This window comes from Cryptomeria japonica, chromosome 2 (genome assembly GCF_030272615.1).
Source record: "Cryptomeria japonica chromosome 2, Sugi_1.0, whole genome shotgun sequence".
In the NCBI taxonomy this organism is placed as follows: domain Eukaryota; kingdom Viridiplantae; phylum Streptophyta; class Pinopsida; order Cupressales; family Cupressaceae; genus Cryptomeria; species Cryptomeria japonica.
This window is the reverse complement of record NC_081406.1, coordinates 645,741,209-645,813,297: the sequence shown is the minus strand read 5'-3', so window position 1 is coordinate 645,813,297 and position 72,089 is coordinate 645,741,209. Positions and strand designations below refer to the sequence as shown.

Genomic DNA, 72,089 nt, shown 5'->3' with positions numbered 1-72,089 from the left:
CTTATTGTGGGAAATGTGGCAAGAACCATCATAAAAATGATCGTTCATGCAGCCCACAACAACACCAAAATCGAGATAACAAATATTCTACGCCTTCCAACATGAAGATTTATGTAGTCGTAGATACAGGTATTATACATTACCAACCTTCTCTAATTGAACTTAGAGGTTCTATAAATAATCATACCATTGTTTTTCTTGTTGATTTAGGAAGTAGTCATAACTTTATTTCTCCTAGGGTTGTAGCGCAACTAAACATTTCATCTAAATCAATAGAACCTTTAGATGTTGAAATTGAAGATGGTTGAATAGTTAAACAAACTAGTGCAATTATTGAAAACTGAATATTTGAATTAGACAACCTTGTAACATATGATCATTTTCACATATTGAATCTAGGCACATACGATGCTATTCTAGGTATGGGTTCGTTAATGAAAAACAATGCATTCCTAGTTTGTGAAAAGAAGCAGGTTATTCTAAACACTAACATGGGGACATGCCAGATTTTACAAGGGGAGAAAAGACGTCTTCACATTAAAATCATTTCAACCATGGAAGTTAAGCGTATTGTGAGGAAAAATTGTAAAATGTTTTGTTCTATACTCTTTCAAATATGTGATAAACTTGAAATAGATATTAATACTTGTAGCGTCGTAAATTGTACGCACTTGCTAGGATGGTACAATTTCACACCTAGTTTAGCACCCGCCTTGGTGCATTTTACATTTTGCATTGCATTTCCCCTTTAGCACTTAATTAATCAAATTAATTAAGTCTAAGGTTCTATTTCATCATCTTCCACATCATAAAGTTGGGCCCTTTCATTAAAGTGTGCCCTTTTCATTTTATTCGTCCAATACATCACTCAATCAAAAACCCTAATTAAGTCCTATTTCGAACTTGGGGGCTTGGTTTCGAGGGTCAAAACATCTCGAAATCACCTGTAACTTCGGGATTCTCTCTAAAATCATCATATCCGACGGCCCTGAAAATTTGGTGAAAAGTTGTCGGGACTGTGGCGCCCGGAGTGCACATGGTCCCGGACATTTTTCCCGAAATTTTAGGAGCGCAATCCAATCATAAAATAAAGCTTAACCCCAAGAAATTGGCGGGATATTCAATCTCTAGGTCGGCCAAAAGACGGAATTACGACCTAGGGTTTCATACATAAGAGCTCTCTTTCTTCATTTGAAGGGATCGGATCCGATTTTTGGTTTTCAGAAACCTCATATGCAACGAAAGAGCAGATCTTTGAAGACTTCAACAACATTCAACATCCTTCTATCAAGCATTTATCAATTTCATTCATCCATTTAGGGCTTGGAAGACATTGAAGAACAATAGGAGATTACCGACTGAAGATTGGCTTGTACTCCTCCCCTGTGGGTTGGGTATGATTTCATGTTGTTTTCATGTCTTTGCATAAGCTTCAGTATATCCTTTATTCATGCTTTAGATCACTTTGCATCTTGATTTAGAGCATTTACATTATCATTTACAAGCAATTAGGGTTTACTTTCTAGGTTGCTCTAGTTTGCTTCCTTGCATTTTAGGACCTTGCACACACACTAGGTCTGCACACACAATACATTTTACAAAACAACTTGGCTATTCGTGGAGGTGGAAATCACCGAAGCGGGGGTTTGACTAAGGCAAAACCCTATATAGCCGCTCATCCCATTTTCAGATATAAGTGCAGGTTTCGGGACTCAGACGACGTCGCAGGATACAGATCCGGAGAGAACAGGTCGAGACAGCACTCTGCATCAAATTGCAGAGCAAGAGACTGGGACAGGGGCGCTGGGCGCCCTGGTCCTGCCAGGACAGGGGCGCTAGGCGCCCTGGTCCCTGGGACAGAGGCGCTGGGCGCCCTGGTCCTCCGGACAGACAGCTTTCCGACAGTTTCCGACAGTGTTCCAGAGTGCAAAACAGCAGTTTTCGGTGCAGTTTTCAGGACAGAATCAGGACAGTGGCGCCCGCGCCCCCGTCCCGCACATTTTTAGTCTGATTTTGACTCCGGGTACACATCTGCATTCTTATTTCATCCTTGTATTTACAATTGTTCATTGTTTAATCTCAATTCTGCAATCTTGTTATTAGTTCATACTTGCATTTTGGGATTAGGGTTTGAACTTGCATCATTTGATCTTCCAATTTCAACAAAGGAATAGAAATCCTAATAGATATCCCATGGCTCTCTCTTTCACAAAAAGAAGTAGCCAATTGTGCGATATCTCTAGGCTCTTTCGTATTCCGTAATGTGTGTCAAAAGGTAGGATTGGGGCATGTTAACCTAGTCTCGCTTTTTCCCCTACACATTTTGGTGAACCCGACGTGAAACTATCATTGCTTCCTCTTGCATTGCATTTGTTAGATCTAGATCTAGATTTAGTGTGTTTTCATTTCATTTTCATTAAAAGAAAAAAAAAAGTGTGTTTCTTTGCATTGTGTGTTTAAATTTTATGCAATCTTTTCAAAATGTCAGATTTTTATTTGCAAAATGTTCATGCTTTTGATGATTATTATGAGTATAGCCAAGACGAATTAAATGAAGCTTTAGATGATTTTTTAAACCCTAAAGATGCCAAACCTTCATTTTACCAAAAACTCATAAACCTTGTTACTATGCCATTTAGGTGTGATGAGAAAGATAAGTCGAATGATTCCTCTCAAGGATACATTCCTATCAACTCTTCCCCTGAATCTAGTAACATGGTTGTTTTCAATAATCCCCTCTATGAGGAGATGTCTCCTTTTGAATCAAAAGATAAACCTTTTAACCGATATGATCATGCTTTGTTGGATGATGCTCTTGATGACTTTGTGGCTTTATCGAAATCTTTAAACAAGAACAAGACTTCTAAATTGGTTAACATGATAAACTTGAATGAGCATAACAAGCCTCTCATTGAAGTCCAAGGTGCTTATCCTTCTCCCACCTTTCAAGTTCCTAAATCACCTCTCCTTACTGTCCAAGGAGGGTATGATCATGATTCCTTTCGTACCCCGAATAAACCTATTATCACCGTGCAAGGAAGAAAACCTATAAGTCCTTATAGTTATGCCAAGCAAATAACTAGAGAGAGTTATCATGCGGTTGCCCATACTTATCATACCAGAAATAATAGGCAACCTAATCCTCCTCCTGTTATTCCAGTTTCTCTTCCTAATCCTCAACCAATTCTTCCACAAGCTCCCCGTATTTCGGAAGTTATGGGTAAGGAATATGATCTCATAGAACAACTTAAAGCTACCCCTGCTAAGATATCCCTTTGGGATTTGATTCAAACTTCTTCCGCTCATCATGGAATGTTACAAGATGCCTTGAAAGATTTGAATGTTCCTCCACCGAGTACATCTAGTAATATAGCATCTTTGGTTAACTCTGTGATGAATCCTAAAGCTCAAATTGTGTTTACCCAAGATGAGTTGCCTACTAGTGAAATTCAACAACAATATGATCCCTTGATGATTGTGGTTATCATGAAAGATACTGCTATAAGACGAACACTAGTAGATAATGGCTCTGGCCTTAATGTATGTAGCATTAATCTATTGCATAAGATGAATGTGGATACATCTCTCATTGAGCCTGACTCTCGTCCCATTCGTGGCTTCGACAATGTGGCTAAGACTTGATTAGGCATTATTACCCTACCTCTCACAGTAGGACCTGTTACTTTGCCTACTCCTATCCATGTTATGTTGGGAAACTTAACATATAACTTGTTATTAGGGAGGCCTTGGATTCACAGCATGCAAGCTGTCCCCTCTACATTGCATAGACAAGTTAAATTCATCTATGACAATAAGACATATACTTTGATAGGTGATACTAATTTTCAAGCTTGTCTACAAACATCTACTTCCAAAGGGGGTTCTTCTAAGCCATCCTCGTCTAGTGATGACTCTTTAAACAAGATACCTATTGATGAGTCTTCGCTCTCTGATGATCAAAACTCTTTGGATGAGTTGGGAGCTCCTGAAGAAGATTCTTCTCGACTTGAAACTACACATAAGAAGGATTTTGATCCTGAGAAGATTCTCGCAGAAGACGATTGGGGATCTCTTGATTTCAATCCTACTTTTGTAGGTGAATATAAGGTTCCTTCTAGAGAGCTTAAAGTTGAAAAGAAGGAAGAAGCTAAAAATCAATCAACCGTACCTGAATCTATGAGTAATAATTTTGTGGCCGCTTCTCAAACTTCTTCTCCTCATACCTCTAATTATGAAGAGTTTGATTCTTTATCTTATGAAAAACCACCTTCTCTTCCTGAAATGGCTGATCGTTATGGTCGTGGTTTTCGCATTTTTGCTAAGCATGGGTATCATGGAAAAGGTTGTGGTGCTCATGAACAAGGGATAAGAGTTCCTCTAGAGACTAATTTTCACAATTATGCCTTTGGACTTGGCTATAATCCCTGCAAACGTACTAAAGCTTCTAAAAGACCATGCATTAGTGTGAATGCTATTTCTACATCTCTATCAATGCAACACCCTGAGCATATTGATGGGGATCCTTCAGGTGACTGTGCTTTGGATATCTTCCCTACCGACGATGCTTTAGCTGAGTTTTTGGGAGCCTATGACACTCTTCCTCGTTATCATCACAATAGGGGACTCCCTTATTGTTTGAACACTGAAGCCTATTTTGGAAAAGAGATTGATAATGATGAGATTGTGAAAGAATTCCCTCAGTTAAAGGACACTCCTCAACAAAGTAATCTTCTCATAAGTGATACCACTGATGTTAAGATGGACCTTTGCAATAAAGAGAAAGTTATTAAAATTGGAAAATGTTTGGATGAAGAGGAACAAAAACAATATGAAGAACTATTGCACGAATTCCCTGAGATCTTTGCTTGGACATACTTTGACATGCCTGGTATAGATCCTAAGATTGTTACTCATAATATTGTCTTAGTTCCTAATGCTAAGCCCGTGAAACAAAAGATTCAAAAAATGAATCCCAAGGTGGCTTTACTTGTTAAGGCTGAGAATGAAAAATTATTGGAGGCTGGATTTATCCGCCCTATTGACTATTCCCCATGGATTTCAAATATTGTCGCTGTGGCTAAACCAGATAACAAAATAAGGATGTGTACTGACTTTCAAGATTTGAATAAAGCTTCTTTGAAAGATGATTTCCCTCTTCCAAACATTGACATGATAGTTGATTCTACGGCAGGACATGCCTTGTTATCCTTCATGGATGGTTTTTCAGGATACAATCAAATTTTTATTAACCCTCAAGATCAATTCAAAACCGCTTTCACCACTCCTTGGGGTACGTTTTGTTGGATAATGATGCCTTTTGGACTTAAAAATGCCGGTGCAACTTATCAACGAGCGATGACCCTTATCTTTCATGATTATATGCATAAGATTTTAGAGGATTATGTTGATGATATCTTAGCCAAATCCTTTCTTCGCATGGATCATATTAAAGTCCTTCGTCAAATCTTTGAAAGAATTCGTAAATATCACATGCGCTTGAATCCCCGAAAATGTGTTTTTGTTGTAGATAGTGGAAAACTATTAGGATTCATAGTTTCGCATCGTGGGATTGAGGTGGACACTAAGAAAATAGGTGCTATTGTCAACATGCCACCTCCTAGAAATGTGTCTCAACTTAAAAGCTTACAAGGAAAGATTCAAGCTATTCGTAGGTTCGTGTCTCAACTTGCGGATCGTACCTTTCCTTTTACTCAACTCCTTAAAAAGGATATTACTTTTCAATGGAATGAGGATTGTCAGCAAGCATTTGAAGATTTAAAAGTGTATTTGGCTAGTCCTCCTATTCTTCAACCTGCCGAAACTTCTAAACCTTTCCTTCTGTATACAGCTGCTTCCTCTCATGCTCTCGCAGCATTGTTGGCACAACATGATAAAGATGGTAAGGAATGTCTGGTTTATTACATAAGTCGTAACTTACTCGATTATGAGACCCGATATTCTGCGATAGAAAGACAATGCTTGGCCTTGGTGTTTGCGACTCAGAAATTGAGACATTATCTTTTAAATTCAGAAGTCCGCGTCATGGTAAAGTTTGATCCTTTGAAGCATCTTTTCTCTAAAACTGATTTATCAGGACGCCTAGCTAAGTGGGTTATGATGTTAACTGAATTTGACCTTAAATTTGTTTCACAAAGAGCAATTAAAGGACAAGCGTTGACCGATCACTTAGTTGAGGCCCCTTCACCTTTCTCTTTCTCTAACCCTGAGTCTTTTCCCGATGACTTCATTCTTTCTATAGAGAAAGATGAAACTTGGGAGTTATACTTTGATGGCTCTAAGTGTCGTACGGGATCGGGGGCAGGTGTTGTTCTGATTTCTCCTACAAGGAAATCTATTCCCTTATCCTATCATCTAAATTTCCTGTGTACCAATAACATTGCTGAGTATGAGGCTCTTATAGCGAGAATAAAAGCAGCCTTAGCTCTGAACATAAAACACATACATATCTATGAAGATTCGCAATTGATTATAAGACAAGTAACAGGAATATATCAAGCAAAACAAGACAAATTATCACAATATAAAGATCTTGCCATCTCTTTATTACAAAAATTTGATTCTTATACCATGGAACCTGTTCCTCGAAAAGATAATTGACATGCGGACGCAATGGCATGTGTGGCTTCTCTTGTATCTTTAGAGGACCCCGTGGTTGATCTTAAATTTGTTATTCACAACCTTATTTCTCCAGCTATTGTAGATGATTCTAGCTTGGTAACATGTTGTGACTTTGTAGATTCAGACGAATGGTATTCACATATCGTAAGATATTTGACCGATGGTACCTTTCCTGATTCCGCCAATAGGAACACTAGGGCTAGAATCCGCAAGCTGTCTGCTAGATATATTATTCTTTCTAAAGTTCTTTACCGAAGGGGTTATGATGGTCTTCTCCTTCGCTGTCTTAACAAATCGGAAATCCCCGTTGCTCTTGAAGAGGCACATTCAGGTGCCTGTGGGGGGCATTTTGGAGGCAAATCCTTGGTTCATAGATTGCTTCGTATGGGATACTATTGGCAAACTATGCAAAAAGATTCCTTTTCATTTGTTAAAAAATGTCATCAATGTCAACAACATAATAATCTGATTCATGCTCCTGCTCAAGAACTTCGTTCTCAAGTAGCTTCTTGGCCTTTCTCCACATGGGGTTTGGATCTCATTGGTAAAATCTCTCCTCCTTCATCTCAAGGACACACCTTCATTATAACTACAACAGATTACTTTACGAAGTGGGTAGAAGCTATTCCCCTTTGCTCTACTACTGCTGAAGTGATTTGTCAATTTCTTCTAGAAAACATCATTTCTCGATTCAGGATACCTTCTACTATAATCTCAGATAATGGGACATCATTTAAGAACAAGGACGTGAAGAAATTCCTTGAGAAGTATCATATCAAACATCGATTTTCTACACCATACTATCCTCAGTCAAATGGTCAAGCCGAATCATCCAATAAAATAATTGAACAAATTCTTCGCAAAACCGTGAATAAGCATGGTAAGGATTGGAGTAACCAGCTAATCTATGCTCTTTGGGCCTATCGAACGAGTGTGCGAATTGCTACGGGAACTACTCCTTATAATCTTGTTTATGGTGCTAATGCTATTATGCCTTTAGAGTTAGAGATTCCATCACTTAGGGTTTCTCTCAAAGGTATAGTAGATGATGACTCTTATAGAGAACAACGACTTCAACAGCTTGAGATGCTTGATGAACAACGTATAAATGCTCTTGAGCATATTCAAGCATATCACAAAACTCTACAACGAAGCTATAATGATAAGGTTATTCAACGTTCCTTCTCAGTAGGTGACTTAGTCCTTTATGAGAATCAGTGCAATGTGAATGCCTTACCTGCAGAAAAGGGAAAATTTAGTCCTAATTGGCTTGGACCATATATCGTTATTGAGGATTATGGATCAGGTGCTTACAAAATAGCGGATGTAGATGATACGCCTCTTAAAGAACCTATCAATGCTATGCACTTGCGTAGATACTATGCTTAATTCTTCATTCCTTATTTATCTTCTTTTTAGTTCTTCAACATTGGATAATATGTTAGTATCATCCTAATTAGAGCAAAATAGAATTAAATGTTATGGTGTTTAATCTATATTGCTTCGTTCTTGACAAGCGTGTCTTCTTACTTCATAGTTTGTCTTGAACTCATTTATGTAAATTGCAAAAGATTTACATTTCTATTATGCTAGCATATTATACAGTGTCTTTATGTGTTAAGTAGAATCGTATCATGTTGTGTTTAAATTCAAAAGTAAATCACATTAGTTATATGATTCTTAGACTTAATGCATATTTCTTCCTTATCATCAATGTAGTACTTGATTAAATATTTTAATTAAGTCACACATGTATCGATTTAATCATGGAGCATTGAGAAATCAATCACATGGAAATTAAATTCTGAACATACATGTACGTTTACCAAATGTATTAGATTTAACCAAAACAAAATATACATTGTTTTAAGCATTAAAGATAACACATTTGAGACAAAAGAGAAGCATGTATATATACATATATATATGTGGATCGTATACAAAGGCAGGTCACTGTACATCCAAAATGTGACCTCTCTTACAACATAAAATCATCTCCTATCCCTAGGACTAGTGGCTGGAGAGTGTCGACTGGACGCTCCCTCCTGATCTGGCCGTGAAGGTGGACCCATGGGTGTGTAGTGCGATACAGACCGTGAGTGACTCCGAGAGGAACTCCTACAATCCCTATCCATAAGGATCGCGCGATAGGTGGTAGCCTCGGCCTGAGCTGCTGCTAGATCTCGCCACGCCCGCTGAAGGTCCTCTGATAGGACTCTCTCTCTCTCTCCCTCCATATGTCTACCTGTACTCGGAATGGGGATCTGTGCTATCGTGGAAATGTCTGTCACTGCCTGCTGAATCAGGGAACGCCACTCCTGCACATTAGCTGTGGCAGTAGAACAGATTTTTGTTAGTACCATTCTATATCATCAAAACATTAATCAATCAATATAAGCCTACTATACCTGGGTCTCCCTCACGCCAGTAGGGATCATGATACGGTAGTATCTGCGACTGGGATCTACTAGGCTCCCCTCGCTCGATTAATCTGTGCACGACAGGTGTAGGCTGGACGGTACTAGGAACAGGTCTCCGTATCGCCTCATGTTCACCCTGTTGGGGAATAAGAGGAGGATCCAGAGCTATGGTATTGTCTCCTGAATGGTGGGGAGCTGCATTTGACTCCTCCTCATCATCTCTATCCTCTTCCTCGTCGTCCTCCTCGTCATCCTCATCCTCGTCCTCATCTGCATCCTCCTCGTCATCCTCCTCGTCCTCATCTCTATCTGTGTCCTCCTCCTCCTCCTCGGCGCTGGGCTGATCGCTTGTAGGTAGATCAGGATCTCCTGCCTCCTCATGACCCTCTCCCTCCTTTGACCTGGATCCCTGGTCCTCGTCTCGGTCTCCATGTCTCCATGGGCCTGGATGGCCTGTCGGATGATCTGGTGGAAAGATAGGACCTGGATATGATCTCATAAACCATGAGACATACCTGCGCTGTGCTCCAGGCTCTGCAGAGTAATCAGTGACTACATCCTAATCAGATCCCTCTATATCTGTAGTCTCGATGTCATCTATCGTCGGTCTCGCTACTGCTCTGGGTTTGGGAAGGACCCGTGAGTGTCGAGTATAGATGGGCACATCGGCTGGAACACACTGCTCTAGCCCGAACTGCCTCCGTACTCGGTCAAAGTAGAAAGGGACTATGATGTGTGAATATCATCCCTGCAGTAGGTGGTTCCTCTGTAGGCATGCTAACTGTCTCTCCATCCTATCCCATCTGTGCATCCGTAGGTAGGGTCTCCACACTATCACCTTGGCTGTCAGTCTATCAAAAATCACTCTCTAATATAACAAATCTCCGAATCTCCATTCGCTGGTAAGTGGATAAGCAAACACCCTAGGTCGCTCGCTAGCCGTACTCAGTGGAAAGCCAACAGGCCTGGTGCATGTGAAGTGCTCTAAAATCCACATCTGCAGAAGTGTGCATGTCATCAAGCTGCAACCCTGTCCAAATACATACTCCTCAAGGTCGTGATAGAGATGTGCAAGCATACTCCGACCCCAAGCATACACTCTCCTGTGTCTCTCCATCGCTCTGATGCACCATGTGAGACCCCCATGCATGTGCGTACCTCGCCCATTAGGGCAGACGGCTAGTGCTATGATGGCGATCATAAGGTGTCTCAGAAGGGGTACCTCCCCTGTAGGATGTAGGAGCCAGCTGACCATGATGTGACCTCTCATCTCGCTCGGCATGACTCTCCCTATGCAATATACCTGCTCTCTCTGATGATCCTCCGCTGACCGATCGGTCGCGTATGTAACAGTCGCTCCTCTGATGGGAAGACGAAGTATATGGTACACATCCTCGAGTGTAACTGTCAGCTCCCCTACCGGAAGATGAAATGTGCATGTGTCAGGATCCCATCGCTCCATCAATGCCATCAGCATCGCAGGATGGAACCGAATGGCTGGCATGAGGATCACATACCATAATCCCACAATCGACAATGTGTCTCTCTCTAACTGAGTCAGCCGCGGAATCTGATCTCGCAAAGTGCGAAGAATATGTCCCGCTGTATGCTCTCTCATGTATGGGAGACCTTGCAACACAAAAACATAACCATAATCAGTACTCGATCATCAAAATCGCTCATGCAAATTGTCGAACATCGTAGCCAACCCTGAAACCCCTCACCAAGCCCTGGTTGGGACCATGGCGCCCTGTCAGGGACCATGGCGCCCTGATTGGGACCATGGCGCCCTGAAGGGACCATGGCGCCCTGGGGGGACCAGGGCGCCCCACAGGGACCATGGCACCCTGGGTGGGGCTCGGGTCAGCCTTTAGGGCCCGCATACGATCACAGAAAAGTCAAAATGCGAAAAAATCAAAAGTCAAATGTTCAGTCAACTCACCTCGTCCAGTGGCTCGTCGTCGATCACGGCCTGGCACAGGATATCGATCCTCGTGGGACGCTCTGGTCGTCGTGAAGGCATGATGATGGCTATGTGGGCTCTGCTGCAACGAACAGTATTCAGAAATCAACAAAGTGACAAATGCAAATGTCACTTTCAAGGTATATAGTTTCATTTCTTTATCTTTACTCTTGAAACCCTAAATTTTCCTCTATCATTCATTTTATCATAACTTGGGTTTGGGAGATGCGATTTTCGAGCCGTTTGTTGCGTTGGAATCATATTTTCATTCCCCTACTCTCGGGATGTTCCAAAAAGTGCTCTAATGAAGCCTATTCAGTGAACGTTCCTCATCAATACTCTCTTACACAATTTGTCGCAAGTAAACATGCTACCCTGTTTCACCTCCCTACTAAGCAAGTTGAAACAGGGGGGGCATATAGCTACTCACAGATTTCATCACTTTCCTTAGTAAGCATTAGGTGATTTTGTGATCTAACGTGTGTTTTGTAGGGTGCGGTTCCTAACTGTGTACTGCAGATACCGCTGGGGGCTTCGTCCGACAACTTATGGATATATCCTTTTTCAAATGATGTTTACTTTTCTGTACTTTAGCTTGCATATGCACGTAGTACTCATATGACCGCTAAAGTGGGGGTTAAATGTAGCGTCGTAAATTGTACGCACTTGCTAGGATGGTACAATTTCACACCTAGTTTAGCACCCGCCTTGGTGCATTTTACATTTTGCATTGCATTTCCCCTTTAGCACTTAATTAATCAAATTAATTAAGTCTAAGGTTCTATTTCATCATCTTCCACATCATAAAGTTGGGCCCTTTCATTAAAGTGTGCCATTTTCATTTTATTCCTCCAATACATCACTCAATCAAAAACCCTAATTAAGTCCTATTTCGAACTTGGGGGCTTGGTTTCGGGGGTCAAAACATCTTGAAATCACCTGTAACTTCGGGATTCTCTCTAAAATCATCATATCCGACGGCCCTGAAAATTTGGTGAAAAGTTGTCGGGACCGTGGCGCCCGGAGTGCACATGGTCATGGACATTTTTCCCGAAATTTTAGGAGTGCGATCCAATCATAAAATAAAGCTTAACCCCAAGAAATTGGCGGGATATTCAATCTCTAGGTCGGCCAAAAGACGAAATTACGACCTAGGGTTTCATACATAAGAGCTCTCTTTCTTCATTTGAAGGGATCGGATCCAATTTTTGGTTTTCAGGAACCTCATATGCAGCGAAAGAGCAGATCTTTGAAGACTTCAACAACATTCAACATCCTTCTATCAAGCATTTATCAATTTCATTCATCCATTTAGGGCTTGGAAGACATTGAAGAACAATAGGAGATTACCGACTGAAGATTGGCTTGTACTCCTCCCCTGTGGGTTGGGTATGATTTCATGTTGTTTTCATGTCTTTGCATAAGCTTCAATATATCCTTTATTCATGCTTTAGATCACTTTGCATCTTGATTTAGAGCATTTACATTATCATTTACAAGCAATTAGGGTTTACTTTCTAGGTTGCTCTAGTTTGCTTTCTTGCATTTTAGGACCTTGCACACACACTAGGTCTGCACACACAATACATTTTACAAAACAACTTGGCTATTCGTGGAGGTGGAAATCACCGAAGCGGGGGTTTGACTAAGGCAAAACCCTATATAGCCGCCCATCCCATTTTCAGATATAAGTGCAGGTTTCGGGACTCAGACGACGCCGCAGGATATAGATCCGGAGAGAACAGGTCGAGACAGCACTCTGCATCAAATTGCAGAGCAAGAGACCAGGACAGGGGTGCTGGGCGCCCTGGTCCCTGGGACAGAGGCGCTGGGCGCCCTGGTCCTCCGGACAGACAGCTTTCCGACAGTTTCCGACAGTGTTCCAGAGTGCAAAACAACAGTTTCCGGTGCAGTTTTCAGGACAGAATCAGGACAGTGGCGCCCGCACCCCGTCCCGCACATTTTCAGTCCGATTTTGACTCCGGGTACGCATCTGCATTCTTATTTCATCCTTGTATTTACAATTGTTCATTGTTTAATCTCAATTCTGCAATCTTGTTATTAGTTCATACTTGCATTTTGGGATTAGGGTTTGAACTTGCATCATTTGATCTTCCAATTTCAACAAAGGAATAGAAATCCTAATAGATATCCCGTGGCTCTCTCTTTCACAAAAAGAAGTAGCCAATTGTGCGATATCTCTAGGCTCTTTCGTATTCCGTAATGTGTGTCAAAAGGTAGGATTGGGGCATGTTAACCTAGTCTCGCTTTTTCCCCTACACAATACTAAACATGTGGTACAATAATTTAAAGATGCATTTCCTGAAGAATTAAGTTCGTTTCCTAAAGATTCGTAGAACATACAATTGATCTAGTGCCCGAGGCAGAACCTATCTCCAAAGCTCCCTATTGCTAGTCAATCTCTGAATTAATTGAAATAAAAATCTAATTAATGTAACCGCTTAAGGAAGGTAAGACAAGGCCAAGTGTCTCTCCTTGGGGATACCAATATTATTTGTCAATTAGAAAGATGGGACCATGAGGTTAAACATATATTATAGACAAATTAACAAATTAATGATAAGTACTCCTTGCCTCAAATTGTTGACCTCCTAGACCTATTACACGGTGCCAAATGCTTTTCCAAAATAGATCCATGTTTAGGATACCATCAAATTTTCATTAAAGAATCTGACATTTTTGAAATTGCATTTTGAACATGATACAATCATTATTAATTTGTGGTAATGTCTTTTGGTCTAACTAACACACCTACGAACTTTATGACCTTGATGCATGATATCTTCCAACCATTTCTATATGTATTTGTCATCATCTTTTTGGATGATATCCTTATATTCTCAACAAATGAACAAGAACATGAACAAGATTTGAGGATGGTACTAAAAACCATATGAAAACACAAATGATATGCCAAATTGTGCAAGTGTAAATTCTTTAAATTGAAAGTATCCTATATAGGTCACATAGTTTTAGAAAAAAAGGTATTTCACCCGATCCTGCTAAAATTTAAGCAATTCAAGACTAGCCTATCCCCAAGGACCCTCATAAAGTAAGAAGTTTCCTAGGATTATCTAGATTCTATCATCGATTTGTTAAAAACTATTCAAAAATTAAAAAGATTGCTAACAATTGCACCTATTCTTTGCATCCCAAAATTTAGTTTACCATTTGTTGTGACTACATGTGGGAGAGGTATAGGTGGTGTTCTAATGCATGATAGTCAAGTAACATGTTATGAATCAAAAAAATTGTTACCTGCCGACAAAAACTATCCTAGTCATGACCCTTAATTATTGGGAATTGTCCATGCTTTAATGGTTTGGCAAAACTATCTATTAGGAAACAAGTTCATTTTGAAAATTGACTATCATATTCTTTAGCATATCTTTACTCTACCACAACTTAACATGAGACAAAGAATATGGATGAAGCTCCTAATTGAATTTGACTTCACCATCCAATATGTTATTGGAAAATGAAATGTAGTGGCAGATGCTTTAAGTCAAAAATGTTTATGTGTCAATGCATTGACCTTGGTAAGAAGCTAATTTGAACAAGATATCAAATCCAAATTACCCATTAATGACTATTTCCAACTAATTTGTGAAGGTCTCCAAATCAATCCCCTAACGTCCATTTGAAAGATCGATTAGAACAATATTTGCTAAGTAGAAATGACCTCCTTTATTACAAAGGAAGATTATGTATTCCCAATATCCTTGACTTTAAATCACAAAAATTGAAAGATTCTCATGATATACCTATAGTAGGAAATCTTGGATTTTAAAAAACCTATCTTTCAATGAGGAAAAATTATTTTTGGACTTAAATGAAGAGTGAGATCCATACCTATATCCAACAATGTTTAACTTGCTAAAAGGTAAAAGTGAAACAATGTAAACCTCTTGGCCACTTGCAACCCTTGTCGACCTCAAATTAGAAATGGAAGTCAATTAGTATGGATTTTATCACTAGACTGCCTCAAATAGGAAAAGGTCGTGATTCTATCTTTGTAACTGAGTGGATTGATTAACCAAGATTGCACATTTGCTACCCATTAAGATAAAATCTTCTACTTCTGACATTGCCCACATTTTATCAAAGAGATTGTTAGATTACATGGTCTCCCAAAGGACATTGTTTATGATCGAGACCCTAGATTTACATCATGTTTTTAGAAATCTCTTTTTTATGAACTCGATACTAATTTAAGCTTTAGTACTATCTCAAATTTGATGCACAAACTAAAAAAAAAATAGAGTCCTATAATGGATAAACCTGAATCAAGTGAAGACTACTTACATTTAGTTGAGTTTGCCTACAATCAACCATTAAGATGTTGCCTTTTGAAGCTAGGCATGGTCGAAACTGCAATACACATATCTCTTGGTCTAACCATGTTCATAAGATTTGGTATGAAAATGAAAACCTATTAGAATTGGATGCTATTATTAACAAAGCTAAACAAAATATGAAAGTACCCAAGATCGGTATAAAAGTTGGTTTGATTCAAAGAGATCTACACAAGAGTTTGATGTTGGTGATTATGTTTTTCTAAGAGTCAAGCCTAAAAGGAGCTCTTTAAAACAAGGAAAGTATTCTAAAATATCTTTTTGTTTCTATGGTCTTTTTGAAATATTAGAAAGAATACAAAATGTTGCTTATAGACTTGGTTTACCTCAGTTACAAATTCATGAAGTATTCCATGTAAGTTTACTTGATAAATATGTTTATAATGTAGATCATGTTATTGATTGGAAAAGTATTTCTATTGAACCTTCTTGTAAATTTAAGATTGAACTAGGAAGAATAGTTGAAAAAAAGAGCTAGAACATTAAGAAATAGAGTTATAGAGGAAGTAAAAGTTAAATGGAGTCATTGTGGCAATGATAGTGCTAAATGGGGAAAAAATGATTTTATTAGAATTCAATATCCACAATTGTTTAACTAAAAGTTATTTTATGTATGTTTATGATATAGAAACTCCTCATGCTATCGAGGGCAATTGATTTACATGGGGAGAATTGTTACGAGACTTTTTCCCATGGAATTACATTGTAAAATAGATTATTAAATAAATGCAATTATGAACATTATTATTATTATGAAGGGGTGTGACTTTTGATAACCACCCCTGCTACAATATTTAAACTTATGAATTAATAGAGAAGGACAGATAATGAATAATAGAGGAGAAGGAATAATTAAAAGGAGCACAAAAGAGGGGATAATTAAGGTCCATGGTTGGACATTGCACATTAGAGAAGGGGCACATGATAGCGTGTGTCCAACTTAGGGTACATTGTACACCTAGGATTGTCTTGCCCAAGGTTGTGTTTATTTCATGTCGTGAAGGCATACAAGGTTCTATGTAGGAACCATGTCCTCCTAGAGTGTTTCCTTGCTTGAAAACCCTAGACTTGTAATTGATCCTTTGCGGGTCAAAAAGTAGCACTCTTCGTGATTTACATATACACATTAATCAATTTTATTTGTAGTCATTGCCCTAATGTTTCATTGCTGCATATTATTATTATCAATGTTTTATTATTTGATTATTGATATACATTAATGTTTATAAAATTTCATTTGTGAATATATTTATTGTATAAATGTTATATTGCCATGTTTCAAATATTCATTCAATATAAATTTGTGAGTAATTCACCTATTATTACATTAAATAGTACCTTAATTGTGAAACTATTTACATTGGATGAAAAGGTGAATTACACTAACCTTATAACAAATTGTTGATCCCAATATTAATACTAAATCAAAATGAATCCTAACCTTAACAATAAATTAAAATGAACCCTAATCCCAAACCAAATCGATCCCCAATTGTAAACCTAATTGAGCACTAAACCAAATTGAACCATAACCTAAACCAAGTTGAGGCTTAAACCTAAACCTAATTAAACACAAAACCAAATTGAACCCCAACCGTGAATAAAATTGAGCACAAAATCAAATTGAATGCTAAACTATATTACATTACATTTAATATTTTAATCTAAACCCTGACTCTAATTCTATATCTAATTCTAAGGTTCCTAACACTAAATCAAATTGAACCCTATCCCTAAATCTATTAATTAGACATTAAACTAAATTGAAGCATAATCCTAAACCAAATTATACCCTAATCTTAATATTAAATCAAATTGAACCCTAGCCTTGAACAAAATTTAATCTTAACCTAACCTTGATTAAACATTAAACCTTGATTATTTTTTTAAAATGTTAAAATAATTATATTAAAGTTAAATTATGTAAGTTAAAAAATATTATTAATTTCTATTAAATTTTATTTAAACAAATAATTAAAATATATTATTGAAGCTATAAATTTATTATTATTACTCAATTTTTAAGAAATATGAACATTAAATAAGAGTTCATTTAAATTATTAAAATTAAAAAATATTATTTCATTTAATTAGATTTAAATAATTTATAAAAAATTATTGACATTTATCTTTTTTTTTAATATTTTGCAGATGTTACTAGCATATATATATATATTTAAATTATGTAAGTTAAAAAATATTATTAATTTCTATTAAATTTTATTTAAATAAATAATAAAAATATATTATTGAAGTTTTAAAATTATTATTATTATTATTCAAATTTAGAAAATATGAACATTAACTAAGAGTTCATTTAAATTATTAAATTCTCATTTAATTTGATTTAAATAATTTATAATTTTTTTTATTGAAGTTATAATATTTTTTTTTGCTTGGTAAATTATTGAAGTTATAATAATATTATTATTATTCATTTATCTAATTTTACATATATTGTAGATGCTTCTAACATATATATATATATATCTTTTAATAATCTATATAAAATAAGCTCGAAACTTTAATTTAATAAAATAATGAAAAAATTAAAATCTAGATTTACTTTATATAAATTATTATATATATATATATATATACTCGTAAACTGACATATTAAAAAAAACTAATCATTGACAAACCTCAAATTACTAAACAATTCAATTAACAAAATACTTCATCATTTCTTTATAATTTTACTCATTATCAATAACTCAAGAAAACTGTGAAGTCCCTCCATAGAACCAGATCTCTTTTGCATAACAACATCCTAAATATTCTTGATTTTTATATACACAAATAAATCTAAATCTGTATGTGATTATTCTTCTTCCGCGTCGCAAAGCAAAAGATATTCAACCCAAAGCATTCTATAATTCAGGAGACCAAAAAATATGTGGATATTCCAGCGCCACTAGTTTTAGCCACAGCGCCAAATTTGATCGAATCAAAGCTAGCCTACAGACACCAACAAACTTTCCACTATTTCTTATCTCTGTTGTGAGACGATTTTTTTCTCTCTTTCTTATATCCCTAAAAACTTGGGATTCTGTGCTCTTACACAGGAGCTATTTGTGGGGGCAATTCTGTAACCGGGTAATAATTATATTTATATGAGGATTTGAAGCCTTTTCATTTGCACGGGTAGATTAGTTTACGAAGAAGTCGGAAACGAAAATGGTGTGGGAAGGCCAACGACAGGAGGGTTCTGTTGAATATGATTTCTTCTCCTTCGTCCCCAAGGCCAAGGTACTCACTGCAATTCTGAATTGGAATTCATTCTATCATTAATGGCTGAAATTAAAAAAAATAACAAAATTAAAAAGAAGTTGCCCGTAACCCTCGTTCTTATAGTGACAAAAGTTTTCCTTGATTTTTCATCTGGATTCTGATGAATATTTAACCGTCTCGATTGATTACGGGAAATTACAGTGGCTAGTAATTATCAGCGAGGCTTTGAATTTTTCCTTTTTTGGTTGTATTGTTTTATTTGGATTGATTAGAATTCGAATCCAGACCTTTCTAAGCTTGCTGGGTTGCATTACTACTATCTACTCGTGGGACATGTGTATTGTTCTCTCTGCAAGCGGCTCCTTTGCTTGGGGTTCATAGCTCGGATAGAAGCACCTACCTAAATTTGATCAGCATATGCCACAACATAATTTTATGAGTAATTTGCAGCCAAATTGGTCCCATGTTTTAAAAATCTTGAGGCATGTCTACAAAATTTAGAAGATAGTATTTATAACTCTCGGTTTTTAGAATTAAATTGGACCATTTGTAGGCCCTTATGAAATAGGTTTATACAAAATAGTACAAGTGTGGGAAACTTCTAGCCCTTCCTCTTTTTCCTTTTTTTTTTATCTAGATAAACTGGCTATTCAGCCTTATTTTTTATTGCCGAGTTTTGGGGTATGGACCCCTGAGCTGAGGTGAGAATACCTCAATGGATGACTGAGTGCAGCTGCTGGGGTAAAATTATCCGGCGAGTGTTGAACCTTGTACTTGCATGGAAAGAACCCAACCTTAGCACAACCTTACCAATCGTTTGAGCTATGGGTCAAAGCCCTTCTAGCCCTTACTTTTCTGTCTACCTGCTTAAAGTTTTTATCAAAAAGTTTTCCCATCCTCATTTCGAGGAAAATTATTAAGAAAGTGCCCATTTCTGTCATTTCCATTTTTCATGGAGGTAGCTGCTCATTGAAGATAAGAGCTGCGGCTTCTTGCCCAAGAAGCGTGCACTAGTCTGGCTTGGATACTATGTCGTTTTCTATGGACAAATTAATACATGGATTGAGGATCTCGTCTTAGCATGCTGGTTTGTTACTGACAGCTTTATAATCCCGGATTATGGATTATTTTTTCAAAATTTGGAAGGATGGTGTGAGCATATGAGCATCTCAGGGACGTCATGAAGAACGGTATTTTTAACACACTCTAGGGGCAGCATTCGCTCCATTCCTTTTAAGATGCACTTGGCCTAGCATTCAACCATGGAAACTAAGGGACGGAAATTATACATAGGTAAGACTAAGTGTGTGCAATAAAAGATTAATTAAATTTTGATAGTAAAGACAAGAATTAATAATTAAAAAAATTGGGTGTATTTTATGATGCTATGCATATATTTATACGAAATGTTTATAATATTTTGTAGGAAATTTGCCAATTGGTGAATTTGTCACTTGCAATTGTTTTAAAATCTAAATAATCAGGGAAAATTAGCTATAAAAATTACCTTGCATTACAGCAGAATGGGATCCTGGTGGGCTTTATGGCAGCCAAAACAATTTTACCATCGAATTGGCTTTTCCAATATTTTAAAGATTTGGCCACCTCAAATTTAATTCTTCTCCGATTTATATTATATGAGATTTTTTTTTTCGTTTTGACTTTTTGTCAATTTACCAAGCCATAAATAAGATGAAAGAAAACTAGTTTGTAAAGATTTTTGGTTAAAAATTGTAGAGATATCTACACCAACATTTCAGATTGCACTTTGTGATCCATCTTTTGGATGAGATTAGCAAGCAATTGTAAGGATTGCAGATTCTAAATCGCTAAATGAACCACAGACAGGAAGGAATAAGTTAATGATAGTTAAATAAAGAATGACAATGAAGAGCAAAGACAAGGAAGTGGGAATAAAAAATTAAAATGAAAACAGTGATGAGAGGTGAGGGAGGCGAAACAGTGATGAGAGGTGAGGGAGGCGAAGTTAAAGGAAAGAAAATTATTGAAAGGCAACTGATCACAATAAGCTATCAAATACAAAAAGCACAGAGGTAGAGATAAAATTAAAAGCAAAAAGAGAAATGAGGTTTTAAAATACAAATAAAAATAAAAAGACAGGGAGAGCATGACAAGAGTTAAGAAAATGGTGATTAGAGAAATGTAAAGCTCACAGGACGAGTAGGTAAGAGCAAGACGAAAAGAGAAAAAAGAGGACGAGTAGGTAATAACAAGATGAAAATAGATAAAAGAGGAGCTATATTAAATTATAATGATAAAAGTGATGAAATGCAAGTGGAGGAAGATAAAGTAATAAGAGAGATGCTGAACAGAAACTTGAAGGATGCAACGAAAAATTATAAGAAGACGAGATGAAAAGAGAGATTGAAATATGTAGGTTTATTGACAAAGAGAGTTCAAACTAATTGTAAAGAGGAGAGCAACAATCAAAATTGGAAAGAAAAGAAAGCATTGTGTGGACCACAAAACAACAAGGCAACCAAAAAAATATATATCTCGCCAACAAGCATTTCAAATTCAATTTATTTTAAGGGAGTTTATTATGACAGATCACAAGTGGTTCACCCCCTTACCTTGGCCTCTATTGAGATTATTGTCTGAATGTTTATTGTTTTGATGACCTAATTGTAATCATCTTTTGTAGAGGTTATCTTCAATAGTTGGTACCCCTCTTAGACCTATTATTGACATTACATACTCCTTGATCAACAGATCAGCAGCTTACGTCACGAAGTTAATCAAGCTCCTCCCTATCGGGGAATTCTAGTTCATTTATTTTGTACTACAACTGTTTAATCAATATTATTGAAAGGCAAATAAGTGGGAAGGGACAACATTTTAGTTAGCTTCTATATAGTATCTTTGTTTACCAAAATCTCAATTGAGGAGCAGCATGTCTTTGAGTTTTTGGGACAGGGTAGAGATGTTTGTGAAAATAACTTAAACAAACTAAAGACAACTGAAAACTTAAAATGTAAATACAGTATTCCATTTTCAACAACAGTTCTTCCTATTTTAGGATTTTATTTTAGCATTTATTCCTTAAAAAGTTAGCTTTTTATTTTATGCACAATTGGAACAGGTTATCTAGTCCTGAAAAGGGTGATGAGCCCTCCAAGTACCCAAGTCCTTGTTATGTTTTGGATATTGGAGACATCACCTGGAGTCTTGAGGATATGTTTTTGTTGAATACTTTTGAGGAGGCTATCAATATAGTCTTTTGTATTTTAGATAATTTAGTGAGAGATCTACAGGGGCCCTGCTCAAGAAAACTAAACAATTAGTTACAAACACAATTGAGGAGGCTATTAATACAATTTTTTTGGTTTTTGATCGTTTCGTGAGGGATCTACAGAGGCCATGCTCAAGAAAATTAAACAATTAGTTACAAACATAACAGAATAGTCCAGTGATGAACTATCAAACAAGAAAGCCTTGTAAAAGAAGACATTACAACAAAGGACCCACAACAGTCCACCACCAAGGAGCACTATTAGCAAACAGAGAAAAACCTCAAGAAAGAGTTGAGTAAGCGGTCAAATTAAACACCTGCAATTCTTAACACCAGCAGCAGGATTGACACCCCATCCTTCAACATTCATCACAACCACATGAGGCAGTGCAACTTTCATAGACATTGAAGAGATTCCACCCAACGAGGGGTCCAAGCCAGGTTATTTAACACCAACCTGGTCAAGAAAACAAAACAATTAGTTACAAACATAACACAACAGTCCAATGACCAACTATCAAACAAAAAACCGGATAATAGAAGACATTACAACAAAGGATGTAATTTCCCCTTTTCTTTTGATAGATAAAATGCAGCCAAGGGGGCTGCTCCCATTTCTATTAAGAATAAGCAAAATATTTAATTTATCTGATCCAAGCCATTGCTCAATTGACCTCACATGTCCAGATAACGACAAAACCTGAATGTCTTTTGTCTATACTTACTATCTACTTAGTTTGATATACTATAACTTTGGACTCCATCCAACCAGAGGTCTTTTAGATTTGTGTGAATGTTGTCAAACTCGGTAATCTGGTTAGGACTGGATGTGACATATTGAGCAATAGTGGAAGATAGGTTTGTATGTGGTGTGTTGAGCAATAGCGGAAGATAGGTATGTTCTACCGGCGTTATTTCCGGAAGATCCTCTTCTCTGAAATCTCGTGCTTTGCTTATTATGGTTTGTATCCAGTACTGATATCAGTTGTATTGCTATCCGAATGATTACATTACATCATGATTTATGGTTCTATGTTCTGGAATTTGTGACATTGGTATCTTGAGATTGGGAGTTGCCTTTGTGCTTATGGGTTTGAATCTATGGATCTGGTAAACCCTTGTTTTGTTCTGGTAATTGAGGCTTATGTTTTGGTAAATGAAGTGTGTGAAGGAAGCGTGTAGAAGATCAGTGAAGACCGACTTGGTTCCCTGTTTTTGGTTGTGGCATGTTTTGGATAATGTGTTGATCCGAGCAATGCATTATTTTGTGTAAATCATTTGTGCTTGACCGACATATTATTTCAGTGTATGTGCTTACCGGTGTATATATATGTGTGTGTGTGTGAGTGGAACAGTAGAGTATGTGTGTGTTGTGTGGCAGAGTAAGAAGTGTGCTAGTGACAGAGTTGTGGACAAGAGAGCAGTAGTAGTATGCGAGAAGAATAAAGTGTGAGCAGTGGAGTATGATATATGTGAAAGCAAAGGTGTATGTGAAAAGTGCAAGAGCGGATAGTATTGCAGTCATCCTTCATCGGATCTGCTGCAAGCAGTTGACAACGTGCAGATAGTGATGCAGTAACCCCTTATCGTATCTGCTGCAGGCAGTTGTGGACAGGTTGGAGAGATCCCTTGCCGGATCTGTTGTGAGTTGCTGTGAGTTGTTATTTAACTTTATCTTGGAATTGACCTCATGCATTTGGAGATGCAATTTTCTTTAGTTCATTTATTTTCTATTGCAGTGCGTTGTTTTGTATTCTGGCAGTGAGCCATCTAGCAGTGAGCCACTCCTTTTTGTAAACACCATATAACTAGTTATATTATTTTGAGATTTAGCCCTCTCCGTGGTTTTTCCCATTTGGGTTTTCCACGTATAAAAATCCGGTGTTCATTTTGTGGTTGTGTTGTTTGTTTATTATGCATTTGCTGATTCAAGTTGATGAGGTTAATTGCTGAAGTTAATATATTTGTAAAAGTTTTTAGTTAATGTGGGAATACTAATTCACACCCCCTCTCAGTATTCCGGTCCATTCAACCATTTGACAAGGTCTACAAAAACTAGAGACATAGTCCGATATATTCTATTGAGAGTGTTAGTGATTACACAATATAACATTTCTCTTTAGATTCCTATTGGATTGTAACTACAAAACATCACCCATGAGTGAGAGACCTTTAGCCCAGTTGGTCCTCATTGATGAATTCCATCATCCATTCGATCCTGTTTGTGACTTGCAAACCTAGAATCTTCTTCAGAAAAGTCGAGCCCTTTGTAGCATTTTGTTGACGACGATCCAAATTTGTGGTCTTGGAGGTAAATAGAAGGGGAAATCATTTCACTGAAGTCCTCAGCCCCTTAAATTTAAGGAAGCCTGTGGGGAGAAGAATGCCACCACCTGAACCATCGACCTCCAAGATTGCATCTAGATCACTCGAGAGAGCTTTGAAGAGATCTTTCATTGATTCCATTGGTTCCAATATCCAATAGTGAAGCCAAAAACATAGAGGAGATGTCTGAATTTACGTTTTATTTGTGATCTGCGGCCAAGAACTCATCTCCCAACACACACTTAATTGCAAAAAGGATTAATCCATGATGGGTTTTGAAACACATTTTATCCTTTTCTCTGTTATGGCCCCTTGGAAGGCCATTTGTCGAAGAGAACTCGTCAGTTAGATGGGGGTGTCCATATTTCTGCTGCTATAGAGTCTTAACCTCCGAAAAGAATGTGAGGAAAAGCAATGCCTTCCCCAGATGAACATCACTTCCCCTGCCACCTCACACGAGTCGAAGGGACTAGAATTAAATATGAATGGATGGAGAGCTCACAAGCTCATTCCTCGACAAAAAATCATTAACTTACTCACAATCGGGGAATGATTAACTATAAAGCTTTGTTGATCTTCATCCAGAAGATGTCTGTCCATGTTATTATGAGGTGTCACCACATCAATCTGCTCAATGCCATTGGCAAGACAATTTTCCTCAAGATTAGCTTCATAATAAGTAAGGTGATTGTTGAGCTTTGATAATAATGCAAGGGCCACATCTAGTAGAGCCTTGACCCTCCAGCCTTGCAAAAACTTTTTCCTATTTTGCATTTTTTCAACAAGGTGTTGTCCTCATCGATTATGACATTGGAGAGTTTTAACTTCATACATTATTGCAAGCTGGGGATGAGCAGTTCCACTTCATTGTTTGTGGTGGTTGCCATTTGACCTCTTTGCATTTTATCAGGGACTCAATATCCCCAGCCCCATTATAGGGGGATGTTATTTCCCCTTTTGTTTTTTATTTATTTTCTGATTATTTTGAAAAGAAATGAATCCAAAGTTATCCAAATAGTAGCAAAAATCGTTTGGGGAAAAAATCGGCAAACCAGAAGTATAAGATTTTTTGAAAAAATTGGATTTAAAAAAATAAAATAAAAAATTGTATGAAAAGAGACAAAAACTATTATTTTAAAAAACTTAAGGGTTATCTCCATAGCATAGAGATATAAAGAGCAAATAAAATAGAGTTTAACCCATGAATTGTAGAAAATAATTTTTTGTTGTTTATATTACATATTGCTGATTACATAGGAAAATATTGAGTAAACTTTTTAAGATGGTAGTCACCAAATACACCAAATAGTTGTCTAAGTCCGAGATTGAATGTTAACATACAAATAGTAAAAGTGGAAGCCATTTTGAAGTGATCCAAGAATTTCATTATGATTAAGGCAAGGAGTTTTGTAGGTTTGATTCAATATTTTAGAAAGCTTATCAAATCATATTCCACAATTGCAATGCTTTATATCATAGCTACAAAAATCATTTGGGGAAAAAATCGGCAAACCAAAAGTATAAGATTTTTTGAAAAAGTGGGTAAAATATTGGATTTAAAAAATCATAAAAAATTGTAGAAAAATAAACACAAACTACTTTTTATAAAACTTAAGGACATTTCCATAGCATAGAGATATATAGAGTAAATAGAGTTTAACCCATATGTTGACGTGTTTTTTATGACAGCGTCTAACACAGAATAAAGTCACCAACGATCACCTTATCCTCTCTTGATCAAGATCAGTCCATATGCTAGGATTGCTTAAAGTTCATACGGCTAATTCCAAGGTTCCTTCAGTGTGTGGACGTGACTCAGATGTTTGATGGGTTTGCTGATAACCCAAGGGGCCTTACGTGTGTTCAATTGAAGAAAACTCATGCAAGCTCAAGGATTCCTGCACAGATGATTTGCAATGAAAGCTCTAGTTTTAGATCTTTTGGATTTTTCGAATTATGTGGAAAGTAAATGAGAATGGGGTAGAGAGAACTATGCTAAAGCTAATCTAATCCTAAGAACAGGAGACGAGATAACTCATGCAAAATCAAACCACGCTTCGTTTCGCCAGCAGAGGACAACTACACAAAGGTGGTGCAATCTTCAAAGGGTGCGTGGAGGTTTTTCAGATCATCAATATAGACCATCGGATCGAACAATCTTTACTGATGATCGAAGTTAATCGTATACACATCAAAAGGCTCAGGCTAACTTTGCACGATATACAACAATCAGCTGCACACCAAAAGCATGAGCTTGGATTCTCCAACAAGTAATCCTATTAAATCGTGTTCTCCTAACAACATATAAGCAAATCTAATCTAATTGAAGAGAGAAAGACCATGCAGATTGCCAAAATAGAACAAGAATACACCATCAAAATCGAACAATGTATTAAGTTGGCTACTTCACAATCCTGATGCAACAATCTCAGATAATAATCTCTCCTCCTTTCAAATGAAGGGGGTCACCCCCTTATATAGGCCTCAGGCCATGCAAACCCTAATTAGGGTTTCACCCTAGAAGATTCCCCACTCGATGCAACAAGGTGGGAATCGGCAATTAATAACCCATCATGCCCATATACAATTAATTCAAAAGCCTAAAATAGCGCCCACTAGTGCATTAAATGCGCCCCATGATGCTGATTATGCCCAAAATATAATAAACACCTCCATGCAAGGATTAAATGTCCATCATTCTTCATGTGACAACAACATGCACGGAGAATCTGTCATAAAACCATGAATGAGGAGGCTGCATGCAAGAAGATTCCTCATCCAACGACGACATGCATTGACTGGACCCACACTTAGTCAAAATACCCCCAACAATAAATATGCCACCACTATTCAACTAAAAGATTCTCGTCCAAGAATGGACGACCATTATCCCGCTCATTTATGGCATATGCAATGAATTTGTTGACGACGGCTTCCAGCTCTCCGATGGAGACACTTGGCACATTTTCAATGTTGAATTCCATCAAGGCAATTTCTTCCTCGCTCTTGGAAAAGCTCTCCCACTCCATCATGATTTCCTGTGTCTTCTTCATTATACTGGAGAATGAAGAAACATTTGCAAAATGCTCCTTAGGGAATGAACCTATGAAGAAGAAATCGTGCAATTGAGATTTCAGGGAGTTCACTGTTATTCCACCGTCATTGAGTTTCCTTACGAATAATGCCTCAATTGCACTGATGATTTCCTCCTGCACCCCTCTGATGGAATCTTTCAAAGTAAATGAGTCTACGCTGAATTTATCGAAGGTGTTCTTTTTGGAGCAAACGACGTAGAACCATCGGGGAAAGTCATAAGCTTCATTCTCCTGAATTACTTTCCCATCAATCAGAATTTGCCTTGGAACCTTCGTTAGACCTCAGAGTCGTGGAATGGTTAAGTCCTGGTAAACGTGCACATCTTCCCACAATCCTTCTACTATATCTAATCTGCTCAGGAGGGTCACGAACTTTGAATGAAGCTGAGCCAGGTCCTCGACGAATTTTCCCGCTTCAGTATAAACATCTTCTATCCATTCCCTAGAATTTTGCGCCACCGCTCTAATAACTTCCACATCATCAACAACTTACTTAGGAAGGGTGGAAGGAGGAGTGAATGAAGGACTTGCCTCCCTGAGGGGTCTTTTGAAACTCCTGATGTACTCGCATAGGGCTCTATTTTCTTCCCTCGGCCGCTTACATTTCGCCTTTGATTTCAGCATCTTTTCTCTCATGGCTAAGGAAGATTCTTCAAAGTCTCCCATTACTTGACCTGTGGAAGCATGGCTAAGATCAATCTGTTTGATAATATAATCCTCCTGCCTGATTTCGTTACTGTCTTTATCTACTGCAGGCTCAGCAATGTGCAGGGTCCGGGATCCAGATTCTTCCTTGACAACCTTGGAAAATTTCCAAGGAGCCTTCCTTTCTGTTGGCTGATCCATCCTTTCCAACAATTCTTCCAACTCCCGAACTGGATCAGTTTCCCTTTCTGATTCCCTTCTCAGCCTTCCCACCAACCAATCTGGAGCCGGGGATGGAGTGACTATGATCCTCTACGTACTCCTGTTCTTGTGACTCTTCCTCCATTTCACCAAGGATAGCTTCCACAAAGCTATCCTGGCGAGCCTCTTCCTGATGTGGGGGACTTTCTTGTCTTTGACTTCTTGGTTGATGGTGTCCTTGTGAAACGTTAATGCTGAGATTCTGGTGCCGGAATGCTCTCTGGAAGTGGACTTGTTGGATGTGGAAACATCTCTACCTCCTGCACACTCGAGGAACTTGCTGATGAATGCTCCCTCTCTGTCCTTGCTTTCTTTTGTGGAGGTTCTTCCTGCTGGACTTCTTGTTGAAGGTTTGTTTGGGGCATTTTTTCCTTTATCCATCTGAACTTCCCCTCCTGCCTGAACCCATGAAGAGCCCTCGGTTGCCTCACTGTGGGAATCTAGACTTCCCATTAGCTGATATGTCAGATAAACATTCACTTCTGCCAACTTCCTTAACTGCCTGCCAATCTAGTGCTTAGTGAATTTCAGCACTGGCCTAGCTAAGACACTCAAATCATCCATTTTGAGCTCTGACTAGTCTGGCAACTGAATGGGCTGATCTTTCACCTTCTCAAATTCAGGTTGTACCAAATCCGAATCCTCCTTCACCTGATCTGGCACCTGATAAATTTCACTTAACCTGATGGTGTCGAGGGGCAATCTGGAATGCATTCTCTTCCGGACCTCAAGGTCATCCTTGACACCTGCCCAATAATCTTCTAAGTGAAACTTGTGTATGAATTTGACGCCAACAACCTTTCTGATTTGGCGGTAAGGATCATATTGGGCCCTGGATGTATAAAATTGGCAGGCAATAGAATGCCAGTTCTCCTGCTGCACTTTCAGCGGCTTCCAAGCCTGGGCATATTTCCATGAAGTCACCCAAGACAACTGGGAATTCAATTGATTGCTTTTTCTTCTTCTTCTGCAATTGATCATAGGCAATTAACTGTCTCATGAGCTCTAGCAATACGAGCTTGTCTGATGGATATCTTGGCAATTTGTATGATTGGAATGAGAATCCTTGCGTCCTAATGTAGGTGAATTTAATAAATTGCAAGAACGCAGCTCCATACTTCTGGACCAAGGCACTTGCTTGCGGCGACACCCTTACGTGCAACTTCTTCTGCATAAGCCGTGTCAAGTACATAGTGAAGGTGTCATTCGCCAACCTGTAAGAATTAACATTGTGAAGATGCAGCTGGGGATAACACTTATGTACTTTCAGCTGAGCTGGTCCGCAACCCATAATTCCTCTTGCTGGGAGACCATTAAATCCTCCCCTTCGCGCAAGCATATAGAACAGGTAGGAGCTCATGAAAAAGTATTGGGACCTTTTTTTCTTTTAAGTTTTTCAACTGCTCATGCAAGTAGTGACTGATCAATTTGGCCCAGTTAATTAGCCCATTTGAATTCATGATCTCGCCTATGTAGAAGAACATCTAGGCCTCAAAGTTCACAGAATGTGAACACCCCATTACTCTGCTCAGCGTCTTTATCAGGTCCACATACTCCTGCTTGAACTCGAAGATAGTGAGAGTCTTTGGCATCTTGGAGGCATGCACCCTAGGCTTCAGCAACCACTGTTTATTAATCAAATCAGCACACCTGGCAGGACCTGCTTCATATACTGCTTGAGCTCCGCTGCTGCTCCTGTATGTCATGGAATAGTGCGAAGGAATAAGGAATTCCAAAAGCCTCACCAATTGACTCTGGAGTCAATGTTGCTAGTAGCTTGCCATTTGGCGTTGAGATTGTCTTCCACTCCAAATTATAATGTGCTGCACATTCCAGGACCAAGTTTGGGTGCTGAATAGCAGGAGGAAAACCAACTGCCGCAACTATTCTGCTTTTGACAATTTTGACAACTGTTGGTGATGGACTGTGCCCTGTTGCCTCGAACATTCTGATCTTGAATGCAGCCAAATTGAATGTGCCTAAATTAGTATCGTTGATTTCTTCCCACCTTGAATTTAGCCGGGAATGAGGAAGGAAACCTTTCATTTCTTCCTTGATCAATGCTTGCCTGGAGAGGGTAGCTGCCTTGCTTGATTCTGCCATCCGGGAAGCACCTTGGAAATGATGAAAATAGAGACTAAGTACGACCACCCTTCACTTCTCCAATTCTTCTTTCTTGAATCCTGCATGTGAGAAATGAAATGCCTCTCCATGCTTATATAGAATTCTTCAAAACGTCTTGCTAAGCTAGGAGGCATTAAATTAGCAATTTCATTCATGATGCGTCATACTTTCCCAATCACCGCGCCATGCAAAAGAAACTTCCCATGCGAGTGAGTTTGAATTTAGAAGTTTCATTAAATGCACTAATTCATGCGTCATACTTGGAAGATTCTCCTCGTCACCTCATTAATTTCAATTCTTTCCAACTTTGGAGGGAAATTGAAGGATTTTTTCAGGATTTGCTTGATTTCATTCTAACTCGTTGTCTTATGCTTTTGAAGGAATTTTCACGCCCTTTTCCACATTCCCTATTTTCTAGGGATCCCCCTAAAATTTAGGAGCTAGGTTCATTGGATAGAGAATTCCACCACGATTCCAAATTTATAAAATTTCCCACATTTTGACAAGATTCGGTGTCTAAAAATAGAAAATTCAAAAATTTGCCGGAGGGGATTTTATTTTTTGATTCCTCCTTGACCCTTTGACTTTCATGCCTCAGACAAATTTTTCAATTTTCGAGCTTGTGCGTGGATTTTCACTGGAGGGGGAATTTCATCAATTTTGTGAATCCTCCATGAATGCTTGATTTTGGCACCCAGCTGGAGAGTAGGGCGGAATTTTGACTTGGTGGATGATATTCATTCTTTTCTTACTTTCCATGGAGATCCTTGTTTGGCTCCCTCACCTAGCTCTTGGGCACTATTCCTTCCTGAAGGAGGAATTCATCATTTTGTATGTTATCCATGACTCCTCTGCTTTGGCGCCCTTCCATGCTTCTGAGCAGAATTTTCACCCGAGGAAGGAATTCATCATCTAGTGCATTGTCCATGAGAAGACTCTTTTAGCCCCCTCCTGTGTTCCTAGGCGGCATTTTGCACTTGGTGGGGAATTTCTTCACTTCCATGGATTCCTTGCATCTCCCAATTTGGCACTCTTTCCCTCTCTTGGGCGCTATTTCACCCTAAGGAAGGAATTCATTGTTTTGTCCATTTTCCTTGAGCATGCCATTTTGGCGCCCTTGGTGAAGTATGGGCGCTAAAACCACCTAGGCAAGGAATTTCACATTCTCCACGTTCTCCATGGACTCCTTTGTTTGGCGCCCTTGGCCAAACTTGGGCTCTGAATTGACTTGGGGAAGGATTTTCGTGATTTTGCATTCTTCCATGCCTTCATGGATCTGGCGCCCTTTACTCCCTTTGGGCGCTATCTGGACTTGGGCATGGAATTTCTTTGCTTTGTGCTTTTCCATGACACTTCTCCTTGAGCGCCCTTTCAACTCCTAGGGTGGATTTTTGACTTGGTGAAGGATTCACTGACTGCGGAGTGAATTCCATGATGCATCAACTCTGGCGCCTTCATGGGTAGTAGGGCGGCATTCTTCACTGGTGGAGGATTCAATGAATTTGTGAATCCTCCACAGGACCTCCATTTTGGCACCTATCTCTGGCCTGGGGCGGAATTTTGACTTGGTTGAGGATTCAGTGGATTTGTGAATCCTCCATGCCTTCTTTATTTTTCTAGACTTAGAGAATTTTCCCGAGCTTTCCATTTTAAGAATGGGCTTCCAGCATTCAACCATTTTTTGGCTTTCTCTGTTTGCTTTCTGACTTTCTGGAATTAGAAATATTCGCCAATGCCTGATCTTTGTCACCTTGCCCGAATGTTCTTGTCAGAACAAACTTTCGAAAAATAGAAACCTTCAAAGTGTCAGCATTAGACCCCTAGACAGGATACATGGATGACTTACTATAAATAGAAACTTACTAAAAATAGAAATTACTAAAAATAGTAAGTTTGATTTTTGGCAAAATGAAGACATTCCGGGACTCAACAAAATCCCTAAAAAATAGGAACTTTCTAAAAATAGAAAGTTGCTCCGTTTTGGCTCAAATTTTACTGGGAGGTTCCTTGAAGGGTCTTGATTCCAGTCGTATGTTCAGTTTAATAGAAACCCCTAAAATCTAGGACAAAAGGCAAAAACCCTAAAAAGGGACAAAACAGGCCCTAGACTTCTTAAAACTCGCCCAAACGAAAAGCAGATTAATTCCAAATGACCCTCGAACATCTGCAAAGCGGATAGACTGACGAGACTGCCACCAAAACTCACAAAAAACCAAGGCCAAACGATCAAAAGGGCCTAAAAGTTAGGGGGGTCCCTATCTGGGATGCGGTGATGTGTGATTAGGTCACAACACCATGATTGTAGAAAATTGATTTTTGTTTATATTCATATTGCTGATTACGTAGGCAAATATTCATTTGGGCAGTCACTAAATACACCAAATAGTTGTCTAAGTCTATGAAGTAGCTGAGATCAAAATTTATCAGACAGAGATCCAGCTATTGTTAAGAATTCAGTAAAAGTGGAAGCCATTTTGAAGTGACCCAAGACTTTCATTGTGATTGAGGCAAGGAGTTTTCTAGGTGTAGTTCAGTATTTGAGAAAGCTTAGCAAATCATATTCCACAGTTGCAATGCTTTATAATCCCTGATGGCAATTGGTAAGTCTTTTATATGGGGTAGAATTCAACAAAAGACATTTGTTTAGCTGAAGCAAAAGATTAGCAAGCCACTGGTTTTGGCAATAACTAGCTTGCAACTACTATTTTAGGTAGAGACAAATTTTAATGATTGTGTGTTAGAGGCTCTTTTATTACAACTATGTAAGCTTGTTTGTTGTCATTCAGATTTATTTCGTGGAGCACTTTGGATATATTGCTCACATAATGAAAAGTATGCCTTTATTCGAGTAAAAATTAACTATATCAATTATAAATTAAATATCATATATCTATATCTATATATATTATATAATAAGTTGGAAATTTTTATAAGTAAAACTATTATAAATTTTCTATGTTGGTTATGGCCAACTTGAATAAATATTTTTTAATTTATTTTTGTGTTTGAGCTGACCTGAGTCGGTTTGGGCTAACACAGCACAAGGTCTCTATTTAAGGAGGCATTGTAGTTTAATTTGATATGCTTGATTGATCAATAAGGCCTGGTGCACAAGTGGACTCCTGGACTATACCCCAGAGCCACGCAGGTTAGGACAAAACCACTGAGCCTGCAATTATCAGTCTGAGCAACCATATGATAGTTCCAGTTAGTCAAAAATCACTGTCTAAATCTGCAGGTGAAACCTTGCGTGAGGAGGAAGGTGCGAGTATTTTCTTGAAATCATTGGAGCAGCCCCTGGCACCACTTTCAGGCGCCCTAACTGCTGGCAACCCATCACATCATCCTGCCCAGACCTTTGCAGCTATTGTGAGAGCAGACTGGAGCATAGTGATATTAAGGATCAGATGGATGGAGTGCGAATAGAGGGATTGCCTGGCCTTATTCCACAGTGTGTCTACAACTTCTGTGAAATAAGGGAGTTTGATAAGGCTAACAATCAAACCATACAGAATGATGCGGAAGCCCTGCCTAGTTACATAACATTTGTGTGTAAAATCGCAAGCTCTGCCCATTCATCTCTGAGTTATATCTGTAATCTGAACTTATTTCTGTAGATGTATAAAAATGACCAGATTCCTAAATGAATATTTAAATGTTCATTTTATTCTCATTCCTCTATTTAGTTAAATCTAATTTAATTAAATCACTCACATTCCTCTATTTTGATTAAATAAATTATTCAATTTCCATTTCATTGCACCGCTTTTCCTGCATACAATTTCTAATTTGGAATAATATACTTGAGAAAGTCAGATTGATGACATTTGTGGTTTAAGGATATCAATGAAATCTGGGAATAGTACTGTTATTTCTATATTAATTGGGAACTGCATTCCTCTCTGCAATTTATTAGAGTGCTTGGATAGTTTTGTGTATTTGGCATTTTTTAGTGGTATCGGAGCCTAAAGATCTGCTAGCCTGTCAGAACTTTTGATGAGTGAAAGAGCTCAAAGGTATCTGCAGAGAGAGAAGGAAGGGTATCAGCATGGGAGACGGAGAAGAGGATGTTGCTAAGGCATTCTTCAAGAGATCTGAAGAGCTGCATGTCAATATGTCTGAAATGTTGGAAGAAGTGGCCTAATTGCTGATAGGTCTCAATCAGCATCAGAATGGGGACAAGCCTGCGAATGATAGGGGTGAAGAAAGCAACTTTTGACAAATGAAGTTGGTGAAAGTCAACCTGATCAGGCCAATGAAATGGATCGCCTCCCAGCTGAATACAATGCCTTTAGTGAAGCTGTCAAGAACAATATGACCTACACTGAATATTGCGGACTAAAAATCAAAAGGCAGACGTAGAAGGAAAGGGTATGTTGAAAGGAAGGATATGCAACATTTTTTGGGGAAGATCACAATTCCCAATTTTGATGGGACAAGTAGTACAACAGCAAGGTCATGGTTACAAAAACTAGACACATATTATTCATTGAACCTAATGATGGAGGTAGAGGCTATCAAGTTTGCTACCCTACATTTGGAAGGAGTAGCTCATGATTTGTGGCACCATGGATTAGTGACTCAAGAGCGTGATTCTATTTCCACCATAGAAGAATTCAGTCAAAGATTGGTCGAGAGATTTGATAGGACAGACTGAGAAGTTCATTTCAGAGATTTAGCACACTTGAAACATGAAGGCAAGGTGGAGTATTATGTAGCTGAGTTCCAAAAACTTGTTGTAATGGTGCTCGATGTGACAAATAGGAAACTTATAGTAGTCTTTGGAAAAGGATTAGCTGAGCCCCTCAAAGGGTTACTTAAGGCCTTAAACTCTACTACTTTCCAAGAGGCCATCACAACAATATTTAGAAGATTTAGTTGCAAGGGACAGTTTCAGTAGTAAGAAGACATCTCCATCTATGCTGCCCAAAAGGCCTTTTCAAAGAAATACAATACCTCCCAGGGTACCTAGAATGAAGACAAAACAATTGGACGCTACCCAGAATGAGCTTTAAAAGGAATGAGTTATGTTCTCAATGCCAATAACCTTGGCAGCCAGGACACCGATGTTTAGGAAAAGGGAAAATCCATTACATTGAGGTAATCTCCAATGAAGACACAGAAAGTGAGGAAGTTGAATTTGAAAAAGAAATTGAAAGTGTAAAAAGGCCTTCAGGAGGTACTCTTGCAGTCCTCATAGGAGAACCACGTTATAATGCTTTCTGCCTAAGAGGGGTCTTGAAGGGACAAAAAGTGACCATTCTCATTGATAGCGGAGCCACTTATAATTATATTGATGAAGAAGTGGTGAAGAGGCTTGAATTGAAAACAGAAGCAATTGAAGGATATGATGTGAAGGTAGCTAGTGGGACAATTCTTTCATGCACTAGGAAGGTTCCTCAAATGGAGTTGACAATGGGATAATATAAGTAGAAGGATGACTTTTATGTGATCAGCATGGATATGGAAGTAGTATTGGGATGTCGATGGCTGTATGCAATTGACAAATATGAGACTAGCCATAGAACCATGGAGATTTCTTTCCAACATAATGGAAAGAAGGTAGTCCTACATGGTTATATAGTAAAGGGCCTATGGAATTTCAGCAAAAATTATGGAACGAGTGTTCTGCAAGGGACAAGTGGCATGTTCAGCTGAATGCCTCATCATCGATACACACTCTACCAAGAAGGGTGGAATTAATAATGTGCAGATTTAGTCTATCTTGGATAAGCATGGTAAAGTATTCAAAGACATTCCTCTAGGACTACTCCCTAATAGGGGTTTCCAGCATATCATTGAGCTTGAAGAGGGAGTAAAACCAGTAATGATTACACCTTATCGACATCCTAAGGTGTACAAGGAGGAAATTGAGAAGGCAATCAAAGAACTTTTGGATATGGGGCATATAAGGCCTAGCTCCAGCCTTTTTGCATCATTTGTAGTGCTGGTCAAGAAGAAGGATGGAACCATGAGAATGTGTATTGACTATCATGCTCTCAACAAGAGAACTATTAAGAACCGCTACCTAATACCACAAATTGATGAGTTACATGGGGCCAGGTACTTCTCGAAGATCAATTTGTGTTTAGGATACCACCAAATCAAGGTTAGAGATAAGGAGGTGCACAAGGCAGCATTTAGGTGTTATTATGGGCACTATGAATTTTTGGTGATGCCTTTTGGTCTAACAAATGCACCAACGACTTTCCAATTGTGTATGAATCAGGTATTTATAATTTTATACTACAGTTGAGGAAATTTGTGTTGGTCTTTTTTGATGACATCTTAATTTATAGCAAAACGTGGGAAGATCATTTGAAACACTTGGATGAGGTGTTGAGTATTTTAGAGCAGCAATCTTTCTATGCCAAAGCATCTAAATGTGAGTTTGGGTTCCACAAATTCTTGTATTTGGGACCTAAAATTAGTGAACATTATATCAATTGGACCTTTCATTGGCCATGAATCTGCTACTTTCTTTCCTTGATGATTTGATGAAGAGGTGGAAGTATCGGGCAGAAATCATGTTCTTATTCTCCGAATTACATCTTTGTTGGGACGTGTTGCTAGATATAGCTTCAATGATCAACCTGTAGTGATCTTCAATTTCTAGATTTATCACGTTATGCTAACAGGAAGAGGTAAAACTTTGGAGCATTGCATTAGCTTCAGCCATGGTATTAAAAGTTTTTCCCATGTACAAGCAATAGATAAGTCCCGCTTTGTCTTTTCTGTTTTTAACACTACAATTTTTGGCAGGCCATACAAGTAAAATTTTTTTTATCTTATTTCCTTTCTAGGATTCTAACTAGCATTGGGTCTACTAGGCTTATTTGTGGTATAATCCCATTAGCAGGGATGCTTTTCACTTTTTAGGGATTTTCATTTGATGGTTCTATAAAGACTTAAAGGTAACCTTAGAAAATTCCTTTTAGTGAAGAGATCTATTTGTCTAGGCTTTAGTTGTTTCTGTTTTCTTGCCCTTTCACCAAGGTAACTAGCCCAGGTTCCTTAAGCAGACTTGCAAAAATGATTACCTATGGACCATATGCATTGTGTTTCCAATTTTATTTCCCTTGTACAGTTCAATCAATGAACTCACTTCTAGAAGCAGCTTATTTATGCAAGATTTTCTTCTTTCCTTATTTAAGCTGTTTATCTTATGTGAGATTTGTTCTTTTGTAAATAAATGAAGCGAGTCTAATAGTATTTGGCATGGTTTCTTATTGCAAATAATTGATGACTGAATGTGCTGCTTTCTTGTTTAGGATTATTACCAAATATTGGAAATTGACTATGATGCTTCAGAGGATGTAATTCGAACCAGTTATCTTCGTCTTGCTTTGGTGAGGTTTCTAATATTCTATTGCTCTTAAGAGTGTTTCATTTATATTCTTTAGAATTTTCAGCAAGGACGTGCTTCTGGTCTACTACTGTACTTTTCTTTTGAACCTGTGAGTTCATGCTAAGGCTCATGATGCTTGTGTTTCAGAAATGGCATCCAGACAAGCAGCAAGGACACGATAGTGCAACCGTAAAATTTCAAGAAATAAATGAGGCCTATAAAGGTAACGTTTTCTGATATTATTTTCTTGTTGACATGTGATCTTTTCTGTTGTTTGTCTTCAGTAAAATGACTACTTTCTGAGGTCAGTTTTATCCATTACAAGTCATCACAAAGCTGTTGTAGATTATTAATTAATTGTTTCAGTAGCATCATTCATATCTTTGCCTGGAACTTATCGGGAAGACTTGGTCCCTTGGGCATTTGCAGCTATAAGCATTTGGGCATTCCAAAACATTAAAAATCTTTTTTTGTGAAGTTAGATGGTAACAGTAAGTCATACAGATTTAAATACCTAGAAGCAGCTGTTACGCTTGTTTTGCTAGAGTTGGTGGCCCCGAGACTAGCTATTATTAGATTTTATTTGATAAAATTTTGTTTTCCTGAATAATTTTGCCTGTAAGAAAACAGCTCATGATTATATTAAAGAATCCTTCACAGATGATGTAAACTGTAAATAAAAACTTGATTTTCGTTGTGCTTATCTAAGCACATTAAGAATGGTAGGCATATTGCAATCAATTTAGTTCTTTATGAGCAACAGAGACCTGATACAAAATTCAATATAGAATATTGAATTTGATATGATATTATTTTTATAATAATTATGGCCTGTAGTTGTGTGTTACGGACGTAACATATAAGCTCCTTTTGTTCAATAATTAAAAAATTACCATAGCACTTTTAGACAGGCAGATTGTTATATTTGGATGTGACTGATTATTTTAGTTCTTACTTTGGAACTGACATTGGTATGTCCATGTTTAATCTTTACCAGTTTTAAGCGACCCTGTCAAAAGGCGTGAATATGATGTGAATGGAATTTGTAATGTCCAGGACTACAACTTAATTGTGAGAATTCAGCTTTTTAAAGTCAATTATAGTTTTACTTTGGGCTTATATTTGTATGTTAATTGTGGTAAATTGGGCTTACTCTTATATTGACTACACAGGAATATCTTCATCGATTTAAGGGGTTGATTTTGACATGTAATGGTCTTGGCATGGCAAACGCCCCTGGATGGTAAGCTTTTCTATATGCATATAATTACATTGTTCTATCTTGTTATTGCAAATCTTATGGCATTGTATTGGGATTTGTTTTTTGTGGGGAACTATTTTTTGGCATGAGCTTGGGTGTAATTGACAATTTAATGAAGAGTATTAAGAAACTCTGTAATATCTATAGAAACACGGACTTTCAAAATTATTTGGCTACATGATTTTTTTTTTTAAATTTCATTTTTGGTTTATTTAAATTGTCCTAGTTTGTTAGCTATTATTTATATCTGCATATATTTCAAAATTGCTATCAAAATTTCTGTCTTCTGAGTCCTGGCGAAATGTTTACAAGGTTTGTATAAAATTATAAATATTAGTCTGGGAATAAATATAATTTACGTATATAGAGTAAACTTAAGCATATTTATTTTATATGGAACACTCAAATAATATTATATTAATATTAGTGATGAATACACAAAATTGAGATCCTTGCTCTGATTGTTTGGTGGTGCTGCAACATGGCTCTTGTGAAGGTATTTCATGAGGTATGCACTTTGAAAGTCCAGTAGATGTGGTTTTGCCCATCCTTGAATGGGATAGTGCATGTCACTGGTTAGAGCTTTTTACTCTCATAGGGTATTTTGTGGGGAAAAATGGTTATCTACAACATGTTTATGATGCCTATAAGAGTAAAAATCGGTGATAGGGCCTCCAAGAATTTATTCCAAGCCCTTAGAGCTTGTCACACTTCCAATGGCATCAAACAGATCAAGGATGGTCAAATTGTGCTTAAGGAATTGTCGGATATTCGCTAGGCTTTTGTTTAGTATTATGAGCAAGTTTTCATTTCCGGGAAAATTCTCTTGAATGAGACCTTGCCCTTCAGGAATGCCTTCAAGTTGTTCCTTGCCATCTTTCTTCCTCACAACAAACCTTTTGTGATCAGTTGCTCTCCATTGCTGATCTCAAGGAGGTTGTTCACTCAATGGTTCATGACAAGGCCCCTAGGTGTGATGGTTTTCTATAATATCCCAAATCAATTAAAAATCTAGATAATTGGATTTTAGCTCATTGTCATATTTTCGGTGAGCTATGGTGAAGTAATTAGGAAATATTTTATTTGATGTTTAATTGGTCCTTTTTTAATTTATATTTCACAAGAATTTGGCCATTAAATATTAAATGATATCCAATTATGCGAATTGGGCAATGGTTCTCACATGGGGTCATTAGAGGCTATTTCTTGAAGTTTTTTGACAGTTATGTTAAGTTGTGCAAGGTTTTGGGCACCATTTGGCAGTAGGCATTGGTGGGAGTTCTATGCAAATTCAAATTTGGTTTTCGCTCCAAATGTGGCGTCGTCTTTTATGGGTGCCCAAATTGGTGTTGATTTTTTATATATTCACGGCTCGAGGTTTCATTTGGGATCTTTTGCTAGTTTATCTCTACTTTCAGATTGTTTGAGCACTTGTGTTTAGCAGTTCTTCCTTCCTGGACGAGAACCTAGAGAGAGATTTCAACTTGTGGAGGAAACCTCATGAGTTGTGAGAGTCATAGGACAAAATCCCTGTGGTTATGGAGGCAATTCACTTAGAAGTTGCACAGGAGCTTCAAGGAATGCAAATATTTCAGTTTCCATTTCTTTTGGTGTGATTTGGGTTTGCTGGTGTGAGTTTTTAGTTTGCTGTTGGTTTTGTTGTGGGTTGTGTGTTTGCAGAGGGTATCCATGTTGTTTACAGGTCATTTTGTTGCAGTTCTGCTGTATTCTGGCATGTTGTTCCCAGAAATATTGTTCTAGATGTGCTGTTTCCAGAAGTTCTATAAAGTGTCGCTGTGTGTTTCTGAGTGTGCCATTTATTTTAATCTCAATAGAAAACTGGGTTTACGTTGCGAAAATTGTAGTTGTGCAAATCATTGTCTCAGATCTGATTTCTTATTGTCTCTATCAAAAAATCAAATAAAATATTTCTGGTGTCCATGTTCTCCAACTCATTCTGGTTTGCTGTTTCTTCACTGACCGTATATTTTTCTTTTGGTGTGATTTGGGTTTGCTGGTGTGAGTTTTTAGTTTGCTGTTGGTTTTGTTGTGGGTTGTGTGTTTGCAGAGGGTATCCATGTTGTTTGCAGGTCATTTTGTTGCAGTTCTGCTGTATTCTGGCATGTTGGTCCCAGAAATATTGTTCTAGATGTGCTGTTTCCAGAAGTTCTATACAGTGTTGCTATGTGTTTCTGAGTGTGCTATTTAGTGTAATTTCAATAGAAAATTGGGTTTACGTTGCAAAAATTGTAGTTGTGCAAATCAGTGTCTCAGACCTGATTTCTTATTGTCTCTATCAAAAAATCAAATCAAATATTTCTGGTGTCCATGTTCTCCAACTCATTCTGGTTTGCTGTTTCTTCACTGACTGTATATTTTTCTGATTTAGTTTTTGTGATCTGTGGTAATGATATCAATCCCAGAAGTCTTAAAATATATTGAAGATTGATAATTAATGATTTGGGGAGTTTCTGATAGAATTTGAGAGTTTAATGATAGAAACAAGTTGCCATGTTTTCTGGGTAGTGTGGGGAATTAATTTTTGAAGTTGCAGGCTTGCAGCTACTTGAAATTTTTCTTGTTTGGGGTATTATAGTGATACCAGAGCAGAGATCTTGCGAGCCTGCAGGGTATTGTTTGGTTAATGTGAATCATGGGAAGTTTCTTTAAATTTTTGTTTAAGAGTTCCCTATCAAGACATTTTGGAGACTCATCCAAGTTTGTCCGGCCTAGGCCTTTACACAAAGAAAATGAAGTGGGAAATATGCTTTATGCATTAAGAAGAGATGTAGAGTTTCAACATACTTTGCTTAACAATTTGAAGAAAATAGAAGCTTGTTTATCTAGGGTTGACCAATCAAACTGTGGAATTTTGCAATGGGCTCTAAATCCATTAGTGGTTGCTTTGGTCCAGCCCAAGTTTACGAGATGCCTTGATGAAGATGTGATCCTTGCTGATTGTGGAAAGTTTTTGTGGTTTGGATGACATTGGAAATACTTCTTTTGCTAAGAGGGTAAAGATTCTAGAAACTTGTGCAAGAGTTGGTTTTTGTATTGTGATGCTAGATCTTAATTGTGAAGATCTTATTTTTGAAATGTTTCAACATTTCTTGGCTGGTGTTAGTTTGAGTCATGCAAAAAGTGTTACGATTAGTAGATTTTGAGGAAATTGATAATATCTCCTTTCCACTCATATTTATTATATTGGATGGTTTGAGGCAAGAACATAGTAGTTCCCCTGCTGCATATATGTTAGCTAGAAATGTTGTTAATCAATGTGAAAAAAAATTGAAACCATTCATGACAGGGGAGCATAAGGAAGAAGAAATGAAAGTCTTAAGAGGAAGAATCAGAAGTTACAAAAGTGGAGGATGAAAAGAAGGTGGTGGAATAAGAAGACTTTCAGACTATCTTTTCAGAGGTTGCAGTTGAGTAGCATGCTGATTTTGTGAATGAATCCAAGGAGAATGTTTGGGTCATCGCTAAGTTGTGAGCTTTATTTTATAAAAATGAAGGTGGTGAGGATATCTCAACAATATTTCTTATGACAAAGGTAGATGAACATGCTGCAGCCTAATGTATGAAAAAACTTCATATTTGTTGCTTCCTATGTCATTGCAAAATTTGTGTCATCATGGTAAACATGCAAAAATGGGTGATAGATTAAGGGATACAACTTGCAGTAGGCATGTGAACTCTTTGTTTCAAATTCTGAATTGTTTTTGTATATGGGATCCGAGTAAACTTTCGAGAGGCAAAGTGGTTAGAAGCATTGATGTCAATATTGGGTTCCCCAGGTTTTGCATTTGGATTGTAAGGAAGTTTATGAGGAATCACATGTTATTTTATTTGTTTACTGAGATATCGCATCACACACACTGTATATATCTCAGGCTTCATGCAAATACTCCCAGCAGATCATTCACAGAGATCGCAGCTTATACCCGATCACACCTGGCAGACTAATCATCCAGGTTCAGCAAATACGATTCTTCATCTTCTCCCTTTCTAAGGCCCACGACTAGGAGATAAAATACCCGATAGGAGACGTAGACTGACATGTCCCAATCGGAGAGTCATAAGGAAAAGGGTGCAATTAGTTATATGTAGAACACCCGATGCATAATGCACTCGATGAATATTAGTAATCTGCTAAGTAAAGGTAACGTAGAAAACTTAAAACTATTTTTATAGTTTAAGAAATAACAGCAATGAAATTGCTGACAGCGATCATAAGAAATAATTAAAGGTTGTGACAGTGGTCAGGAGAAAGATATCTCCTGTCGCTATAACATCAACATCACATAGGGTTTGTTGTACAATTTAACCACATTGTGAAGGATTGATGTTCACGATTTCTACATCACTCATGGGGGCCAAGTACCACAATTGAAGACATGATCATGTGTGATAAAAAAATGGAGATAGTCACCTTGGGATGTTTGATGGTAGATCAGGATGTTTGATGGTAGATGATGGTAAGCAAAATAGAGGTCATTTTGATATTCAATATTTTATAACTCAGCAGAGTGTGGTGTTTGTGCATCTGAGCTACATACAAAATGTGACCCTCCACGATGGCCTCACTATTTCTTGTATCATGAAGATGCAACTGCTTACTATCACTTTGAAGGGACACACGATATGCAAAGATTTTAATAGCATGGATCTAAAGAGATTTAGAAAAAAATTGGGCTTGCAATGGGTACAATTAATTAAAGAATTAACCAATGGATTATGCTTAGGAAAAACACTTCATATGATAATGTTTGTTTCAAAGTTACAAGACCTGGACTCGCCTCAGACTCGTTCTTGGCAACCAGACTTGGCAAAAACTCGGCAAATTGAAAAACCCAAGAAATTCAGAGATTTTAAAGGATCTAAAACTTGTTTCATGGACCCTTTAATAAATATATATTAAATACACAATAATCATGAAATAGAAGCTACTTTGAACACACATGCAAGTATACATTGATCACATAAGTATAAACGCAAATTTTAGCTGAAAGAATAACACATTAGATATATAAATAATGTCAAATATCTACAAAAGCCATGGAATATGAAATCCATGGCATCAAAAGTTCCAAACAAATATCAAAATAAAAGCTAGAAGACTATCGCTCAGAGGAGCCTATATCAGCCTATATCATTCGGCACCCTGACCCTCCTACGTGTGCGCCTAAGATAGATCTTGGATGATGCTGCAGCCATGATAATTGCCTGTGTCTCAAACTTAGTGAGATCCACATCCTCCTCCTCCAGTTGGTCTTCTCGTGCTCTAACCTCCTCCTCTGCCATGGCTATTGCCTTTGCCTCTCGATCCACTTGGTCAACCCATGCCAAGTCATCATTGCTGAAGATAGGATCTTCAATCTCAGTGATCCAATCTGATGGTGGATCAACCTCCTCCAAAGTGATAGGAGACGCGTCAATGCCCAAGATCTATTAATGACGGAGGTGAAGGTTGTAATCAACATACACAAAATCATTCAACCTTTGCATTGACAACCTGTTGTGCTTTTTGGAGTGTATGTGCTCAAACATACCCTAATTGCGCTTACATCTTGAAGCACTACATGGCTAGGTCAAGGTACAAACTGCAATCCTCTATAGATTAGGCACCTTAGCACCAAACATCTCCCGCTATGCATCTGATATGAGAAAATATAAAAATCAATGAAGAAATGCATCTCCAAATTAGTTGTGGCCTCCAAATCCTTCTTGAGATCCTCTAAATATGTCAGTGCAAGCTACCATCCTGCCCAAATGATAAGAATGCCTTTTAGAGGTTGGGGAAACAAATATAAATGTTTAGCTTTTAACTTAACTCATTATTTTATTATTTTTTTCTGACTTTTGCATCTTGATGGGACTCTGCTGGAATTGTCAATTCTAGCAGACTCGGCAAGTCTGGCGAGACTCTGCCAGCGTTGGCCAAACTTGGCGAGTCCGAGTCTTGAGGCTTGTGGATTCGCCTTGGGAATCAGTTATTTCAGCAGATTCTTGTAACACTGGTTTGGTTTGTTTGGGAAATAATCAATATTACTCTCCTAAGGTGGTTACCAAATGAGATATTTTCAAAATGGGAATTTCATGTTGAAAGTCACCACCTTGTACATGATAGGGATAGGTATTGACTGTAAGAAACATGAACCAAAGGTCACTATGTAAATGGTTTCCAACTTTAGATCTGCTGTTCTCAATAGTTCTAGGCTCTAGCTACTACAATTCACTATTAGTAGATGAACAAGTGTTTTCCGTCACAGGTTTGTTGATTTTGAAGGGTTTTGGGAGTATGCAGCTCTTTGTTGGTGGATTTTCAGTTACTGTTAAGTTATTTAAAGTTTTCAAATTGTTGATAGTGCTGATTAATGACCACTGTACCAATTTTATATTGCTGATGTTAATATTTTCGGACTTGGGATTTGTTGCAACTGTACATCCTTGTAATATGTTGATGAACTATTTAAAAATGGCTAGATTGAGAAAGTTGTTTTGACAATCAAGCATTTGAAGAAAATGGATGTACAGCTAGATTCGTCTATTTATAGAATTTGGATTAATGCACATGACTCTATGTGTAGCAATGATGATGTAGAAAAGATTGTGCATGAATTAAATTTGTTAGTGATGATGGTGTAAAGTGGACTGCAGGCATTGCTTTAGCAAACATTTACATCAAGGCTGGTCTTGTAGGCAAAGCAGAATCTTCCTTGAAAGGTTGTTAAAGGTGGTCATGTAGCATATTGTCATCTTATTACCATGTACACCTCTACTGGTAATAAAGAAGAGGTTTATAAGACATGGCAATTCTTAAAAACAACCTTCGATAAATTAAGTAATCAAAACTATTTATTAGTGCTTCCTTTGCTGGTAAAGGTTGGAGACATTAAAGGAGCTAAGAAGACATTGATAGAGTGAGAGTCGTTTGAGTTATGATTTTAGACGCCCTAACATACTTATTGCTGCATTTGTGAGGGTAGGTATGCTAGAAAATTCTGAAAGTTTTCACAACCATACTGTAAAGGAAAGTGATGAGCCAATTTGTAAAATGTGGGAAATTATTGTACAGGGCTATTTACAGAGCAAGCAGATGGACAAGGCAGTCATAGTCACGATGATAGTTTTATCAATAGTGAAATCTAGTTATTGCAATCCACGTTCTAAGAATGTCTTGGGCATTCTGAAATATACCAAGGAGCAGGGAAATGTAGAAAGAGCAGATGCTGTTTTGAAACTTTTTAGAAATATTTAGTCTGTGACTACTGGGACTTACAACTCACTTCTTTTGACATATGTCAAGGCGAACCGAAAGGAGGTGACGCTTCAAGGAATTACAAATGGGACCCCAAGCATGGCTGAATTAAAAAGCTTGGAGATAGTCCAAGATTCCTTCCAGGGTAAGGTACCCCACTATGATAATGTTTCATCCATTTAAATATATTCATGGGAGCAGGCAAAAAATGGTCACCATATGAGGTAGGAGGAAAAAAGGAGATTTTGAGGAAGAGTTATTATCCTAACTTGGCTGTTTGGAATTTTGGAGGTAAGAACTATAATAGAGGGACCCTTATGTGTGCTGTCTTCCATCTCATTACTGCTGTTTTTCGCATTTTTAGTCTATCCCACCCCCTTGGGACAGCCACTGGGCAGAGGTTGATTACTTGGAAGGTATGTTTTCCACCTTGGTCTTCAAAGAGGTATTTGAGATTTATGCTAGGAGATTTCCAGCTTCATTTTTGAGCAAAGGAAGGCATGGGACCAATCATGACAGAGCATTTCAGCTGATTGGAACACCATTGAATAACTTCAAGTCAGCATATACAGAGGAAACTTTTGAGTTTAATGAGGTGAGTTGGTGGTACCACACGTGGAGAGCACCAAAGACCTGCGTAACAACATTGTTTGCAGTATCAAGGATAAAGTTTGGGGTAAAAATTGATTGCTGTAATCCCCTATTTGTACTCATAAAATCTGTTTTATGTCACTTTCCGAGAGGGACAGCATGGGGTATAGCAACCAACAATTGGATATTTCCAGATAAAACTCACAACAACAATCTGGAACTGGTGACTCCACATGATGTTGAAGTTTACACATATGATGGGGAAATTATTAAGAAATAAAAGGTTTAATGGAAGCAAATATTAGTGAGTGTTACTGCTAAAGAAGATAATTTATTTGTTGCAATGCCCAAGATCGATGAATATGAATCCATGTTATGCTGCCTTGGCATGAATTGGGCAGTCTTCTGAGAGTTGGCATTGCTTGAGGACACGCAATTTTGGGGAGGATAGACTTGTAATGTCCCAAATTAATTAAAAATCTAGATAATTGGATTTTAGCTTATTCTCATATTTTCAGTGAGCTATGGTGAAGTAATTAGGAAATATTTTATTTAATATTTAATTGGTCCTATTTTAATTTATATTTCACAAGAATTTGACCATTAAATATTAAGTAATATTCAATTATGCAAATTGGGCGATGGTTTTTGTAATGCCTCGCCAGAAACCCTAACACCTCCACTGATGCGATCATTCAAGCCCCTCAAGAAGTGTTGTACAAGCATAGCCTCATCATTACCAATTCCAGCATACTGCTTGAGCTCATACTGGTCTACCGTCATACCATACTGCCACAGTGCATGGAACTCGTTTGCCCGAGTCTGTCTCCACTGGGGCGAGAGAAACCGTGCCCTGAATCTCTCCAGAAACAGCTCCCATGTCACGGTGTTAATGCACACACCGATAATTTCCTCCTCCAGTCTCCACCAGATCGAAGCGAAGTTTTCGAGACGCATAATAGCACATCTCGCCTTGGTGTTGCTACTATATGGGAACATAGCAAAACACCTATCCAGACCGATAAGCCAAGTCTCTGCCTCGATTCCGGTACCCATACCATTAAAGAAAGGAGGGTTGGACCTCATCAAGTCCTTTATGTAACCCAAAGAAACTGGATCTTCATTGACTGCAATCCCTTTCCTTCTGGGTGATCTTTCCCTCTCTCTCTCCTCTGGAACTGGCTGAACAACCTTAGGCCTAGGGCCTAACCTAGCAAGAACCTCCTGAAACATTTGTCTCAGCTCTTCCCTTTCGGGAACCTGTTCTTCTGCATGAGGTAAGTCCTGATGAACAGACTGTTCGGGCTCAGCACTAACATGAGTAGGTGGTGGTGAAGGACTGTGATGATCAGAACCACTGCCTCGTCCTCCACCTCTACCTCCACCTCTGCCTCTATTGCGACCACCCATACGGCCACCTCCCCTAGCTCTCCTAGCCATGACCGAGTACTACAAAAGAGAAAAGATTCAGATTTATGACAAGGATAAACAAGGAAAACACAAATGTTAAGACCTAAATGAAAGGTCAAGTTGAATAGGCACACTACAAACCCAAAGTACCCAGTGTTGAAACTTGGGCTCTGATACCAAATGTAATGCCTTGCCAGAAACCCTAAATGAAAAACATCACAATCTATGCAACTAAGGGTGAAATAATTTTTTTTTTTTTAAAAGAACAAGTGCTTGAAATAAACCATAGCGCATCTAATAACACAGCGGAAGTCTAACTCCTGAATTTCCTGAGGGTCACCAACGATTATTACTTCGTAAATTATATTAACACCACGGAAAAACCTACTGTTCAGCTTATAGGAAAATTAAACGTTTAAGATAAAATTTCCACAATGAAAGAATTCAAAGTACTCCAAAACAATTATTTAATATATACAAAAGAATTAAGTAACTGAAATAGCATACATTACAATGTTTCTTTGCTTTACAATATTCGAAAATACATGTTTTCAAAAAAATTACATCATGAGTTAAAATGTTACAAAATGAAAGTTACATAAAGTTTCGTTTCAAGACCTCAAGTTTTCAACTGAACAATGGTTACAAACAAGCGCTGGTACATGAACCACGAACCAAGAACCTCAGCGAAGTCCTTCCTCACCTGAAGATACATTCCAGTACATCCGATGGGAAGTGACACTACCACCCAACCATGTGATTCCGAAAAGGAACCACCCCACCGTGCTGGAGATAGTAGATAACCCTCAAGCAAGCAAAATAAGACAAGTACGAAAGGACTACATGACTCCACACACATCCATGTGACTCAACTCACCAAACACTAGTGACTCTAAGGAGAAAGTGTCATTGCATGTCTTACGGTGGATACCATGGTACAGCCTCCATAGGTTCCGGCCCCCATCCTGGGATATCCTGGTAACCTCTTCCGAACCTCCGATTCCAACTAAGTCTCATGCGGACCCTACCAATCCTTTCATGAAGACAAGGTGGTAAGTTTGCCATTCCAGGCCTTCTCGCTACATTATGAGCCCTGTACTAGCACTCACCTATGTGCGAGGCACATTATTTTATTTAACATTTATTCTACCCTCCCCTAATCATTTATTAGGTTATCACTTTCTTAACCAACTTCCGACGGGTTATCCTGTCACCACTTCGGGCACGGCCTCCGCTCGAAAGCCACTCTCTCTCTTAGGACACTACAGGATAGTTCTCTACGGAACTCTATGGCGACACAGACAACCATACCTAATCCTGACATACCTCAGATGAAAGATACATAATTACTAACCTAAGGTTGACCATTTGGACCAACTTACAATGGCTCATTTCCTTAAGGTTATACATCTAAATATCTGGCCAAAACACAGTAACACAGGACATACTGACAACATGACTCAATGTACTTAACTGCAACCACCATATAAACAAGGCAATCTTACGTAAAAACATCTAACACACAACTAACTTGCAGTACGAATATACGTTGCCAAGACACGAAGAACAGTTTAGGCGGCATAACTTAGAATTTAACACTTAATAACATGTTTAAGAGTTCAATTACTCTTGTTAACTACTATAGGTAAGCAACCTCAATAATTTCCACTTATACCATAAACTAAGATCAAAATAGATATATTTATTTCTTCAAAGAAGTCTTACAAGAAGACATAATACATTTCTCAATAGAATAATGTCTTTATTTTTATTTTATTTTTTGACACTAGAGTGTTACATCACTCTTCCGAGAAAAACGGAGAAGTGCACTCGTCAGACTCTACAGGATCTAAAGGAGTATAACCTTTAGATTCGCTTTCACTTAGGGGAAAGTACCCCACGGACTCATTATCACTTAAGGGGGTATACCCCTCCGACGAGTCAGAACTTATAACTATCGGCCTTACTGGCGAGCACTCTAGCTTAGGTTCTTTTCCTTTTTCAACAATAACTTCTATAGTTGGACTCTGAGTAGGACCTTTTTCTATCTCTTTGCTCTCTTCAGGAGTTGGGTTCTCTTCAGTAGGGTTGTCATCCACAACAGGCTTGACAGGTGTCAAAGAATCTTTCTTGACTTTCAAGTAATGAGCATATCCAGCTACGGATTTGCGAGCTGTCTGTTTGACACGCACCATCTCTGTAACGTATCAACAGTAAGCCATTACTTCCCAGACTCTCCTAGAGCAACATCTAATAAATCTTAACAACTAGGCTTGAACACAAACATAATTCCTTTCATAAAATAATCAAGTGTGCAATATGTACAAAATTTCCACAGCTATAGCTATAATACAATTACACTTAATATTCTATTATTTTCCACGAACTAATCCAAACAATAATTTAATAATTTTACCAAAAACATAAACTAGACCATAAACATTACTTATCACTAAGGCTTATAAATAATAATGTTCCAAAACTAAATATATTCCTGACCTTTTGCGGTGTTAACTCGTATGCAAGATCTCTACGTCCTTTTGCCGAACGATAGCGCGCCTTTCGAACCTTATCTCCAATAGACACCAATACTCTATGCCAGAAACCAACTCTCTTTGATTCTTCCTAAAATATTCTCTCTATCTCTCTATTTTACTCTATCTTTCTCCTCTATTCTAATTCTCTCCTCTCGAGTTCACCGTCCTCCCTTCGATGCAAAATGAATTCTCTTTCTTACTTCCTTACTCCCCACCTCTATTTATACTAGAATTACCCATGACTTCTCCTACGTCTAAGGCTCGGTTATGGAGTTGATGAGGAGTCTTTTAATGAATTACATTCAGCTTCATCTTCAATTAATCTCCACTCTTCAGTTATACGCCAAAAATCGTGGTAGACTGATACAAAGGATGGAAGGATCAGCAAGTTACAAGCAACTGTCAAACACGTAAGTGTTTGTCATGGGTGAGATAATAGTCCTCGCTGCCAAGTCGCCTTACTCTTATGTCACGTATGCCTCGCATTAAACTTACCACTCGGTGTCCCTTCCTACATAGTCGCTATTATCGCCATGAAGAGTTGGTCCAAAACAAACTGTTTTTACCATGCCTCCACCGCATTTACCAACGTGCTGTTTGGTTCCATCGCGAAGGAGGAGTGGCGGTTTAGTGTGTTGAACAGCGAGAGGGGAGGGGTGTCATTGTTTGCTGCGTTGGCGTGAGCAAAGGAAGAGAGGAAGCGTGCGGGCTATGAGGGAGGAGGGTGGTCGGTGGTAATACCGACCCCTCCCTTTATTAAGGGGGGGTGGTCGATATTACTATCGACCACCCTTTATATTAGACCACTGACCACCCTCCTCCCTCATAGCCCGCACGCTTCTCCTCTTCCTTTGCTCACGCCAATGCAGCAAACAATGACACCCCTCCCCTCTCGCTGTTCAACACACTAAACCGCCACTCCTTCGCGATGGAACCAAACTGCACGTTGGTAAATGCGGTGGAGGCATAGTAAAAACAGTTTGTTTTGAACCAACTCTTCATGGCGATAATAGCGACTATGTAGGAAGGGACACCGAGTGGTAAGTTTAATGCGAGGCATACGTGACATAAGAGTAAGGCGACTTGGCAGCGAGGACTATTATCTCGCCCATGACAAACACTTACGTGTTTGACAGTTGCTTGTAACTTGCTGATCCTTCCATCCTTTGTATCAGTCTACCATGATTTTTGGCGTATAATTGAAGAGTGGAGATTAATTGAAGATGAAACTGAATTTAATTCATTAAAAGACTCCTCATCAACTCCATAACCGAGCCTTAGACGTAGGAGAAGTCATGGGTAATTCTAGTATAAATAGAGGTGGGGAGTAAGGAAGTAAGAAAGAGAATTCATTTTGCATCGAAGGAAGGACAGTGAACTCGAGAGGAGAGAATTAGAATAGAGGAGAAAGATAGAGTAAAATAGAGAGATAGAGAGAATATTTTAGGAAGAATCAAAGAGAGTTGGTTTCTGGGATAGAGTATTGGTGTCTATTGGAGATAAGGTTCGCAAGGTGCGCTATCGTTCGGCAGAAGGACGTAGAGATCTTGCATACGGGTTAACACCGCAAAAGGTCAGGAATATATTTAGTTTTGGAACATTATTATTTATAAGCCTTAGTGATAAGTAATGTTTATGGTCTAGTTTATGTTTTCGGTAAAAGTATTAAATTATTGTTTGGATTAGTTCGTGCAAAATAATAGAATATTAAGTGTAATTGTATTATAGCTATAGCTGTGGAAATTTTGTACATATTGCACACTTGATTATTTTATAAAAGGAATTATGTTTGCATTCAAGCCTAGTTGTTAAGATTTATTAGATGTTGCGCTAGGAGAGTTTGGGAAGTAATGGCTTACTGTTGATACGTTACAGAGATGGTGCGTGTCAAACAGATAGCTCGCAAATCCGTAGCTGGATATGCTCATTACTTGAAAGTCAAGAAAGATTCTCTGACACCTGTCAAGCCTGTTGTGGATGACAACCCTACTGAAGAGAACCCAGCTCCTGAAGAGAGCAAAGAGATAGAAAAATGTCCTACTCAGAGTCCAACTATAGAAGTTACTGTTGAAAAAGGAAAAGAACCTAAGCTAGAGTGCTCGCCAGTAAGGCCGATAGTTATAAGTTCTAACTCGTCGGAGGGGTATACCCCCTTAAGTGATAATGAGTCTGTGGGGTACTTTCCCCCGAGTGAAAGAGAATCTGAAGGTTATACTCCTTTAGATCCTGTAGAGTTTGACGAGTGCACTTCTCTGTTTTTCCCGGAAGAGTGATGTAACACTCTAGTGTCAAAAAATAAAATAAAAATAAAGACATTATTCTATTGAGAAATGTATTATGTCTTCTTGTAAGACTTCTTTGAAGAAATAAATATATCTATTTTGATCTTAGTTTATGGTATAAGTGGAAATTATTGAGGTTGCTTACCTATAGTAGTTAACAAGAGTAATTGAACTCTTAAACATGTTATTAAGTGTTAAATTCTGAGTTATGCCGCCTAAACTGTTCTTTGTGTCTTGGCAACGTATATTCGTACTGCAAGTTAGTTGTGTGTTAGATGTTTTTACGTAAGATTGCCTTGTTTATATGGTGGTTGTAGTTAAGTACATTGAGTCATGTTGTCAGTATGTCGTGTTACTGTGTTTTGGCCAGATATTTAGATGTATAACCTTAAGGAAATGAGCCACTGTGAGTTGGTCCAAATGGTCAACCTTAGGTTAGTAATTATGTATCTTTCATTTGAGGTATGTCAGGATTAGGTATGGTTGTCTGTGTCGCCATGGAGTTCCGTAGAGAGAACTATCCTGTAGTGTCCTAAGAGAGAGAGTGGCTTTCGAGCGGGGGCCGTGCCCGAAGTGGTGACAGGATAACCCGTCAGAAGTTGGTTAAGAAAGTGATAACCTAATAAATGATTAGGGGAGGGTAGAATAAATGTTAAATAAAATAATGTGCCTCGCACATAGGTGAGTGCTAGTACAGGGCTCATAATGTAGCGAGAAGGCCTGGAATGGCAAACTTACCACCTTGTCTTCATGAAAGGATTGGTAGGGTCCACATGAGACTTTGTTGGAATCGGAGGTTCGGGAGAGGTTACCAGGATATCCCAGGATGGGGGCCGGAACCTATGGAGGCTGTACCATGGTATCCACCGTAAGACATGCGATGACACTTTCTCCTTAGAGTCACTAGTGTTTGGTGAGTTGAGTCACATGGATGTGTGTGGAGTCATGTAGTCCTTTCGTACTTGTTTTATTTTGCTTGCTTGAGGGTTATCTACTATCTCTAGCACGGTGGGGTGGTTCCTTTTCGGAATCACATGGTCGGGTGGTAGTGTCACTTCCCATCGGATGTACTGGAATGTATCTTTAGGCGAGGAAGGACTTCGCTGAGGTTCTTGGTTCGTGGTTCATGTACCAGCTCTTGTTCGTAACCATTGTTCAGTTGAAAACTTGAGGTCTTGAAACGAAACTTTATGTAACTTTCATTTTGTAACATTTTAACTCATGATGTAATTTTTTTGAAAACATGTATTTTCGAATATTGTAAAGCAAAGAAACATTGTAATGTATGCTATTTCAGTTACTTAATTCTTTTGTATATATTAAATAATTGTTTTGGAGTACTTTGAATTCTTTCATTGTGGAAATTTTATCTTAAACGTTTAATTTTCCTATAAGCTGAAGAGTAGGTTTTTCCGTGGTGTTAATATAATTTACGAAGTAATAATCGTTGGTGACCCTTAGGAAATTTAGGAGTTAGACTTACGCTGTGTTATTAGATGTGCTATGGTTTATTTCAAGCACTTGTTCTTTTAAAAAAAAAAAAATTATTTCACCCATAGTTGCATAGATTGTGATGTTTTTCCTTTAGGGTTTCTGGCGGGGCATTACAGTTTTCACACTGGGTCATTAGAGGCTATTTCTTGAAGTTTCTTGACAGTTTTTGTTGTGCAAGGTTTCAGGTGTCATTTGGCAGTAGGCGTTGGTGGGAGTTACATGCAAATTCAATTTGGTTTTCCCTCCAAATGTGGAGTGGGCTTTCTTGGGTGCTCAAATTGGTGCTAATTTGCTATATATTCACAGCTAGAGGTTTCATTTGGGATCTTTTGCCAATTTATCTCTACTTTTACATTGTTTAAGCTCTTGCATTCAACAATTCTTCCTTTTTGGATGGAAACCTAGAGAGGGATTTCGGCTTGTGGATGAAACCCCATGAGTTGTGAGGGTCATAGAACGAAACCCCTGTGATTTTGGTAGGCAATTTCACTCAGAAGTTGCACAAGAGCTTCAACAAATGCAAATATTTCAGTTTCAGTTTCGTTTGGTGTGATTTGGGTTTGTTGGTGTTAGTTTTTAGTTTATTGTTGGTTTTGTTGTTGTTGCTGTGTGTTTGCAGAGGGTATTCATGTTGGGTTGCAGGTCATCTTGTTGCAGTTGTGCTGTATCCTGGTGTGTTGTTTCCCAAAGATATTGTTCCAGAAGTGTTGTTTCCAAAAGTTTTGTATAGTGCTGTGTTGTGTTTCTAAGTGTGCTATTTGGTGTAATTACAATAGAAATTTGGGTTTATGTTGCATAAGACTGTAGTTGTGCAAATCAGTGTCTGAGACCTGATTTCTTATTGTCACTATTAGAAAATCAATTAAAGTATTTCCGGTGTTCTCCAACACATTGTGGTTTGTTGTTTCTTCACTAACTGTATAATTTTCTGATTTAGATTTTGTGATTGGTAGTAATGATATTTCAATAAATCAGTTTCAGATTTCTCAAAATATATTGATGATTGATAATTAATGATTTGGGGAGTTTCTGATAGAATTTGAGAATTTAATGATAGAAATGAGTCCCTAAGTTGCTTTGTTTTCTGGGCAGTTTAGGGAATTGATTTTTGATTCAGCAGCTACTTGAAACTTATCTTGTTTGGGATATTACATTTTCCTTGTGAATTCTACAATGCGCTCTAGGATTGCATTGGGGAGGACCTCCATAAAGTTTATTTGGAAGCTTTCCATTTCAAATCCTTAAGGAGAGTTATTAATAAAGGAATTACTAAATTCATATCTAAGACTAATGATCCTGAAGACATTTTCAATTGGAGGTCTATCACTTTGCTTTATGTCTCATACAGAATCATCGCCATAGCTCTGGCTTTCAAGTTGCGTCATCTCCTTTCGCAAATAATTCGTTCTGAGCAAACTGGCTTCATTAAATCCATATATATCTTGGATAGTATCATTGTTATTTGGTAAGGCATGGAATGGGCTTGACACTCCTAGCAGAAGGCTCTCTTCTTAAAGATTGATTTTGCCAAGGCTTATGATCGTATTCAATGGTTGTTTATTATTGCCATGCTTCAAGCTGTGGGATTTGGACCTCACTTCATTCAATCAGTCAGCATGCTTGTTGCTGATGCCTCTGCTTGCATAACTATTAATGGACATCAGTCCTATGGTTTTGGCCTCATGCACTTTATTTACTAGGGTTGTCCTTTGGCCCATGTGCTCTATGTGCTTGCTACTAAAGGGTTTGGCTAGCTTTAGCCCATTTGGTTTCCCAAGTATTAGTCAAAGGCTTTGCGTTGCTTGATTCATCGACTCAGCTTGTTAATGGCCATTTTGCAGATGACTTGTTTCTCACTCTTATTGAAGAGGAGCAAAATATCAAGAATACCGTCAAATTCTTGGAGATCTTTTGTCTAGCCTTTGGTTTAACCATCAGTGGCACAAGCCTTAGTGTTACAGACAATCCTTCTTTCCTTCACCTCCTTGGCTTCATGCTTTCAGTTGGAAATGGATTGGTCATGGAGAAATATTTAGATTTATAGGCATTCCCTTTGCATTCTAGGTTTCTCAAGTCAGTTTATGTCACATGGTCCTTTCTTGAATTGAGAAGAAGCTTTTCTATTGGATTACGAAGCCCTATTCTTTGGTAGTGAAATTTCAAGTTTGATAAAAAATGTTTGTGGCGACTTGTGTATTATTCTTTGTGTCGAGATCCTTCTAAAGCCTTTAACATGAAATTGGAGAAGCTTGTGTAAGATATTTTTTGGGCCTCCTTTGACAGCCATTAGGGTTTTCATTGGGTCACCTAGGAATTCTGTTGTCTCCCTCGGTAGTTTGAAGGTCTTGGGTTGCTGTCCACCCAATGACAAGGGTTAGTTGTTTGTGTCAAATGGATCATTTGTGCACTTGCCGAAAATGAAGCTTGGAAAATGTTGCTTCAACATTGCATTTTCTCTGGCTGTCCAATTAATTAGCCTGCCTAGAATGTGATTGGTTTTCAAACCCTTCTCACTATGAAGGATGTTGTTCATATTGAGGGAACTTTTTTGGTTAGAGCATATGGAAAGCTTGGGAGGTTGCTAAACCTTTGCTTTTCTAGAATCGTTTTGGTTTTGTGATGGAATTTCTATTAACCAACAAAATATCTAGTGGTCTCCTCTTTTGCACAACTTAGGTTGGCCTTTGGCTCATTTACCTTGGGTGCGTGCTCTATAGTTTCACAAGAAAGACATTTAGTGGCTGCGGTATTTATTCATCAAAGAATTTACGAGTCTTATGTCATGGAATGATGCAAAGGCTACGTTTCACATCTCTAATCAGGATTGGGAGACCAACACCACTATAGGGAAATTCTAGTTGACATGGTTCACAAAATTGGTATTTAGTGTGCCAAACCTTGGTGGAAAGATTGGAAGTGAGGTCCAAACATAACCTCCCACAACTATAAGCACTGTCTTGGATATCATTGGCTTTCTCCCCATTTGCCCATGGTACCAATTTTAAAATAGAGACAAAATTTGTAGTCATTGGTCTCAGTTTGGCAACACAAATTTTTCACGGTCTGGTTCGCTATGTTAGAACCAAAGTTGGCCCACTCCACTTGGTGTTTTCTTTTCCAAGGTTTGCTGGTGGGATCACGGTTAATTCATATGGGCATCTAAGACCCTCGTTGCCCTTTTTTTGGGCAGTTGGAGTTTTTTAAGCACCTTTCTAGTTTTGTCCCAGAGCTCAAAATTGCCCTCTCACCCCTCATAAGTTCAATGAGATATGGCATGCTTTCAAGGTGGAGATTCTCTTCAATATTTGAAAAGATAGGAATTCTACAACTTTTACTCTTTACTTTGCTAATCAGCATGTTTCACTTTTTTCTAAAGCAATTATTTGTTTTAATGTGAGGGAGATGTGCTACATCCTTTTTCCTTATAAAAAATTATATGCTTGTTGATGTCAACTTCTTTTTTAGTTGGATCCAAAAATCAATATACCTTCGACTTTGAATTGTATCCAAGAAAAATACTTTTAAAGGACTTCTTATCTATCTTTGTCCACTACACCTTGGGAAGGTGCATGAAAACTATACACTAAAGCACTCTCATACGTGAAATGAAGGGCTTCTTCCCAATCCATGCTTCTTTAGGAGTGATTTTTGAGCACTTTGGTGGGTGCTCAATTCAACAAATACATAGTTGTATGGACTGCTTTAGCCCATAATTGATAACTACAGTTCTTGACAAAAGGGGGAGGGCCTCTAGCCAATCTAACCCACCCCAATGCCCGCCCAATGGTTAGAGGTGAAGTGGGCATGTTACATATCGTTTCGGCCAACCCTTTGCTAATTAGAAAAGGCCCCTATCCATCCTTAATGGGTCAGGAACTAGATTTGCATCCTTTAACATGCATCTCACCATTTCTATAATGTTATGGTTATACCTCTTTGCAACACCATTTTGTTTAGGTGTATATGCTATGGTTAATTGTGTTTTGATCCCATGTTGAAGGCAGTTTGAAAACTCCTTACTAGTGAATTCCTCCCCTTGATTTGGGTAGATAAGCTTGAGGGAGTGGCCCAATGACCTTTTTTAGAGGGGCTTAGAATTCGTGGAATTTTTTGAAGGCTTGATCGTTGCAGGTAAAGGAATAAAAGACCTACATTTTTTTTTAATAATCCACAAAAAGAAGAAAATACTAGGCATGATTATGACTGGGTGTTATGATACATAGATTGGTGTGACAAAATCCAAGGAACTAGAGGAGCATTTTTCCATTGTAGGAGAAGGAGCTTGATGTTGTTTCTTGACAAGATAGTTGGAGCAAAGAAATTCCATTTTCTTCATGGTGGGAAGTCCTCACACCATGTCTTTTTTATCTAATGCAAGAAGATACTCCAAATTGAGATGATCAAATCATCAATGCCAAAGAGTAGTGGATGAAGGTGTTTTAACTGCAAAGGTCTTGTCTTCATGGATGACATCATTCAACTAAAATATTTTATCAATCCCTTAGGCATGAGCAACAACTTCACAATTGCAAGTCTTTCTTGAATGAGACAGTTTCTCACCATTATATCTCTCAAATTCAACTTTCAAGTTGTGCTTGAGCAATTGCTTTAATGACAACATTGACAAGAGGTTTTTAGTGAGCCTTTGAACATATAGAACTTTCTTAAGTTTACACTAGTGAGTTTTGAGTCATAAAGGCATATCCCCAATACCCTGCACTTCGTGGGATGTATCATCACCATTACAAGTTTGGTCTCAAATGAGACAGTTTCACACCATTATACCTTGTCAAATTCAACCTTCAAGTTGTGTTCGAGCAATTGACTTAATGACAAGAAGTCCTTAGTGAGCTTTGGAAAATTCTAAACCTTTGAAAGTCAACAATTGTGAGCCTTGTGGGGTAAAGAAAAATCCCCAATACCTTGCGCTTAATAGGATGTATAATTACCAAGTGAAACTTGCCCGTATAAAGTTGAAGGGATGAGATTGTAAAACCACTGTTTTTTTCTTGTCATGTGTTTGGATGCACTTGAATCAACATACCAAACATGATTGCTAGATATGGAGGCTTGAGTCTCCACAAAATACAATAATTCTTCTTTGTCAGAATCATTGATCAAAGCAACATTTCCATATTGCTTCCTGTGTTTTTATGCCAACAGGGATTTTCTTCTTGCCCCCCCCAAAGAATTTTTGGTGTGTTTTTTCTTCCCATAAACGAGACATTTCTTTTCTTGTGTAGATAAATTGTCTTGTTTGGATTTTGTTCAAGCAAAGTCACCGATCTGTCAAATGATGGCTCTTTGTTAGCTACATTAAGACATGTGACAAACACATGAAAGATAGGGGGTTGTGCTCTCAAGATTTCTGCATTACCTCTCCTAACGCTTGCATTGATGACTTAATTTCTGCATTTTATTTCAATATTTTTTTCCATTTTTACACCATTTTGCAATTGCAAATGATGTTATTGACCATACAAATGTAGGATTTGATTTTGATTCTTGGATTCATACACTATCTTGAGGCAATCTCAAGTCTCCTTGGTCGTTGTGGATGTGTGGATGTGAGGTTGGACCTCATCTAAAACTCTCAAGCAAGATTATCAATTGGCCTTTTGGTTGGCCTTATCGTACAATCTCTAGTCATCTTCAGCTTGTAATAGTTTGGTGATGCAACCAACAACATCCCAAAGATCTTCAAACTCAATTTGAGTTTGGACCTTGGTTTTCTAGGCCAAATAGTTGTCACCTCTCAACAATTGAGAGCCTAAAAGCATTATTTTTGGAGCATTTGAAGCCATTTTTTATTTGAATGAGTGGGGTCCTTATGTCTTCAAAATAAAATTTTCATTCTTATTTCTCTCTAATGATTTTTAGAGTCAATGCCATAGATATTGTTGCAACTATTTTAGGTATTAGATGTAGTATCCTCAGATGTGGCTCAGATTTTTCATGTTTTTCTGCAGATATATGCATTAGTCTCACACTGGGAGCATCTCCACATCATTAGCATTTGTATTTTGTACTCAGATCTTCCCTTGCAATCTCGTCATCCCACACAAAACCAATCGCAGAATCATGGCTTGTTCTCACAGCACAGGATCAGAAAGTGCTCTGATACCATAATGAAGACATAAATGAACAAGCAATTTGATTATGAGGGGAGAATGCAATATATACAAATGAAAGTCAGTTGAAGGAAAAACTGACGAGGAATACTGAACCAAATTATCCTTTTTTTTGATTGGTTAAGCACAAGGATTTTTAGCCTGGCCCTTGCTCCAGGAGAGGCCACAAATGGGAGACCTCATCCCCGGGATTAACTCATATTCACGTCGTCCTCTTCCTCCTCTATCATGACCTCCTCCTTCATGTCCTCCTTCGTCTTCTCGTCTGCTTCCTTCTTTTCTTCCTTCTCTCTCTGCCCTCCATGGGGTTTGAACCTTCGTGGCACCATTAACAATGCCACTTTTTCACTGTTTGCGGGGTCAACCCACCAAATTATCCTATTTTAATAATAATGTGTTATTTTTATTATTATTGTCAACACATATACAATTATGTAATCATCAACATATATACAATGATGTAATAATACATTGATTTATTCTAACAGTTAGATGCTTGGTAAGGAGAATGCTCTTGATGTTTGTGTTTTTGTTGCTTGGATAAGTATAATATTTGTCAATTGCATTTCCTTTTTTGTTATCTTGTCTTCAAATTTATGTCGACATTTTGCAAGTGGATGCAGGTATTAAATGTGGAAATGCACGGAGTGTACATAATTTTTGTAGTAGGAAAGGTACAAAGACTGAGGTTTTGGCAGCATATTTATAGTAAAATGGAGATGGGCAGACAGGGAGCTAATATGCTATCAAACGATGACATTCATAGTGACACACCTTATTAGATTGTAGGAGTGTATATAATTTATTTACCAATGAAAGTTAACATAATGTTGTAAAAACTGTATTCCTGTCAGGCAAGCTCTATTGTCATATCAATATCGTATTAGAGAGTTATGAATCCTTATAATGCCACAGCAGTATGGAATGCTGGTTCACGCAGCTCTAATTTGTGACAACTGTTTGTGGAGATCTATTGGTTAGGAAATACCATAGTTGTCATATATTTTTCTCTCTTAAACTGAAAGAGCATGCTCAATTGGAATTTGTTCATTTTGAATTAATGTAGCAGAATCATCTTCGATTGATTTCACATGAATAGGGATTAGGGGTTTCCATTGGTTTATGTGTTTTAATTTTTTGGTACTCGTTAGCAAGTTCGGTATGCATTTGCATCTTCTTGGTAGTTTGATGTAAGTGGGAAATGTGATCGAGGTTCTGCAAAATGGGTCTATAGCAATTTCACAGTTCTTAGTGTGAGTTGTTTAAATGCAGGAAGTTCTTGATTGCAGTAAACTTTTTACCGTCTAAAGTGTCAATAGTCTGTTGATAAACCTTTTGTCTCAATAACAAAAAAGGAATATATGGAGATAGAAATGTGCTGGGCAAAGGAATTTTCTCTTTCAAAACAACCTATGTCCTCTCGGTCAGCACTCAGTACATCTTGATGCTGAGCAAACATAGGTGATTATCAAGAACTTGGTTTATTAGTGCCTTATTGAGAGTGATTTTTGTTTTTAACTTTTTGTCAAGCACATTTTCCAACAGTGCAGTCAATTGATTCATTTAACTTGATTGGAAATTATCCAACTCTACCCTGCACCATCTAATTTAAAGCTACAACTTTCTGTTGACTATGAGGGTCAATAAGTTATAGATTTGAATTACGTTAGTGACAATTTGTTACTTATTATGAAGTGGCTTACGTTTGATAATGTTTTAGTTATCATTTTAATTTCAACGAGCTGTCAGATCAGGCAAGGTTGTACACAAACTCGTTTAAGCAGCTTGGAACATTAGGGAGCCCCAGTTAAATTTCTTTTTGATGGCCTTGTGAATCATTTGATCAAATAATAGTTGTTTAGGAGGTCCTTTTTGCAACATGGTTTATTTTAATTTTTTTTTATTCTTTAGGAATGGTTTCTCTTTTCTAACCATGTTTTTACTATGGTTATACAAGGATAGACGTTCTCCTCTTTAAATAAACTGAAGGCAATATGAGCATGGTGACAGTATAACTTGAATGGACATGACGAGGGGGTGTGTGCGCCTTAGAGGTCATGAGTTAAATTTTGATAGGGGTAGGGCTTGCTCTGTGGAACAATAAGGTAAGTGTTAAAACAATCTTATTGTGGGCTTCCATGTGCTTCTCATAAATCAAATTGGTCTCTGTGGGTATCATATATGAAATTGGTCTCTCTTGGTAGTGACGTAAAAATGTATATCAGTCGACCTCAATTCAATCTCTTTTTGATGGCTTTATAAATCATTTGGTCAACTAATACCTATCGAGGAGGTCCTTTTTACAACATGTTATGGTTTCGGTATAACTATTCTTTTGAATTAGTCCTATTGAAATTCTTGATTAAGCCTCCTTGAAGGATCTTGTTATCATTCTCCTCGTGCAACTTCTAGCCATTAATATTACAATAAAGAAATTATACAAATTGTTGCTCCTTCGAGTATAAATGTTGCATCAAAAACTATTGTAGACTCTCATTATTCATCATGACTTTGAAATGTCTTACCATTAGATATTGGTGCCATTAATTGTCATGATTGGTATACTAGATATTGGATACACAACACAATTAAGCTCATTAGCAAAGTATTCTACAGTCTTATATACTGTTTATATCAATCAGCACTACAACCTAAGTGTTTGTGGTGTGCTTATCCAATGCAATACATGTATGGACACAATATGGCTTTCTTCCTACTTAGAATTCACATGCTTAGGTTCTACATTTGGTTTCTCTATGATTACTTATTCGTCTTTTTCAACCTCATTCTTAACAATCATTGATTTTTTTTTTACTAGTGACACTCTTATGACATCAAAGCATTTGCTATGATAATGCCAACATAGACCTTATCTCATTTATATGTATGTCTTTTGTTGAGTAAAAAGCTTAGTAATTTGTTTGAGTTAAAGAATTTATTCATATTTTTTTAGCAAGATTAGTCATGCTTTTCTGTCCATGCTATGCTTTGGCCGTGCATGGCTCTCCTAGTGATAAGAGTTTTGTTTAATATAGTGCTTGTCACATATCTTCCTTAACCAACAAACATCATGTTCAATTTGGTTATCAAGTCTTGTTAATGTACATAGCAGCCTTTGATAAAGTATTACCCTCTTAGCTTAGATATCTAATTACATATACTCAAACATTATATTCAGCTATAAGTTAGGTATTTGTTTCAAATTTGTCAGACCGGATGAAATGACTTCCTTTCCATGGTTGCTTGTAGTGGGTTGTTAAGTCGTAGTAAATTTTTTCCAGCTAGGCACTTGCCCTTTGTCTTAACCAATCATTAGTATCATCGATAATATTCATATTCTAAGTATAGTGAAGCTATGTTAATCAATGTATTCATTGGTATATAATGAAGTTCAATTTAGCTTATCGATTAAATACTTGTGGATTTCTATTTTGGGTAGGTTTAATTTAAGACCTTGAAAAAACTAGCTCATCCCTTGATTTTGTTTGTTGTTGTTGTTGTACACACCAAGTGGCTTAAGTGGGTTTCAATTTAGACACTAATTCTTATTTAGGTATATCGAAACCTTCATTTTAAAAAGCTATAAATGGGGCAAACTTAACATCTTCAATGAAGTCAAATACACAAGGAACAAAAAAAAATGAAATTTACATTATTTTGCATCTTTTGAGGAAATTTTTTCTTAACTTAAGGTGGTGAACAATAAAAAGTCATTGGATTCAATATTTGTCGTAATGTTTGTTCTTCAAAACTAAACCAAGATAAAATCCAATGGCTCATCATAATTTCTCATGGGTCTTGGGAATTTTGCACTAGATAAATAGGATTATAATAATAAAATAAGAATGCCATAATGCCACAAAAGGGGCCACTTAAGGGATATTATAAAGTGATTATAATAAAAAGGGCCTTAAGTGAAGTCAAAATATAAAATAAGTCTTATAATTATTATTTTTAAAAAAAATTCGTTTTAAATATCAATAAAAATTCTTCATGAAGGAAACTAGAAAAGTTATGTTTTTGGCTGAAAATTTCATTTAAGCGAGGACAAACAAGGAGGCATATTACTCAAGCATTCTATTTTCTAGTTTCTACTCCCTGTTGGAGTTTGGACTTTTATTTAGTTTACCCGAGGATGAAAACCGTCAAGTCCAATTCAATTCTTTGGAGTGATTTCATATTAGAGTCACCATTGGGCTAAATCATTGAAATCTTTAGATTGATATTAATATCACACTTGTGCTAAAGAGGTGCTTTGATGGTTAGAGTAATTTACATTCTTTTGGGAAGAAATATATCAAGTTTGTAGCTATGATATGCACAAATAATGAGTGTGCTAACAACTAGGCATCATATACCATACAAAGACTATTATTAGAACATGATATGTTTTGTTATGATCATTAATTGTTATTGATACATTACATCATATATGTAGTAGTAAAAAAGGTTTTGTATAGCTAGTCACTAGATTCCACATATAAATTACATCATAATCTCCAAGGTAGTGTTGCAAATTGGGGCATAACTAAGATATATGGTGGATGCATATGGTGTACACAAATTGCTATTATAACAACATGAGTTTGGATTATGGTGCACAACCTTGAAAAATCATTCACATCTAAGACATTGATCATTATGGCAACTTCATTATGGGTCCAATCATCAAGGATTGTAAGATTTATTATTATTGAGGTTTCAAGACTGTTGGGATGAGCATGCTTCATAACAACCTTGTGTAACTATTCCATAAGCTAGTTTTCCTTTCAATCGAAGTATTTGATTTATTACATCAATATTGTTCATTTTTAGACTTTAGGTAATCTATAAATTTGGTCAATATTGTTGTTTACCTGCACTATACTAAAGCAATATTTTAATTTGTGTAATAATAAAAATGCCATAAGGGAGGGAATAAAATTAAAAAATACCAAAAAAAAAGAAAGATATGTTTTTGATTTAGGGATAGTACAAGGGTATTAGAGATAAATCTTGCTATCCTACGAGGTTTCCTTCTTATGTAGTCAAATGATAGAACCATCGAGTATCATTTTAAAGGGAACTTAGATATACTTTACATCAATTTCCCAAGAACAAAGAAACATAACCTTTGAGATTTGAGGTAGAAGTCAATATGGAAAACTTTGAAATAATTTATAGATAAATCTTAACCTTATGTTAGATATGATGGAGTAGATGTTACAGATGAGGCATAACAATATAATACACATAATAATATAGGAAATTCCAACAATCAAAATAGTGAGGTAAATTATTTAATAGCAAATAATAATTAGAAAAGAAACACACATAGAACCATGGTTGGGTTTGTTGATAGACCTCTTTCTTTTACTTTCAATTAGAGGGAAAAGTTCATGTGAGGAAAGCACAAATTCAATGCAAGAGGATTTTACTCATTGTTTTTGTAGAATTTTAAGAGAGAAAAAAGTAGATTGAGAATTGAGCTTAAGCATCAACCAAGGTAGAATGACCATCGACAAGCTTTGGGTAAATTGATACTTTCCACTTTTGATGGTTCTAATAAGTGTACAATTTGTGCATGGGTATAGAAGTTAGAGACATATTTGTCTTTGAAACCTATGATTGAGGATGACACCTTCAAATCCACCCCTTTCGTTTGGATGTCGTAAGACATGAATGGTGGTATCATGAGCTGGTAATCCAAGGTCATTACTAATTAACACATTTGATGAATTTTGCAAAAGGTTGATTGAAAATATCTTGACGTTCGTTTTAGACAGTTGGCCCAATTAAAGCAAGGGGGAATAATATAGAAATATGTGGAGAAATTCTAAAAGTTATCTATAATGGTGCTTGATGTTACATAAAAAATATTGATTATCTTTTTCATAAAAGGGTTAACTTAGCCTCTAAGGGGTTTGATTAAAATGTTTGATCTATTGTCTTTATAGGAAGTTATTGAAAGATCCCTAGATTTGGACACCAATTCTTAAGTATAAACTTCACTCAAGGATTCCATCTTTGCACTAGTCAAAGGAAGTTTCATAGAATAAAGACTCTTATGCACAACTCTAGAAGAACATACCACCAAAGACAGATAGAAGGCGAGATCAAGAATGATCTTAGGAGGAAGAGTTTGTGTTTTAATTATAGAGAACTTTGGGAACTTTGTCATCAGTGTACGGGCAAGGGAAAAACACATTATATTGAGATAATTTTTTAATGAGGTGGAAGAAAGGGAGGAACTTGAAGCACATTCAAATAGTGGAGGAACACTTGCAATCCTTTCAGAAGCATTAAAATACCATCCTTATAGATTTCAATGAACTTTATGTGGAAGAAAAAATTAAATACTCCTTGATAATGGAACTACTCATAACTACATTAATGAATATTTGGTAGTTGAGAAAGGAGAAATTGACTTGATTTTGGGTATTCAATGGTTGTGCTCCCAGCTTGGGGAATCACTCAAAACTTTCAAACTTCAGAATTTAAGTCACAATATGAAAGAAGGGTAAGTGCACCAAGATGTGATACCAAAAGGGGGTCTTAAGGTGCCCTTTTTTAATTTTTTCTTTAGCAAGTTTGAACTTCAATGAGAAGTTAACAATATTTATGCTTAAAATTTGAAGATGCAACAAGAAAAAGAGTTGTAGTGCTCTAAATCTACTTTCTAAAGTACTATTTTTTTTGAAAATGGTGGACATTAAGGGGTTTCAAAATGGGGGGCCATACAAAGTGGTTATGTTTTTGTATAAAAACATAGTCTGTTGTATTTTTAGAATTTCAAAAATCACTCTAGCGAGAAATTAGCTAACACTATGTAGTTTATGCCCAATTTTTTAAATAATTTTAAATGATTATATGTTTTTTTACTAATTTTTGATGTGGCTATATCCTTGAAAACAAAAAATTGAGTGTGTTCCCCCCTATTTTTTTGAAAACTGTGAAAATAATGTTTCTTCAATATGCGTAGAATGGAGTCTAGTTTCTAAAAATCTCTTTCCCACCCTCTCCACCTCTCTCCCTGCCTCCTTACCTCTCTTTCTCTCTTGCTCGATCTTCCCTAAGTCTCAGTCACTCCTTGTCTACCTCTTCGTCCCTCCTTCATTGGCCCTCTCTCTCTCTCTCTCTCTCTCTCTCTCTCTCTCTCTCTCTACCTTTTATAGGGTTTAGGTAGTAGGGTGTAGGATATAGGGTAAAGGGTTGAGGGTTTAGGGTAAAGGGTTGAGGGTATAGGGTACATAGGGTTGAGGGTATTGGCCATATTGATACTTCCCTCTATCTCTCCAACTCCCTCCTCCCTCTCTCTCACTCTCTCTTCTCTTCTCTCTCTCACCTCTCTCTCCCCTCACTAGGTCTCTGCCTCCCTTTCTTCTTCTTTCCCTCTCTATCTCCCCCTCGCAACTTACCCCCATAATAATATCCCTCCCCCATTCTCTCTTATTATCTCTCCCTCTTATTTTCTCTCCCCATTATCCAAGTCATCACCTCTCCCTCCATAGGTCTTTCCCTCCCTATTTACCTTTCAACCTCTTCCTCCATGTCTTATTACCCACCTCTCTTTCCTCCTCTATCTCTCCCCCTAGGTCTCTCTCCTCTATCTCCCTAGGCTTTAGGTCTTTCACATTTATATCTCTCCCCTCTCTAGTTGCTTCCCTCCCTCTCCATCTCCCTTTGTCCCTCCTTACCCCTCTCCCCCTCTCTCTCTCTCTCTCTCTCTCTCTCTCTCTCTCTCTCTCTCTCTCTCTCTCTCTCTCTCTAGTTTATCACCTCTCCTTCCCTTGCATTATGTTTGGGTAATACGGTGTAGGATATAGAGATTAGGGTGAAGGGTTGAGGGTATAGTGCACAAGATTGATGGTATAGGGTACAAGATTGATGGTATAGGGTTTAAGGTACACAAGGTTGAGGGTATTGAGCGTATTGATACTTTCCTCTCTCTCTCTCACCTCTCTTTGCCCTCTCTACATCTCTTCCTTCCTTTATCTCTCCCTCCTTTCCCCCTTATCTATCTCCCTCCCCCACTTTCTTTTATTATCTCTGCCTCTCTTATTCTATCTCTCCATTGTCCAACTTGCCACCTCTCACTCCCTAGGTCTCTCCCTCCCTCCCTCTTTACCTCTCAACCTCTTCCTCCCTGTCTCATTACCCACCTATCTCTTCCCCTCTATCTCTCCCCCTAGGCCTCTCACCTTTATCTCCCTAGGCTCTAGGTCTCTCACCTCTATATCTCTCTCCTCTCCACTTCTCTCCCTCCCTCCTTACCCCTTTTTCTCTCTTTGTGAACTTCTATCTCTCATTTTCTTCTCTCTCCTTCCATATCTACCTCTCCCTCCCTCCTTACATTCTCTTTCTCTTTGCTTACTCTCTCTCTAGGTCATCACCTCTCCCTCCCTTGTATAGGGTTTAGGGAATAGGGTGTAGGATATAGGGTTTAGGGTATAGGGTATAAGGTTTAGGGTTTAGGGTATTGGTATAGGATACATAGGGTCGAGGGTATTGCCCATTTTGATACTTCTCTCTATCTCTCCCTCTCCCTCTCCCTCTCTTTTCTCTCTCCCTTCTCTCTCCCCTCTCTAGGTCTCTCCCTCTCTATCTCCCCCTCCCTCCTTACCCCCATTTCTCTCTCCTTATGCCACTCTCTCTTATTCTATCTCCCTATCTTATTCTCTCCATCTATCTCTCCGTCTCCCTTCCTCTCTCCCTCCTCCCCTCTCTTTCACCTCTGTAGGTCTCTCTATCCCCCCCCCCCCTCTCTCTCTCTCTCTCTCTCCCTCTCTCTAGGTTTCTCTCTCCCTCCATTTGCACCTGTCTACCTCTCCATACATGTCACATTACCCATCTCTCTTTATCCCCCTTTATCTATCTCACTCTTTATCTCCCCATCTAGGGAGAAATCTAGAGAGGGGAAAGAGATAGGATGGGAGGGAGAGGTGATGACCTAGACAATGGAGAGAGATAATAAGAGGAGAGAGAATAAGAGAGTGGAGATACTTATAGAGGGTAGAGAGAGAGAAGAGGAGAGAGAAAGAAGAACAATCAATCCCGTTCTTTAACCCTATGTAGCCTAAACACTGTGTTATCCCCAATTTAGATATCTAGATAAATTAGGGTTAACCCCACAAATTTTTGGCCTATTTGTGGTTTAAACGCTCTATGCACACATTTCAAGACAAATCCATTATCTAGTGCATGATTGTCGTTTGGTTTTTCCCATTTAATAACCAACTTTGAATTCTAGATGTCAATCGGGCCTATAAACCCGATTTATACCAACTTTGATTTCTAGGTGCGAATCGGGTTCATAGGCCCAATGTGCACCTATTTTATGTCTTTCCTTTTTGCACTAGGTGCAAATCAGGTTTGTAAACCCGAAATGCACCTTGCCAATGGCTAGTGCAAATCGGGTTTACAAACTCGACTTGCACTCATTTATGGCACTAGTGTTTTTATTAATGCTTCTTGTTTTAGTTCGAATAGGAGTTTTATTGCTTTAATTTTATATCCTTCCTCTATGCTATCATTTTGGATTCCCTTTTCGAGCTAAGGCGTCTTTGTTCGAGTTTGCATCTTTCATCTTTGATTGAATTTGCAGCATTATCGTCATAATAGGTAAGTTTTTCCTTTTTGTCTTTATTGGTTTTTGATGTTGGTTTTTCCCTTTGTAGCCATATGTTGTTTCTTTCGTTTGATAGGGTTTTGTAAACCCTAGTTCTTTTTCTTTTTATGGCTTTATGTTCTCTTTAAATCAGTTCCCTTGTAATATCACCAAGCAATGGTATATTTCGGTTGATGAACCCGAACCACATTGTTCGAAGGTGGTATTTGGTTTCATCAATCTGACTATACACCTGCTTCTTCTATTCCTTTCGATGGTTTTTAACTTTGCAACCACCTATGTTTTGATGTTTTTTAGGTCCATTGGCCCGAACAACACCACATTCATGTTGTTTCTCGAGTATATGAACCCAAGCAACATCCTTTTTCCTTTGCTTTGTATCAACCCTTGGTGTGGTGTGGGTTCGTAAACCTGAACTACGCCAACCTTTGGTGGAGTTTGGGTTTATGGACCCACACTGCACCTTTATTTGTTGCCTTTTGCATGAGAGGTGTATGACAGGTCTACAGGCCCAACCCACACCACTTGAGTTTGTGATATAAAGTGTAGGGTGGGTTTGTGGATCCGCCTTACACCGTGAAACCTTGTATGATGTATGGTAGGTCCATAAACCCGCCCTACACCGATTTTTAGCTTTAACAATGTTTTTCCCTCATACATTGTTTTTCCCTCTAGGTGTATGTTGGACCTATAGGTTCAACCTACACCATATTTTGTCTTATGCACTTTGTAAGTGTAGTTCAGACCTATAGGTCTGACCTACACCTATGACAAGCTTTCCTAAGGTGCAGTTCACGTCCATAGGTTTGAACTACACCTAGCTTTTTTACCAAGTGTAGTTTAGGCCTATGAACCCAAATTACACCTTTAAACCACACTTTGTCTTAAGTGTAATTCGGGCCTATGAACCCGAAATACACCAATTGCACACATGTAAATAAGGTTCATAGGCCCAATTTACATTTGAATTATCATTATGGAATGAGGGTTTTTGAAACCCTAATGATACCAAATGCAACTCATTCATGAGCCTACTCAGTTCAAGATGATTGAGATAATTGATGTTTTCTCTTCTCCAGTACTGATGATTTCTTCATGTTAGAGTGTTATTATTGTACAGATGACATAGCCATCCTCAAGCAAGAAGGCCATGAAATTCAAAAAGCAAAATCCACTTCCGGTCTTCCCGCCTTCATTAGTTTCATCAAATATTGATCATATAATGGACACTGAGATAGGTCATGTTGACCTATCAAAATTTATTGAAAGAATTGAAAAGATACCTTCATACTACAAGATGGAATCCACCATCAACTGTGGTATTCATCTAGTTTCAACATTCCCCATGTCTGCTCAGGATCCTGGATTTGTCATGGCTATTGCAAACCATTTTGATCTTGCTAGTAGGAGCATCAAGGACACTAGTGGCAAGAAACTAATCAGACTGGATGAAGATTTCTTTGACACCATCTTCAAGTGTCCTAGCATTGAGAAGTATTCAAATATCAACATGCAATTAGCACAAGCCTTCTATGACAATAATTCAAACAAGTGTAGGAAGAACATGAATGGCAATTGGTTGAAGACCCCAAGGCCTATAATCGTTAGACGACCAAAGAATTTTCCCAGAAGTGATCTAATTGAAGAGGTCAATGATTTGGTTACTCTCCTAAATAGCGTAAAAGGGTTTCCTACTTCTAAGACCTATTATGAGTGGATGTATCGGTATATGCATGTCATCAAACAAAACACAAAGAATGTATTTTAGGGGAAGAAGATAAGTGATGCTATATGTGAACAACTCACCAAAGTGCCAACCACTCTCTAATTCTACA

The 72,089-nt window shown here is 37.8% G+C and overlaps 1 protein-coding gene across 5 annotated transcripts; it reads left to right on the top strand.

The window, feature by feature from the left end:
* The first annotated feature begins 18,149 nt into the window (after window positions 1-18,149).
* Window positions 18,150-63,065, top strand: LOC131054845 (uncharacterized). Of its 5 annotated transcripts, none has more exons than XM_057989471.2 (6): window positions 18,150-18,647; window positions 37,604-37,681; window positions 37,828-37,903; window positions 38,678-38,751; window positions 38,853-38,923; window positions 62,605-63,065. In XM_057989471.2, the coding sequence occupies exons 1-6, from the start codon at window positions 18,576-18,578 to the stop codon at window positions 62,627-62,629; spliced, it is 396 nt and encodes a 131-aa protein (XP_057845454.1). In that variant the 5' UTR covers window positions 18,150-18,575; the 3' UTR covers window positions 62,630-63,065. The 5 variants fall into 5 exon arrangements, with proteins under 5 accessions (XP_057845454.1, XP_057845468.1, XP_057845486.1 ...); XM_057989485.2 differs by lacking the exon at window positions 62,605-63,065 and adding an exon at window positions 42,249-42,417 and having other exon boundaries at window positions 18,151-18,647; XM_057989503.2 differs by having other exon boundaries at window positions 18,152-18,647; window positions 62,610-63,064.
* Window positions 63,066-72,089: the final 9,024 nt, after the last annotated feature.

What these genes read in the sequence shown, in the direction of transcription:
- LOC131054845 (XM_057989471.2), top strand. Translation starts at nt 18,576, where the DNA reads ATGGTGTGGGAAGGCCAACGACAGGAGGGTTCTGTTGAATATGATTTC. An exon ending in CCTTCGTCCCCAAGGCCAAG is followed by an intron (nt 18,648 to 37,603) that starts GTACTCACTGCA and finishes TTTCTTGTTTAG; the next exon opens with GATTATTACCAAATATTGGA. An exon ending in AATAAATGAGGCCTATAAAG is followed by an intron (nt 37,904 to 38,677) that starts GTAACGTTTTCT and finishes AATCTTTACCAG; the next exon opens with TTTTAAGCGACCCTGTCAAA.